Below are 70,605 nucleotides of genomic sequence, written 5' to 3'. Positions count from 1 at the left end.
CTGGTTATTGAAATTTTCATCAATTTTTTTACCTGCATTTTGAACGAAATTGGCGAAAAATTGCACGAAAAATACGTCAGTAAACTTGCTGGCGCATAGGTGGAAGAGTTTTTCCACGCGGTCGTGTAGTCCTCTCGGACAAGAATTTTTCTCAATTTCTCGTTTTCTCACTTTTTCCAACAAATTTTCGTAATTTTCCATTTTTTTAGCGAATTTAATCGAAAAAACACAAAAATTTGTTGAAAAAGTGAAGATACGTGAAATTGAGCAAAACGTCTTACCCGAGAGGACTACACGGCCGAGCGGAAAAACTCTTCCACTAAAATAGTATGACTTCAGTCCTATTCCACAGATGAGATTTTATTGAAAACATCATCGAAAATATACATTTTGAGAATCATCGATTCTTGGACCTACTTTCTTACTGTGCCACGTTTTTTGGCGCGCGATTTTCTAGGACCATTTGAGTATCCCGATGCGCAGTAAATATTCTTATTTTCTCTTTCTCTCCCCTTCCCAATCTTACTGTATTATCATTTTTCCAGAATGCCTCCATCATCATCCGCCGCCGCCCTCACCCCCACATTCTACAACAACCAAGACACCACAATGATCGAGACTCATGTACTTCTGACGATCGCCTGTGTCAAGTACAAGGACGCGTTGACTGACAAGAAAAAAGAGCCGAGATTATGGTACACGACAATGCAGAAGGCGATGATCGACATGCTTTGTGTGGAAGTTCGAAAGGAGATTCAGGAGGAGGAGCGTCTGAAGAACGATTAGTGGGCGGAGCGATGCGTTTTTTTTCTTTTTGCATATTTTTCTGTTTTCATTATTTTCAAATCATTTTCAATAAAATTTTGTGTCTGACATGCTTTGTCTTATTCTACTCCTTGGAATCGGAAGTCTAGTGAAGCGCATCAATAGACTGAAACTTTAGCTTTTCACTTTGACAACCTGTAACTTGTGAAATAGTGTCCGTACTAAAAATGGTCAACTACAAAAATGATGTGCTCTTTTTGCTCTCTCCAATCCACACAAAATCAAATTTGTCTGACAATCTGGTGGCAATGAAATACACTGTTAAAGTTGGTCATTTTCACCTGAAAACAGCCAGAGTTATTACCTTTTGAGCTGTACTGTAGGTTTTTTCGATAAAAAATTGCATCCCCCCTTTAAGCCATTTAACCTAGATTTTCTTATTCATGTCACTTCTGATCTGGTCGATTCTGATTTGGGGCATCATCTTGCATCTGTTTGTCCATATGTCCATTTCCCTTCTCTTTCTCTTCCCCTCTTTTTCTTGACCCACTCCCCTCCTTTCCCCGCATCAAAGTCCACCGACCACACAAACACAAATACACAAAGTTGTGCAATAGTCCACAATTCCGTCTCCTTCTTCTCTTATAAAATCGTACATCATGAAAACGAGAAGAAACTTGATAAAGACAGAGTGGTCTTCACTCTCCTATCAACTGATAACAACTACATTATTATGTCTGTCCTTTTCCGATTTCTCTGCGTCTCTCTTTTTCTCTCAACTGTTTTATCTCTAAATATCCTGGTTCACTCGCCCGCTTATGCAGCAAGTCACACCAATTTTATGGCGAGATTGGCGGATACGCTTAGTGATGCCGGACATGATGTGGTAAGTGGGAACTTTAGAGAAATACTGTAAATTGGTGAAATTTTGATAAAAAGGCTCCAAAAATTCAAAAATAGTTTCAAAAAATGAGAAAAAGTAACCAACTTTGACCGTCTGTAATTTTGCAATTTTTTGACCAATTTTCAGAAATTAACATTCTCCTTGTAGATCAAAAATAGGGCTAAATTTTTGTAGTTGACAATTTTTTGATAGCTCCGTCCACTTTTGAGATTTGCGCCTTTAAAGATGGCAACCTGGAGACGGCGAGAACGAGAGGAGGGGAGAGACGCCCTCCTCTTTTCGCGCGTTCTCTCGCTTCAAAATCTCTGAAGGTGTATATCTCAAAAGTGGGCTTAGCTATCAAAATGTGGTTAACTACAAAAATGTAGCCCTGATTTTGATCTACCAGAAAAGTGTAAATTAGAAAAAATTAAGCCAAAACTGAGAGAGATATACAAAGTGGGAGACACAGGTGTTTGAAGTTTTCAACTTGTTATAACTCCGCCAACACAACAGCTAGAGACGAAAAACAAAAATTATAGTAAATTTCCAGACATTCCTTGTGCCGATCGCCATAGAAGAGCGAAGAAACAAATTGGGTGTGAAAACGACGAAAGATGTGATAATAGTGGAACAAGATGAGGAGATGAAGAGGAAACTAAAGCCAAGTAATGGGAGTATCGAGTTTCTATGGATTATTGAGATGGACTCATCGAGTATTGACACAGTAAGTGAATTGATTTCACGAACCTCCGTAAATCGACATTTAACGCTGTAAATCGACCCCTAACTCCGTAAATAAATCTCCAACTCCGTAAATTGATCCTCAACTCCGTATATCGACATTTCAATTCCGTAAATTGGTCATTAACTCTGTAAATCCACATTTAACACCGTAAATCGACACCTAGATGCGTAAATCAACATATCAGTCCCGTAAAGAGACCCCTACCTCCGTAAATCGACCCTTAACTCCGTAAATAGATATTTGAGCCCTCCAAATGTACATTTAACACCGTAAATCGACCCGTAACTTGTTAAATCCACCGCCCGTAAACCAACACACCACCCATAATTAATTTTACAGATGCTCTCCTGGTACAACGAGATAATGATCCACACTTGTGACAATTTCATGAGAAACGAAAAAGTGCTTTCCGACCTGAAAACCCGTCATTTCGACGTGGCAATCGCCGAACCATTCACTATTTGTGGCCTCGGGTTATTCGAGGAGCTGGGAATCAAGAAGACGATTCTCGTGTCTTCGTGCGCTCATTATGATTTTATGCTGTCACATATTGGAGAGCCGGAAGACTTCAGTTCAGTGCCGAGTGAGTTGTTGGGGAGGGTACACAAGTTGTAAAATTGTCATTTTTCAGCTCTCTCCAGTAAAGTCGGTGAAGAAATGACAATGACAGAGAAGTGGGAGAACTATCGGCTTGTGGCGGTGAGTGTGAGTTCAATCCTTTCAAATTTATATTTGTTCTGTAGATGAAAAACAGAGCTATATTTTTGTAGTTGATAACTTTTTGATAGCTCCGCCCACTTTTGAGATACGCGCCTTTGAAGATGGTAGATTGAATGCAGCAAGTGAGGGTAGTGGGGGAGAGACGCAAAGAAGCGAGACACACTCCTTTTTTTGCACGCTCTCTTGCCCTCTCCCGTCGCCGCCTGGGTGCCTAACTTTGACCACGTGTATCTCAAAAGTGGGCGGAGTTAGCAAAAAGTTGTCAACTACAAAAATGTAGATCTTGGTTTGATCTTCCAGAAAAATGTAAATTTGTAAAATTTAGTCAAAAATTGAGAGAGTTATAAAAACCACAACTTGTGAATAGAAAAACACAACTTGTGTATCAAAAAACACACGCTGTTGATCTCCAACAACTTGTTCAACAAGTTGTGGACCGAAAAACACACCCTCAATATTCCAGGAAACCAAAGCAAGTCTCGCCAAACTATTCGACGAAGAAACCCGAATTTACCGTGAAAATTTCGGAAAACAAATCCCAGATTGGCGGGAATTGTTCGCGTCGGCGTCTCTCTACTTCACGAATTCAAATCCATTCATCGATTATCCACGTGCGTCGATTCAGAAGACAGTACCAGTTGGTGGGATTACTGTAGATTTGGAGAAGATCAAATCGGAAAAGTTGTCGGAAGAATGGGAAGAAGTGTTGAATAGGCGAGAGAAGACTATGTTGATTTCATTCGGGTCAAATGTTCCGTCCGCGAAGATGCCCGCTGCTTGGAAGTGAGTTTTGTAGAGTATGACTAGAAAGTTCAGGTTGTGAGAATTCTGAAACTGTTTTCAGATTTATCATAGCTCAAAAGTGGGCGGAGTTAAGACAGTTTTTGTGCAGAAAAACAAAAAAATTGGAAAAAAAATCTGATAATTTTTGCTAAATCTCCATTTTCTGAAATGTTTAGTATTTATCTTTATGATTTTACAGTTTTTGCATCAAAAATCTGTTCAAAAATATTAAATTTCTCGGTTTTTGTTATGAAAATTAGTGAACTTTAACCTTTTATAACTCCCTCAATTTTTGTTTGAATTTTTCGAGTTTACATTTCTCTGGTAGATTAAAAACATAGTTACATTTTTGCAGTTGACAACTTTTTGATAGCTCCGCCCACTTTTGAGATATGCGCCTTTAAAGATAGGTACCACAGCAAGGGGCGAGAGAGCGTGCGAAACGAGGAGGGTGTCTCGTTTCTCTGCGTCTCTCCCCTCCTCTCCTTCTCGTCGTCTCCAGATTCCCATGTTTAAAGGCGCGTATCTCAAAAGTGGGCGAAACTATCAAAAAATTGTCAACTACAAAAATGTAGCCCTGTTTTTGATCTACACAAATAATATAAGTTTGTAAAAATTGAGCTAAAAATGACAAAGTTACAGATGGTCAAAGTTGGTAAACTTTTAGAATGTTTTTTTTTAATTTTTGAATTTTCAGAGCCGGAATCTTCAACACAATAAAATCCATGCCAAATGTCACTTTCATCTGGAAATATGAATCAGAAGACGTCTCGTTTGCCAGTGAAGTCAACAACATTCACTTCTCCCAATGGGTTCCCCAGACCGCCCTTCTCGCAGATTCCCGACTATCCGGATTCTTGACTCATGGAGGTCTCGGGAGCACCAATGAGTTGGCTCACCTCGGAAAACCAGCAGTGATGGTTCCAATCTACGGAGATCAAACTAGAAACGCGAATATGTTGGCAAGACACGGAAGTGTCATTGTACTTCATAAGAAGGAGTTAGCTGATAAGGAGAAAGTGAAAAATGCAGTGAATTCGATATTAAATGACGAAAAATACATGGAAAACGCGAGAAGAATCGCAGAAATGTTGGCGAATCAGCCAACATCTCCAAAGGATACGGTGGTGAAGTACACTGAGTTTGTAGCGAAGTAAGTCGGATTTTTAACAGAGATGGAATGAAGCTGTTAACTAGAAAAATTTGTAGAATTTTGTGTAGATCATTTTCGTTATTAGATTTTTGAGATATCCGGCTTTAAAACTTAACAAATTCAAATAAAAATGAGAAAAATGAGAAAAATTGGCCAACTTTGACTGTCTGTAACTTTGTAATTTTCGGATTAATCTTTACAAAATTATATTCATTGTGTAGATCAAAAATAGGGCTTCATTTTATAGTTGACAACTTTTTGATAGCTCCGCCCACTTTTGAGATACGCGGTGTCAAATTTGGATACCTAGAAACGAGAGAGATAAGAGAGGGAGAGACGCAGAGAAGCGAGACACCCTCCGAGGTACCTATCTTTGAGCGCGTCTATCTCAAAAGTGGGCGGAGCTATCAAAAAGTTGTCAACTACAAAAATGTAGTCCTATTTTTGATCTACATAATTAATATAATTTAGAAAAAACTGGATTAAAAATGACAAAGTTGCAGTGCGTCAAAGTTGATCAATTTTTCTCATTTTTTAATACTATTTTTCCCGTTGTCCTTCCCAAATTACAAATTCCAATTTCCAGATACGGTCCATTCCCCCAAATGGACCCGCATGCCCGTAAACTCAACTATTTCCAAAAGACATTCCTCGACATCTACATCTCAATCTTCCTCGGATCCGTCGTCTCACTCACTACTGTTTTCCTAGTACTCCATTATATTTTGAACTGTAAAAAGGTGAAAAATGATTGATCACTTTTCTAGTTTTTTGTTATGACCACGGGTCTTATATAAATCTGAAAATGAATGATATCAACTGATTTTTTTCAAAAATCGAAACGACCATCCATCATCCAATTCGACAGATATAAGGAACAGGGTTAACTGTGGACAACCAGTCAGTCAGTCATCTAACCATTTAAAAATGATATTATTTTTCCTATTTTCTATAGTTTTTAATTATTCAAATGCTATTAATGTTCTGGTATATTCCCCCGCATTTGCTGCCAGTCACACTAATTTTATGGCAAGATTGGCGGATACACTCACGGAAGCTGGACATAATGTGGTGAGTCTCCCTCAATTTTTGCCTAAATTTTCCAATTTTAGATTTTTCTGGTAGATCAAAACCAGGGCTATATTTTTGTAGTTGACAACTTTTTAGTAACTCCACCCACTTTTGAGATATACGCTTTTAAAGACCGGAAGGCAAGAGACACACTTTCTCGCCTGCTTCTAGGTACCTATCTTTAAAACCGCACATCTCAAAAGTGGGCGGAGCTATTAAAAAGTTGTCAACTGCAAAAATGTAGCCCTATTTTTGATCTACAAGAAAAATAAAACATTTTTTAAAATAGGACACTGTAAAATACAGCTACAGGCTCTCAAAACTTCCTTCATCCTGAAATGTTCAGAGATATTGTAGTGACGTCCTTATTTTGTTATTTTAGAACAATGTGATTTAATTTAAAAAGGCAGGTTAAAAAATAAAATGACTCATAAGACAATTTGTTATTAATGTTGTTATGGCGATGATAGGGTGTAATTGGTCATTGAGAAGAGAACGCCGATCTCATTTCTAGACGAAAAAACTCAAAAACTGGTTTTTAGTCAAACCGGTAGGTGTTTAATTTGGGAAACAACAACAAGAAAAAACCTAAAGTTCTCTGCCCTAAATTGTGATTTTCACGGGATCTGAAAATTCAAAAAAAGTCTACTTTGACCGTCTGCAACTTGTAATTTTTAGTCCAATCCTTACAAAACTATATTAATTGTGTAGATCAAAGCCAGGGCTACATTTTTGTTATTGCCAACTTTTTGATAACTCTGCCCACGTTTGAACTACGCGGTGTCAAAGTTAGTGACACCGAGAAACAGCTCTTGCACTTTTCTAACTTCTAATCTTTGAATCCGTTAAGTCTGTCTACTTCAAAATACAGTAGCTTAGTTCTTTTTAGAGTAAACGTCACGTTAAATATATCAAAAAATATATAATTTTATGATTATTAATTTGAACATTAGCAAAGTGTTGTGATGTTCTAATATTAGGGTCAAATATACGTTTGAAGAGCCAACGCCTGATTTTCAGACATTCCTGGTGCCGATTGTCGATGTGGCGAGGAGGAATCAGTTGGGAGTGAAAATTACTACGGATGTCGTTGTTGTGGAGGTAAACTCTTTTTTTATATTCAAAAATTTTAATTTTCTTAAATTCCGATTCCAGCACGACGAGTTAGCTAGCCAGGAAAGTGTTCCATTCGATGACAGCATGGAAGTCTACTGGACAGAGAAGACGGATTCGAGTAATGTTGAAGAGGTTAGGCTATGTTTTTATATTTGTAACTGTAGATCAAAAATAGAGCTTCAATTTTGTAGTTTATAGTGAAAATCGATGAATTTTTGTGAAAAATGTCAGTATTTTTGTTGAGAAAAGGTTATTCTCAATTTGAAAAAACCCGTGAAATGCATAAATCTTGTTGAAAAAACAAATACTTTTATTCAAAATTGAAGGTTCTCCGTAAAAATTGAAAAACTTTGACAACTCGTCACGAGGTTCCCAATGATTGAAATTCATTCATTTTTTTATTTTTCTGGTAGATCAAATCTAGATCTACATTTTTGTAGTTGACAACTTTTTGATAGCTCCGCCCACTTTTGAGATATGCGGTGTCAAATTTGGTAAAACTTGAAGCGCGAGATAGAGGAAAGGGTGAGAGACGCAGAGAAGCTAGACACCTTCCTCTTTTCGCACGCTCTCTCACTTTGAAATTTTCAAAGGCGCATATCTCAAAATTGGGCGGAGCTATCAAAAAGTTGTCAGCTAGAAAAATATAGCTCTATTTTTGATCTACAAAATTAATATAATTTTGTAAGAATTGGACGGAAAATTACAAAGTTACAAACGGTCAAGTTGGTCAATTTTTCTAATTTTTTGAAACTGTTTTCGAACTTGCAGTCGTTCAAATGGTTTTTCGACGGAATGGAAGTCGGATGCGAGAACCTTCTCCGTCAAAAACACATTTTCGACCTGATGAAATCCCGTCACTTCGACGTGGCAATTCTGGAGCCACTCGCTGTTTGCGGACTCGGATTCTTCAAAAAATTGGGCATCGAGAAGACGATTCTGGCCTCTTCTTGTGCCTACTATGACTTTTTGTTCCGTCATTTGGGGGAACCGAATGAATACAGTTATCTGCCTGCGTTGATGAGTACGAAGGGAGAGAAAATGAGTTTGATGGAGAGACTCGAGAATTATAAAGTGTCAGAGGTCAGTTTTTTTATGCCATCGAAAATAAACCGTACAGTTGCCTTCCGCTCGTTGCGCGCATTCAGAAAAGTATAATCATGACTATATTCTGAGCGAATCGGGTCCCGCCACGATACTACGGTATGCGCCTTTAAACGGGGGTACTGTAGTTTTCGTGGTGGGACCCAATCTGCTCAGAATATATGCATGATTATACTTTTATGAAAGTTCTTGTCTAACTGAATTCGAATATTACATCAGTTTTTGGGAAAACGTTGTCCTTCTCAAAAAATTTCAATTGTAAGTTAAAAATTGGAAATTTCTTGATCCTACCTGATGTTCTTTTCTTTTCTTATCCATATTCGAATTCAGGTTGCCAAGAGCTTTCAGAAAAGTATAATCATGCCCACATTTTCTTCCAGTTGGGTCCCGCCGCGAAAACTACAGTACCCCTCCCCCCGTTTAAAGGCGCATACCGTAGTATCGTGGCGGGACCCAATTCGCTTAGAATATAGGCATGATTATATTTTTTTGAGAGCTCTTAACGAGCCGAACACGAATATGGTAACGGATTTTAATGAAATTCGCAAGTTTACAAATAAAAAGTCAAAAGAGTTTTCCAGGGAATGAGTCGCGGTATGTTCAAAATGTTCGACAAGGAGCAACACTTCTACCGTCAATATTTGGGGAAGGAGATCCCAGATTGGCGGGAGTTGATACCGGCGGCTTCTTTGTACTTCACAAATTCGAATCCATATCTCGATTTCCCTCGGCCAGTGATTCAGAAGACCATCCCAATTGGTGGGGTAACAGTGGACATGGAGAAGATAAAATCAACAAAGTTGGAGGGGGATTGGGACACTATTTTGAGCAAGAGGCGGCTGAGTTTATTGATTTCTTTCGGTTCAATGATTCATTCATCTCATATGCTAACTGCAGCAAGGGATAATATTCTAAGAGTGATAGCTTCCGAGCCAAATGTCACTTTTATCTGGAAATACGAAACGAATGACACCTCTTTTTCTGGAAATCTGGAAAACGTTGTGTTCTCCCAATGGGTCCCTCAGACCGCCCTTCTCGCAGACACCCGACTATCTGGATTCTTGACTCATGGAGGTCTCGGGAGCACCAATGAGTTGGCTCATCTTGGAAAACCTGCTATCGTTGTGCCAATATTCGGGGACCAATACCGTAACGCCCATATGTTGAAACGACATGGATGTGCAGTTATTGTGGAGAAAACTGAGCTGGATAACTGGAAGATTTTGAAAAATGCAGTGAAATCTATATTGTATGATGGGAAATTCAAGAAGAACGCGATGCATTTGGCGGAGTTGTTGAGGAATCAACCATTGAAACCGAAGGAATTGGTGGTGAAGTATGTGGAGTTTGTGGCTAGGTGAGTACAATATTTCTAGGTAGTTGAAGAGTTGAGCTACATTTTTGTAGTTTACCACTTTCTGATAGCTCCACCCACTTTTGAGATATGCGCCTCGAAGTTGGAAATGACCTTAATTAGTCATTTTTAACGCCAAAACATGTTTTTTACATCAAAATACCTGGAAAATTTCATTTTTGACGTTAAAAACAATCCACAACCTAATTTTCCAAATTGGAAAACACATTTTTAGCAATAATTTGGTCAAGAAAGTCTTGGTCAAGGTGCACCGCTATGAAAATGGGCACCAGGGTTCCCTCTCGCTTGCGGTCAAATTCTCTGAATTTTTGATTTTTCCAATATTCGATTGATTTGGTCTTGTAGATCAAACTCAGAACTACATTTTTGTAGTTGATAACTTTTTGGTAGCTCCGCCCACTTTTGAGATATGCGCCTTTAAAGGTGGCGGATAGGAAGAAAGCAAAAGTGAGAGACGCAGAGAAGTCTTAGAAACCAGAAAAAGTAATTTGTTTCTAATATTTTGTAATTTCAACCTCCTGGAGACAAATAACACAAAAATCCAAAAAAAAACGATTTACCACCATGCGGACTCGAACCCCGGTACTCTTCCGGGGGACATGATCGGTGAGAAATCCCACTCGGCCAACCGGACGCTTTTTTAGAAAATTGGTGGAAAATGAGGTTTTTATGGTTACTTATGGTTTGTTACGGTATTTTTAGAGTTTCTCGCCTTAAAAACATACATTTTGGGCATTAGGTGCTAATATGCACCATATGGTGCATGCATCGGGAACTATTTTTTCTGTAGCTCCCATCTTTAATGGCGCATATCTCAAAAGTAGGCGGAGCTATCAAGAAGTTGTCAACTACAAAAATGTAGTCCTGGTTTTGCCCTACCAGAAAAATATAAAATTGGTATATTTTCAGATACGGTCCGTTCCCAGAAATGGATCCATACATTCGAAAACTGAACTTCATTCAACGAAACCTTCTAGATGTCTACTTTATCGAAATAATTGGTCATATTCTCTTCTTTTCTGTTTTACTTTTTACGGTGCCTTTAGTATTGAGAAGGTTCATTGTGAAAAAGAACAACTAATCTGACCGGTAACTATCATAGTTTTAGAACAATTAAGATACATGATGGCACAGTATGGCTCAATCTATCTACAGTAATCATACAACACAATAATCAAAAATACATTCAGAAAAAATAAACAAAAATTGAAAAAAACCGGTTAGAATTCCAGATGCCGAAAACTTCAGTTGCTCCGTTATTCCGTCTTCTTCGTTGATTTCCACGATAAATATTTTCTAACTTTTGAATAAATTTTCCTTAGAATTATCACTGAAGCCACTGCTACAGTAATATAAAATAATGCAAAAGTTGCATAAATATCCAAAAAAGTCTTCTGGAAATAGTTGAGACGACGTCCGTAGGGATTCGTATCAGGGAAGGGGCCGTGTCTGGAAATAGTAAGTTTAATTTATTAAGGTGAATAAAAAATTCTGACATTAAAATAAAACGTTAGGAAAAAACTTCAAACTTTTAATTTTTCTTGCAAAAATTGACCAAATTTAAGAGGTCGCGTTGTCAAAATTTTTCCAATTCACATTTTTCTGCTAGACCAAAAATGGAGCTACATTTTTGTAGTTGACAATTTCTTGATAGCTCCGCCCACTTTTGAGATATGCGAATTGAAAGATTTCGAGGCGAGAGAGCGTGCGAAAAGAGGAGTGTGCCTCGTTTCTCTGCGCCTCTCCCTCTCCTATCCCTCTCGCGCTTCTAGTTCACCAACTTTGACACCGCGTAGCTCAAAAGTGGGCGGAGCTATCCAAAAAATGTCAACTACAAGAATGTAGCCCTGGTTTTGATTCACATAATGAATACAAATTTGAAATAGTTATGCACTGTAGGAAGCTGTACCAAGCTTTCAAAGTTGGTTGATTCCGTTTCTCGGAAAAGTAACTTTTCAATTAAAAAGTTCACAAAATTGTTCACTTACTCGCCGACAAACTCGGTATACTTGATCACATTCTCCTTCGGACTATACGGTTGATTCGTCAAAATATCCGCTAGCTTCAACGCATTCTTCTTATAATTCTCATTATACAAAATATCCTCTAACGCCTTTTTCATCCTCTCCGCATCCTCCATATTATCCCAATCTGAGAGACTGACAGTCCTGGCCTAGGATACGACAACTCCGCGACCGCGATATTTCGCCACGAAAATGGACACAGTCGGTCGGCGAGTGCAACCGTAATCTTGCGCGGCAAAAAATTATTTATTTATTTTTACCTAATTTTAAAGCTATTTTGTATCGATTTTCAACGATTTTGAACGATTTTCTTCGTTTTTTCTCGTTTTTTGAGAATATTCATGCTTCGCTGTCATATTTTATTATTTTTATAGCTTTTTCATCGATTTTTTTGTTTTCAGGGTGCTGAAATCTTCATCGTCGTCGCCATCGTCAGGTTTCTCGCATTTCTACCACTTCTCCTTTTGTTTTGCGGTTAGTTTCATTTCGGAGCAGATATTTTCTTCTCCGCCAAATGTTTTCGTTACAGATTTCGTCACTTCAACATCGCGGAGACGCATCATTTCAGCGGATATGGCTTTCGAGAAGGGGCGTGAGGCAGCGCAGTTTAATGAAAACTTCAACGATGAAATCAGGAGCGGTTAGTCACACTTATGTTCAGAAAATTCTTCTCCGCCTGTCTTTTTACAGATTACTTCGTGGTGCCAACAACAGATTCAACAACACGGCTTTATTCACAACAAAAACGAGAGGGAAAAGAAAATTCATCCGAAGCATCGTCGTCCCATCGCCAGTTTTTGTCATCTTCTTCAATCAGACGTTCGGTTTTTTTGCGGTTAGTTTCTTCTCAGAACGGGTGTATTCTTCTCCGCCAAAAGTTATCTTTACAGCCTTCGTCACTGATTGCGAGCCAACGTCGGGAAGTTTGGCCATTCGAGCACTCTACACAGTTTCAATTCTTCGATAATTCCTGTTCAATAATTCCTTTTTAAACCTTTCTCTGTTTTTGAATGATTATTAATAAAATTTATGTTTTCCATTGCATGCTTTGCTTGTTCCGAAAGTAGTAAGCGATTCGGCAAGTTCGAACGTGTTGTTTCGGGGGAAATCTTGCCATAATTTTTTAATTAAATTCAAAATTTTCTACCAAAATAGTTTTTCACGACTTTGGTCAAGAGGAAGACTGATTAGAGTGACATTAGAGAACATACTTGCGAACTGAAAACTTATGTGTACCTCTGCGTGCGTAAAATTACTATTTCTAGACAAATCAGTTTGGAAAAATATTTTCCATCCTCAATCGGCAAGAATAGTCTCCTCAATTATTCGAATTTGCTCTAATTATTTTCTTTCGGCAAGATTTCCCCCGAAACAACACGTTCGAACTTGCCGAATCGCTTACTACTTTCGGAACAAGCAAAGCATGCAATGGAAAACATAAATTTTATTAATAATCATTCAAAAACAGAGAAAGGTTTAAAAAGGAATTATTTAACAGGAATTATCGAAGAATTGAAACTGTGTAGAGTGCTCGAATGGCCAAACTTCCCGACGTTGGCTCGCAATCAGTGACGAAGGCTGTAAAGATAACTTTTGGCGGAGAAGAATACACCCGTTCTGAGAAGAAACTAACCGCAAAAAAACCGAACGTCTGATTGAAGAAGATGACAAAAACTGGCGATGGGACGACGATGCTTCGGATGAATTTTCTTTTCCCTCTCGTTTTTGTTGTGAATAAAGCCGTGTTGTTGAATCTGTTGTTGGCACCACGAAGTAATCTGTAAAAAGACAGGCGGAGAAGAATTTTCTGAACATAAGTGTGACTAACCGCTCCTGATTTCATCGTTGAAGTTTTCATTAAACTGCGCTGCCTCACGCCCCTTCTCGAAAGCCATATCCGCTGAAATGATGCGTCTCCGCGATGTTGAAGTGACGAAATCTGTAACGAAAACATTTGGCGGAGAAGAAAATATCTGCTCCGAAATGAAACTAACCGCAAAACAAAAGGAGAAGTGGTAGAAATGCGAGAAACCTGACGATGGCGACGACGATGAAGATTTCAGCACCCTGAAAACAAAAAAATCGATGAAAAAGCTATAAAAATAATAAAATATGACAGCGAAGCATGAATATTCTCAAAAAACGAGAAAAAACGAAGAAAATCGTTCAAAATCGTTGAAAATCGATACAAAATAGCTTTAAAATTAGGTAAAAATAAATAAATAATTTTTTGCCGCGCAAGATTACGGTTGCACTCGCCGACCGACTGTGTCCATTTTCGTGGCGAAATATCGCGGTCGCGGAGTTGTCGTATCCTAGGCCAGGACTGTCAGTCTCTCAGATTGGGATAATAGAGCTCTTATGCATATAAATAATTCCTCCATGTCTTTCCAACATTCTGGCATTTCTAGTTTGATCTCCGAACACTGGAATCATGACAGCCGGTTTTCCACTGTACGCCAATTCCATCGTACTTCCGAGACCTCCGTGAGAGAGGAACGCGTCTAGACGGGCGTCATTCAGAAGGGCCGTTTGGGGAACCCATTTTGAGAAATGAAGGTTTTGAAGGTGACTGGCAAACGATGTGTCGTCGGATTCGTATTTCCAGATGAAAGTTACATTGGGCATTGACTGGATTGCTTCGAGTAGACCGTTTCTGGAAGTTGAACAAGCTTTGAGGGCGTCAGAAATAATTCAACTGACTTAAATTTTATATTGAATTGTAGATCAAAATAAGGGCTTCATTTTTGTAGTTGACAGTTTTTTGATAGCTCCACCCACTTTTGAGGAATGCGGTGTCAAAGTGGGTGACGCAGAGAAGCGAGAGCGGCCGATATCTCTAAAGGCGCATATCTCAACAGGGGGCGGAGTTATCAAAAAATTGTCAACTACAAAAATGATGTAGCCCTATATTGGATTTACAAGAAAACTTAAATTTAAAACTTTAGTGACAAAAGGGGATACTGTGACGGTCTCTCAAACTTTGATAATTTTTAAAGAAGTCAGTTTTTTACGTGCTTTAAATGCTTCCGTATCTCTGACAGTTTTGTGTTTTGAGCTATGAAAATTTTATTTTTGAAATTAGCGCGTTAAAGCGGTTTAAATCATTATAAACAAGACGTGAGAAGGCTAGAGGGAGACGCAGAGAAACGAGAGTGTCTAACATCTTGGCGTCTCCCTCTCCCTCTCTCTCATCACCATCTTCAAATGCGCATATCTCAAAAGTGGGCGGAGCTATCAAGAAGTTGTCAACTACAAAAATAGAGCCCTGATTTTGATCTCCACAAAGAATCACAAAAACTTTTTTAATCCAACCATTTTTCAGCCCGTAAGATGTTTTCAAAACTCACCTCCATATCTTTGGCATTTGAATCGACTTGACAATACTTCCGAAAGAAATCAATACATTTTTCTCTCGTTTCTCTAGAATCTCCACCCAATCACTTGACAATTTCTGCTCTCTAATCCAATCAAAATTCACCGAAATGCCACCGATCGGTACTGTTTTCTGAATGACTTGTCGAGGGAAGTCGAGGAATGGATTTGAATTCACAAAGAATATGGAGGCAGTTGAAAGTAGATCACGCCAATCGGGAACGTCTTCTCCCAGAAATTCACGATAACACTCCATTTCCCCGTCGTAAAATTCTTCGAAGGCTAAGTTGGCTTCCTGAAGAAAAAACATCTGTTCCAAAAGTTTTTGCACAGTTTTTGAACCGTCAAAATTCAGAAAATCATCGCGGCCAAAGTTTTTTCTTCGGCCATTTCACTGACAAAACTTTCCGGCGCTCACTTTCAGCGGGTTGTGGACCGAATTAAAAAATTCTTGAAGTATGAAAATGAACTCGCATACATTATGATATGAACATATAATAACTGACCACAATACGCCATTAATTAGTTTAGCGATATTATTTTTCACCAAGATTAACTTTTTAAAGGAGGACTGAAGTCATATTTTTTTTATTTCAGATTCTGATACTTCATAAAATTCTGAACAACTTTCATCATTGGAGCATATGCTAAAAATCGCTCTAAATGCCCTAAATTCACGTTTTCCCGGCTCAAAAGCAGCCTAGATGGAAGAGTTTTCCCATGCGAATTTTTGCCCCCGTGTAGTCCTCTCGGACAAAATTATTTCTTTTTATTTCTCGATTTCTCGTTTTCTTGCTTTTTTCAACAAAATTTTGTGTTTTTTTCAAATTATATCGTTAAAAAATAAGAAAAAACACGAAAATTTGTTTAAAAAAGCCAGAAAATGAGAAATCGAGCGATAAAAAGATATCATTTTGTCCGAGAGGACTACACGAGGGCAAAAATTCGCGTGGGAAAACTCTTCCACCTAGGCTCCTTTTGAGCTGGGAAAACGTGAATTTAGGGTGTTTAGAGCGATTTTTAGCATATGCTCCAATGATGAAAGTTGTTCAGAATTTTTTGAAGTATCAGAATCTGAAATAAAAAAATATGACTTCAGTCCTCCTTTAACAGTTAATTAAATTTCAAAACTCTAAACGTCTAAACCAACAAATTTTACCGGGATACCTGAAAAACACGTCTAGGATTGCGGATCAGTACATGAAAAATGAATAACTAGACTGTATCGAACAGAAAACTGTCATAAACACTGTTTCCACTTACTGTTTTTGATTCACTGGTCATTCAAAAGAAAATTTGCCATTTTTCACATTTTCGCAATTTTCAAAACCCACATTTTTTGTAGATTTTATCAAATCTCTACAATAAATGTTTTCCCAAAGTTTCAGTTCAATCGAAACTATTTGAAAGAAGTTATGATCAAAAAACGAAACTTAAATCTACTTTTGATTAGTGGATGGTTCTAATTCGTACCGAGCAACCTGGATTCAAGTCTATTTCAGTGTTCCTCTTACCTTAGTAACCATCCAATTCTCATATCTCTCCGCCATACTCATCACCTCCCCAGTCACACTGTATAACGACGGAACATAACTGAAATCCAATGGCTCTCCGATATAATTCAACACTGAATCGAAAAATGTGCACGAAGATGCCAATATGATCTTCTCAATCCCCAAAGCCTTTGCAAATCCTAATCCACTAACAAACATTGGTTCGAGAATTGCCACGTCGAAGTTTCGAGATTTCATTTCATGGAAAATGTCTCGACGCGATAGGAAATTCTTACAGGCCATCTTCACGTCGGAACTGAACGGTTTGAACCTCTGAAAACTCCCCTCCATTAGTACGGCATGAACCCTAAAAAGATCTTACATTCCTAATATTAGAAGAATCCATATCAGATTTCCAGAGAGCCTCCATCATTTCATCACTGTTGGACTTCTTTCGGTCAAGCATTTCTTCGCCGGCCTAAAATGTTGGGTTTCAATTTTCTACAGAAATAATTACGGTATTCGAATTCAGCGTGATACGACCTTTCAGAAAAGTATAATCATGACTATATTTGGTGCAAGTTGGGTCTCACCGCGAGATTACGGTATGCACCTTTAAAACGGGGTACTGTAGCTTTCGTGGTGAGACCCAATGGACACCGAATGTGGTCATGATTGTATTTTTCTGAAGGCTCTCAATGAGCTTAACACGAATATAATAACAACTTTTAGGTAAGACTCGTCATGTTCGAAAAATTTCAAGTTTTAATTAAAGTACTAAATTTTTCGATCGTTCCTATTTTCTTTCACTTTTCTTGTTTATATTCGTACTAAACTCTTCAAGAGCTTTCAGAAAAGTATAACCATGCCTATATTTGCTTCAAGTCGGGTCCCACCACGAAAACTACAGTACCCCGCTTAAAGACGCAGCGTGGCGGGACCCGACTTGAAGCGAATATGGTCATGATTATACTTTTCGGAGAGCTCTCGATGAGCTGAAGATGAAAAAATGCAAAATTCGAAAAATTACAAAAATCAAAAATATTGTTCCGATATTTTTCAATTTCAGTCAGTTTTCCAGTCATATTCAGCTCATCAAGACCTTTCAGAAAAGTATAGTCATGACTATATTCTGTACATGTTGGGTCTCACCACGAGATTACGGTATGCGCCTTTAAACGGGGATACTGTAGTTTTCGTGGTGGGTCCCAATTAGAACGGAATATGGCCATGATTACGCTTTTCTGAAAGCTCTCGATAAGTTGAATTTGACTATTATATTAATTTTTGGGTAAGACTTGTCCTTCTAGGAAATGTGGGCATGATTATACTTTTTTGAAAGCTCATGACAAGCTGAATTCAAATTTTTGCAAAAAAAAAACAAGAAAAAAACTTACCTCCACAATAACCAAATCCTTCGTGAGCTTCACTCCAATGCATTCATCTCGTTTCCCAATTTCAAGCACTGGCATTAGGTACGTCTAAGCAACTTATTGATTTTTTTCAACAAATAATGTTTGACCTACCACATTATGCCCTCTTTCCGTCAAAGTATCCGCCAATTTCCCCAAAAAATTACTGTGACTCGCTGCGAATGCGGGCGAGTAGACAAGAATATTCAGACAGTTAATTGGAGTAATTATTGTGAAAAAAAAAAAAAATAAGGATAGCATTTTCTATACCGAAAAAAATTAGAAAGACCAATAAAACAGTCATTTTTATTCTCTCTTATATATTAATTCGCATTGCGCAATCTTATCGCATGCAGACAACAACCATCGTTTTCGTGACCACCGACTACAATACACGGATGGACACAAAACACATTTTTTATAGTTTTGGAATGTTTTGATCAGTGTGAGGCACCTGGAGTGATTTCGGGAAATTTCTGGTTTCTGGTTCTCTTGTTTGGGGTCAACGACGCTATAAACCTACTCAACAGTTCCCAATTCTTATCGATCCGTTCCTTTTCCTGTTGAAACTCTTTTCCATACAGTATTTTCTTGTCAAAGCATGCACCCAAATGTGTCAGATATCGTCGATTCAACATTGTATTTATTCGGGTTAAAAAAATATCTACAGTAGCGGTCATAGGTGAGTATACCTCCACTCTTTCGTGTGTATCTCAGCTGAATCGTGTCCGTTTTGCATAAACTTTTTTTTAAAAGATAGCTGAAACATTCAGCAATAAGAAAATAAGTTTTTTGAAAAAGTTATCCACTTTAATTTTATCGATAATCAATTTTTCCTGACCGTGATTTGAAAATTCGAAAAAAAAACTTTTTATTTTTCTCTTGAAGTTATTGAGTTTTTGATGTCAAAATGATGGAATTAACAAATTTTTCCTATATTTTCGATATTTTCTGGCTATAGAACGAACAAAAAACTCAAAAATGTATTTCATTATGCTTGATAAAGCACTTCACATGCACATTTTAAAAGGTATGCCCGTTTTATAGCCAGAAAACATCAAAAATCTAGGAAAAATTGGAATTAAAAATTTTTTGAATGAAAAAAAATTGAAAAATTAATTTTTTTAAAATGTTGATTTTTTTATGTTGGTTTGTAGAAGAACTCAAAACACGTCTTTTGGTACATTATTTGGCTAATTTGGATAATTTCTTGATAAATTATGAAGGTTTTTCGGTACTTTATGGTTTAACGGGTGTTTATTTAATTAACGGGTGTTTATATAATAGACGGGTGTTTTGAGAATTAACGGGTGCAATACCAAAGTCTAAAAATAAACGGGTGTTTACAAATCATTTTTTCAGTAGTTTTCATTTTTTCTGTTCATTCACTGTTTCACCATTTTTTGCTATTTTCTATCGTTTTACAAACATACTTTTAATTATTTGGTGCCCAATCACTGATAAGTGTCTTCTAGCATCGCACGCGTAAAACTGATGAAGGGTTGTTACTCGATACGCTGTACTGTACTACGCTGTATTATTGTAAGGTATCGACTGGATTCAACGGACTGATAATTCTCACTTTCAATGTCTGCGTCTCCACGCGCACCTTTATCTCTCACCCTTTGTTATTGTCACACCATTTGACCTCTCCCGTTTGCCCTACGCCCGCGGGCGCCAATGTCTCCCGCCCCCGCACCAGTATATAAGGCCGGGCGAAAGCTCATTCTAGGCCGATCTTCTTGATCCCACCTTGTTTCCTTTTCCTTTCCCTTTACTTACTCTTGTATCCTTTACCCCGCGCCCTCTTTACCTGTAATCTTGGTTAATAGACTAATAAACATTTTAGTAAAGCGCATAACTGTTTACTTTAGTTGCATAAACGCATAATCCTTACTTTATCACGGCATGCTTCTTCCAACCGCGCTCAACCGAAACCAAAGAACATTGTGCGCAAAATTGAGAGATGTAGAGAAAAAGAGACAATTTTCAAGGGCATTTTGGTGAAGCGCAGTTGTAAGAACTGTGCGGAGCTAATAAGTGTGGAAACATTTCTAACACATCATTTTTCGATTTGAGCAGGATATCCGCAATTTTTGAGGTGATAGACCAGTTCCAGAACATTGTTGATGCGAGTCTCTGAGCTGGAGCATAGTGCTGGATACTTGCAAAGCAATATACATTCCGTTCAACCTTGGAAAATGGGATATTTGCAGGTAAGAGTAGGTTGATAACAACACCTAAACATGGTTTTGCCAGTGGAATACTTTAACCAATTGTGAACTACAGCCAATTTGCAGCAGGCTTAGATAAGTTTTTCCCAACTTAACCGGTCATATCTATCAGGATACCTTAGGAAAGCTTTGTAAGTCATAGACCATATTAGCCAGGCATTTTTGTCTATCTGAGACATTTTCTGCTAACTTCCGGGAAGTGTCAATAAGACATGACTTACACATTCTCAGCCAATCCTAATCAAGTTTAGTCTGTCTTAACCGATCTCAACCGATCTGAACTGATCATAGCCTAGCTTAGTGGATCTCAGACTATCTCAGCCAATCTTTGGCGATCTAAACCATTCTAAACTAATATAGTCCCACTTAACTATCACTACCCCATCCCAAACACTCTTACCTTCTAGCGACAAGGTGACCACCACCTACCAAAAGCAATACACCGACATCCATTCATCAAGAAGATCGTCAGGAACCACGTACGTGTGCTCGTCTACTACGGTGACACCGACATGGCATGCAACTTCATAATGGGACAACAGTTCGTCGATCAGTTGGGACTCCGTAGAACATTGAAGAAGACTCCATGGAAGTTCGACAGACAAATCGCTGGATTCAAGACACTCTTCGATGGGCTCAGCTTCATTACTATCCGCGGAGCCGGACATATGGCGCCACAATGGAGAGCACCACAGATGTAATACGCTGTTCAACAATTCTTGCTCAATCATCCACTTTAAGTTAATCTATGATAAAGGCGGCGTTATTTATTTTTTGATGATTAACACTCTTTGGTTATCTATTAAAGAATATGCTCGAATAAAAGGTGGCTAAACTCAGAGCTTAAAGGGGGCACCGGCATTCCAAAAATTGAGATTTTAATAGGGCTCCACTCTGAATTTTCGGCAAAAGAAAAATGTCTTTCGGAGCCAGGTTCGAAAAATTAGCCTATAACGAGTTATGACGCTTCAAACCCCTTCAAACTAATTTCTACACTGGGAGATTTCAAATTGGCGCTTGCATCAGCCCGGATCATCATAGCCAGCATATCTTCAGTCTCAAATCGAAAAATGATGTGTTAGAAATGTTTCCACACTTATTAGCTTCGCACAGTTCTTACAACTGCGCTCCACCAAAATGCCCTTGAAAATTGTTTCTTTTTCTCTGCATCTCTCAATTTTGCACACAATGTTCTTTGGTTTCGGTAGAGCGCGGTTGGAAGAAGCATGCCGTGATAATACAGTACAGCGTATCGGGTAACAACCCTTCATCAGTTTTACGCGTGCGATGCTAGAAGACACTTATCAGTGATTGGGCACCAAATAATTAAAAGTATGTTTGTAAAACGATAGAAAATAGCAAAAAATGGTAAAACAGTGAATGAACAGAAAAAATGAAAACTACTGAAAAAATGATTTGTAAACACCCGTTTATTCTTAGACTTTGGTATTGCACCCGTTAATTCTCAAAACACCCGTCTATTATATAAACACCCGTTAATTAAATAAACACCCGTTAAACCATAAAGTACCGGTTTTTCCGAGGACGCCACTTTTCAATGAGTGGGTTCAAAGTGAAAAATGCAGGGCAACAAATAAATAGAATGACCGGTAATGGGGGGAACATCACAGTAACATAGGTATACCAATTTTCATACTTGCAAACGAATTTTTTTGAAATTTAACATTAAAAATATCAATTTTTGATGCATAACTAGATTTTGATTGAATTCTGAAGTATAGTAAAAAGTGCGACATTTTTGGGAAAAAATTCGAAAAAATTCAAGTTTTCGTTCAAAATTTCAGTTCAAATTTTTTCAGCCGGGCCGTGGAAATTCTCGTCACGGCCCGGCCCTTTGCAAGTATGCCAATTTTAAAGACATGTTGAATAAAGAAAAGAAAAGAAAGTAGTACGGTGAAGGGTTTTTTGCGAATAAAGGGTAAGCTCTAATGGCGGTGTATACACTGACGGAAGCTGGACATAATGTGGTTAGTCACCTTTCAAGACTTGTAATATTGCCAGCTTTGATCCATTTTTTTCAAATTTAAATGTGTTGTGTAGATCAAAAATATGGCTACATTTTTGTAGTTGACAACTTTTTCATAGCCCCGCCCACTGAGATATTCTCCCTTTAAATGTGAGCACGTGACGCGCTTGCAATTCTTGTCTTTAAAATATCTCAAGAACGGGTAATGATATCAGAAAGTTATCAACTTTAAAATGATCTAAGAAGTTTCTCACATTTCACTAGTTAACTCCTTTTTTGCACGCTCTCTCGTCTTCCCAGTCTCCTTGTCACGCTGCCATCTTCAAAGACGCGTATCTCAAAAGTGGGCGGAGTTATCAAAAAGTTGTCAACTACAAAAATGATAAACATAAAGTTTCGCACATTTCATTAGTTGAAAACTTTTTGATAACTCCGCCCACTTTTGAGATATGCGCCTTCGAAGATGGTCGCTGAGAGAGAGAGAGGGAGACGCAGAGAACCCTGTATTTGAGCGCGCGTTGACAACTACAAAAATGTAACTTCTGTTTTGATCTACACAGCCATTATAAATTTGATATTCTTCACTTTTTTGTTAAAGAGATATACAAGGTCAACTTTGCGTATATTTTTGTAGGTACGGCCCATTACCAGAAATGGATCCATACATTCGAAAACTAAACTTCATTCAACGAAACCTTCTGGATGTCTACCTTATCGAAATAATTGGTCATATTCTGTTCAGAGTTAAGCGGAATGCGGAAGGCGGAATTCCGCTCAACCCTGATTCCGTTCTTCTCTTTTATGATTTGCACGGTGGCTTTAATATTGAAAAGGTTCATTGTGAAAAGGAAATAAGTCAACATTTTTCTCAACGATATGACGTTTAATCACTCTTTTTTTACCAATTTGTTAGAAGATCTGCCTGATACAAACCGGCAAACACAGAAAATGAATAAAAATCCCATTAAATAAGGAATGCCCATCACAAAATATATATCCACCAAGTTTCTTTCGACGAATGAAAGTTTCCTTCCGTGAGAATCCATTTGAGGGAATGGACCGAATCTGGCGACAAATTCAGTATACTTGACGACTTGTTCCTTCGGTTTCATCGGTTGATTAATCAATAAATGTGCGAGTCTCTCGGCCTTCTCCTTATACTGTCTGTCATGTAATATCGATTGAATTGCCGATCGGATTTTGTGTTTATCAGCCAACTCGTACTTCTCAATCACCTTCACTCCTCCATGCCTTTCCAACATTCGAGCATTTCTATTCTGATCTGCAAATACTGGAATCATGAGAGCCACCTTTCCGAGATGAGCCAATTCATTCGTTGATCCAAGACCTCCGTGTGTCATGAACGCATTAAGACGGTCGTCATTCAGAAGGGCCGTCTGGGGAACCCATCGAGAGAAATGGATATTCGAGACTCCTTGTGCCCATTCCAATTCATCTGCCTCGTATTTCCAAATGAATGTCACGTTCGGCTCTGATTTTATCGCTTCCAGAAGGCCGTTTCTGCAAAAAATTATGGATTATTTGAGTCGGGGAGTGAGAGGGCGTGGTCAATGACGTCGGAGACGCAGAGATATCAGACACTCTAGCTTCTCTGCACTCTCCCATCCTCCCCCTACCTATACACTCTGGTCTGTTCGTTACCATCTTTAAAGGCGCTTAGCTCAAAAGTGGGCGGAGCTATCCAAAAGTTGTCAACTGCAAAAATATTGAGCTACTTTTAAACTATTAGAAAATGTTTAATTTAATAAAAAAAATAATGGAACCTTGCCGAATTACGTACTTTCAAAGTTTGGACAATGTTTTTCTGCAGTTGCTCAGTTCAAAAGCACGTATCTCAAAAATGGGCGGGTCTATTGAAAAGTAGTAATCGAAAAAAATGTTGCCATACCGTTTTTCTACGCAGATTTCAAAAAAGTGACTTTCATTGCTGGAAAATCAAAGCTAACAAAGATGCGGAGGCATTTGTAAAAAATTTATCTGAAATTCCAGAAAACGTAGTATATCTCACTAATTATTTACTTTTAAAACTTCTAACTTGTATTTTTGAAATCAGCGTTTTAAGACGCTTTGAATGATTATAAACATGATCAATTTTGAAATAGGGAGACGCAGAGAAGTTAGAGTGTCTGCTTCTCTGCGTCGCCCCATCCTCACTCTCTCTCTCTCTCGCCGTATAACGCTCATCTTTAAAGACGCATATCTCAAAAGTGGGCGGAGTTATCAAAACGTTGTCAATTACAAAAATGTAGCCCTTATTTTGATGTATACAAATAATCAACAAAAACAAGTAAAATCGAACAATTTTTCACTCCATAACATGCTTTCAAAACTCACCTCCACTCAATGGGCATATCCATGGACCTGACCATCGAACCGAAAGAAATCAACATATTGTATGGTCTCTCATCCAATACAGTACTCCATTCAATCGATAGTTTGTGCTCTCGAATCGCCGCCATATCCACTGAAATTCCACCGATTGGCACTGTCTTCTGGGTTACTGTACGCGGAAAATCCACGTATGGAATGGAATTTGTGAAGAACACAGAGGAAGTAGGCATCAGATCCCGCCAGTCGGGAACGTCGCTGCCTAGGTGAGTACGGTAGAGCGCGGTTTCCTGATCCCAGATTCCGTGTTGCATTTTTTCAATCGATCTTGCCATTTTATAGTTTTCAAGTCTCTCGGTGAGACTCATTTGATCTCCAGATTTACTCATCATCCCAGGCACATAACTGAAATCCAATGGCTCCCCGATTGCAGCAGAGGCAACTTCATGTAGAGCACACGAGGATGCCATAATCACTTTATCTATCCCCAGAGCATTCATAAATCCGAGGCCACACACAGAGACTGGTTCGAAGATTCCCACGTCGAAGTTACGGGATTTCATCTGGTCGAATACTTCTCGATTGCGAAGGAAATTCTCGCAAGCTTGAGTTTTGACATGAGTGAAGGCATTGAGGACCTGAGAATTTTATATGAAATTGTAGATCAAAAATAGGGCTATGTTTTTGTAATTGAAAACTTTTTGATAGCTCTGCAGGCTAGAGAGTTATGAGGGTTTGAAGTTTCGACGATTCAAAAATAGTTTCAAAAATGAGAAAACTTGGTCAACTTTGACCGTCTTTCACTTTTTAATTTTCAGTCCAATCTTCACAAAACTATATGATTTGAGTAGATCAACAATAGGACTACATTTTTGTAGTTGAATATTTTTTGATAGCTCCGCCCACTTTTGAGATATGCGCCTTTAAAGATGGTAGCTATATGCTCGTCGCGGCGTGACGAGATGCAGACAACGAGACACTCTATCTTCTCTGCGCGCTCTCTTAGAAAAAAATGTCTTACTGTATCCGAATTCGACGAATCAATATCAGCCTTCCAATACTGTCCCAACACCCCATCAATCGGTTTCACTTGACTCTTCATGTGCTCGTCTTGCTGGAAATCTCAAGATTTTCAGATTTTCTTAATTAGTATCTAATTATAGATAATTACCTCTACCACAACATAATCTTTGGTCATTGTCACACTTAATTGTCCTTTTCTTGAAGCATCCACAACTGGCGCCAGAAATGTCTGAAAATCTATTTTTAGTCGAAAAATTAGTCAACTTCGATTGTCTGTAACTTATTAAAATTTAGTCCAATTTCTACAAAATGATATTAGTTGTGTAGATCACAAATACGACTACATTTTTGTAGTTGGCAACTTTTTGATAGATTCACCCACTTTTGAGATATAAGGGTCCAAAGATAGGTTCCTAAGAGGACGAGAGAGCGTGCGAAAACAGGAGGGCGTCTCGCTTCTCTGCGTCTCGCCTCTCCTCTCTCGCCTTGCCGCAGTTGTCTCACTTTAAAGGCATATATCTCAGAAGCCTGCACAGCTATCAAAAAACTGTCAACAAAAAAAATGTAGCCTTGTTTTTGATCTATTATCAAAACAATTTTTCTTGACATTCTTCTGAGCCCGCGAAAGTTGCCGCCTTTGAATTTAATAACGCCCCCTTTTTGCAGTCTCCGGCAGGGTTTTTCGCAATCCGCCGCGCACTTATTTCGCGATTTATTTTCAGCGTATTTTGATGCTTTTTTTTCGTTGTTTTTGGCTTGAATACATTTTTTAATTGTTTAAAAAATTGTTTATATTTGTTAGAAATCATCAATCTTTGTTTGTTTCAGACGGAATGAGGTTGAAAGCAACAAACGGAGGACCAACAGCTTCAATAAAATAGAAAAATAGACAAATAAAAATTTTACTTCCAAAAATTAATTTTTGCAGATAAATAAGTATAATTATCAATCAAGAAAAGAAGAAACACGGAGTGACTACTGATTCCGGTCTTATTCGATCTTGCTCAGAGTTTTGCGTGGTTTTTACTGGAATCCTCATTCTCCGTTAATGAATTAATTTCCTTTCAGCGTTAAAATTTAATTAGATATGTTTAAAAACGTTTCTCAGCGTTATTCACTGCTTGATTCTTAATAAATACGTTATTTTTCATATTTTCTTTGTTCTCTCTCTTGTCTTGCTACTGTTTTCTCTTTCCGAGTCATCGTTCGACAGATTTTTTCGAATTTCCGATGCTTTTCGCGTTTTTTTCAAACGAAACTTACGAAATTAACATGTCTTGTTCCGTTGTTTTATTTTTTACCACTACATATGGAGAACACGTGCAACAAAAACAGTTTTACAGCTTACAAATTCTTCAATAATCGAAGCTGAAAATAAATCGCGAAATAAGTGCGCGGCGGATTGCGAAAAACCCTGCCCGAGACTGCAAAAAGGGGGCGTTATTAAATTCAAAGGCGGCAACTTTCGCGGGGTCAGAAAAATGTCAAGAAAAATTGTTTTGATAATACACAGCGAATCTAAATTTGAAAAAAATGGATCAAAGCTGAGAATGTTACAAGCCTTGAAAGGTGACATACCACATTATGCCCAGCTTCCGTCAGTGTATCCGCCAATCTGGCCATAAAATTGGTATGACTTCCACCAAAAGATGGTGCGTAGACAAGAATGTTGAATGCATTGATTGGAAGGATGAAAATCGAGAAGAAAAAGAGAAAAGAGAGGTATCGGTGGGAGAGGAGAACCATGTCTGCAATATATAAGGAGTAGATTAAAATTGAAAAATTGATAAGAATTGATATTGATTGTTTAGTGATAGACAATACTTTAGTTTATTTTCATTGATAACGTACATATTTTGTAAATGTTAAAGTTTTCAAAAAGGGAAAAAATTGCCCAACTTTGAGCTCTTTTTAGTGAATTTTATGCTGACAATTCTCAAATAAATTTATATTAATTGTGTAGATCAAGTTCAGGGCTTCATTTTTGAAATTGACAACGTTTTGATAGCTCCTCTCATTTTTGAGATATGCGCCTTTAAAGATAGTAGCTATTCGACGCGAGAGAGCGATGAGGAGAAGAGACGCAGAGAAGCGAGACACCCTCCTCTTTCCACACGCTCTCTCGTCTCCTTGTCGCGCGGCCATCTTCAAACGCTTATATCTCAAAAGTGGGCGGAGCTATCGAAAAGTGGCCAACTACAAAAATGTAGCCCTATTCTTGATCTACGAGAAAAATGTAAATTTGAAAAATTTAGGCAAAAATTGAGGGAGTTATGAAAACCTAAAATTCACTAATTTTTAAAGCAAAAAATGAGAAGTTTTAATGTTTATCGAAATAAATTATGTTTTAGATACAAATTTTTTTGATTTTTTCCAAATTTGAGAATGTCTGTGACTTGATAACAACCACTGACAGTCATTTTTCCCATTTAAAAAAAAACTGAAAAATGGATGGAAAACACAACTAAAAAAAGAGACGATTCTTAATTGGATGAGAAATTAAAAATCACGTTTCTCTCTTCTTCTAATCTTTGTACCAATTCTTTGTTTCTCTATCTTCTTTTCATTTGCGTCTGGCGCGCCTACAGCGCATTTTTTGTTTAGGTGACTACATTGGAGAGATGTTGCAAGTTTTTTGTGTTATGACGTTTCGAAACCAAACATTTCGAAATTATCGCTGTTAAATCTGAAGAAATATACTGAGCAATGCCTATTCGGTTGACAAATCTCTAGTTTTAAAACGTCACGAAAACAATGTACATTAAAGATTACCGACTTTTAAAATAAAATTGAAAATTTTTCTGACTTGCATCAAAATCTGGGTAAAGACTGAGAGACACAGAATGCTAAGGGAAAAGAGAAGTGTTTGAGAAAATCAGAGAAAATGAAAAAAAAATGAGAGAGTGAGAGATTTAGAGAGAAACGAGTTCCGAGCAAGTTTTGGAGCCTAGTTTTAACGGTTTTAGGCCTTTAGAAGTGCTTAAACCCAGAAATTGACCTCCTCACAAAAAACAAAAATATATAAGACTAGGTGGGAATCGAACCCTGGATGCATTTTTACTGGTCAGACTCCATACCGGGTGCATCACAAGAGACGCGCGGCAAACACCACCTTGATCAATACCCTCTGTTGCGCGCGGCCAGCTTGTCTCTGGTGGTGTACCCGGTAAGGAGTCTGACCAGTAATCTGGCATCGGCGGTTCGATTCCCGACTTCTCCTATCATTTTTCGCATTTTGTAAGGAGTATAACGGTGAGTCAAAAATGCCTTCGAAAGCGATTTTCGCTGTTTTTACAAGGAAAATTGCAGAAAATCGTAACTTTTTCTGAAACCACAGAAAATAAATACGAAAAGAACACAGGATGACGATTGAGCAAAACAAAAAAAAGAAAGAAAGTGAGAGAAAACAGTAGAAAAAAGATCACATCTTGTGTACACTTTTCTCTTTTACAAGCTCATATTTCGCCTTTTTCTTCTTCTCTTTTTTTTTGAGATAACTTCCCAAACGTCCCTCATCATAGTTACAGTTACTACAGTAACCATCCAATACAATAGACAGACAATTTATTTATTTTTTAAATCAAAACCCGTCAGAATTCGAAAAATCCTAATTAATCGGTTTTCTTCGTTGATTTTGATTTCAATGAGAAATATTTTCTAATTGTAAGTTTTGAATAAATTTTTCTCAAAATCACAATTGAAACTATTGCTACAGTAACATAAAATAATGCAAAAACTGCATAAATATCCAAAAAAGTCTTCTGAAAATAGTTGAGATGACGTCCGTATGGATCCGTATCGGGGAAGGGGCCGTGTCTGGAAATAGTAAGTTTAATTTATTAATTTTGGGTGACTTTTTTTTGAAAAATCGTTATGCTTTACAAAAATTTAAGCCAAATTTAAGTTCTCGTCGTGGTTCAATTCATTGTCAAATCATCTCAAATTTACATTTGTTGTGTAGATCAAAAAAAATTCTAAAAAATTTCAAAAAATGACCACCTTTGACCATCTGTAACTTTGTGATTTCTAGTCCAATCTTTACCAAATAACATTTTGCTTGTAGATCGAAAATAGGGCTACATTTTTGTAATTGACAACTTTTCGATAGCTCCGCCCAATTTTGAGATATGCGCTCTCAAAGTTGGTGACCTAGAAGCGCGAGAGGGAGAGACGCAGAGAAGCGAGACGGCCTCCTCTTCTCGCACGCTCTCTCACCATCTCCCCGCGCGGCCTGGGTCCCTAAATTTGAGAACGTGTATCTTAAAAGTGGGCGGAGTTATTAAATAGTTATCAACTACAAAAATGTAGAGCGAGATTTGATCTACATAATCAATATAATTTTGTGAAAATTGGACTGAAAATTACAAAGTTGCAGACGATTAAAGTTGGCCAATTTTTTTCATTTTTTGAAACTAATATTGAATTTTCAAAACCGAAATTTTTGATGTGAAACCACTAAAAGCTGCAACTTACTCCCCGACAAACTCCGTATACTTGATCACATTCTCCTTTGGACTATACGGTTGATTCGTCAAAATATCCGCCAGCTTCAACGCGTTCTTCTTATAATTCTCATTGTACAAAATATCCTCAAATGCCTTTTTCATCCTGTCCGCATCCTCCATAGAGTTCTTATGCATATAAATAATTCCTCCATGTCTTTCCAACATTCTGGCATTTCTAGTTTGATCTGCGAACACTGGAATCATGACAGCCGGTTTTCCACTGTACGCCAATTCCATCGTACTTCCGAGACCTCCGTGAGAGAGGAACGCGTTTAGACGAACGTCATTCAGAAGGGCCGTTTGGGGAACCCATTTCGAAAAATGGAGGTTTTGAAGATGACTGGCGAAAGAGGTGTCGTCGGATTCGTATTTCCAGATGAAAGTTACATTGGGCATTGACTGGATTGCTTCGAGGAGACCGTTTCTGGAAGTTGAACAAACTTAGATGGCGTCAGAAATAATTCAACTAATTCGATTTTTATATCAATTTGTAGATCAAATCTAGATCTACATTTTTGTAGTTGACAACTTTTTGATAGCTCCGCCCACTTTTGAGATATGCGCCTTTAAAGATGGCCGACTAGAAGGAGGGAGACGCAGAGAAGCAGACACTCTAACTTCTCTGCGTCTCCCTCCCTATCTTTCAAAATTGGTCATGTTTATAGTCATTCGAACCGTCTTTCCACGCTGATTTCAAAAATGTAACTAGAATTGCTGAAAAATCTAAACCAACAAAGATGCGGAGGCCTTTTGTAAACTTTTTTATCAAAATTAAAATTCCAGAAAACTTAGTATATCTTACTATTTATTCAATGTTTGAACTTGAAACTTACATTTTTGAAATCAGACGCTTCGAATGACTACAACCATGACCAATTTTAATAGAGCGAGGGAGAGACGCAGAGAAGTTAGAGTGTCTGCTTCTCAGCGTCTCTCCCCCTCCTCTCCCTCCCAGCTACCAACTTTAAAGGCGCATATCTCAAAAGTGGGCGGAGCTATCAAGAAGTTGTCAACTGCAAAAATGTAGCCCTGGACATGATCTACACAAAGAATCAAAACAATTTAGAAATCCAATCATTTTTCAGCCCGTAACACGCTTTCAAAACTGACCTCCATATCTTGGGCATATGAGTCGACTTGACCATACTGCCAAATGAAATCAATACATTTTTCTCTCGTTTCTCTAAAATCTCCACCCAATCACTTGACAATTTCTGCTCTCTAATCCAATCAATATTCACCGAAATGCCACCGATCGGTACTGTTTTCTGAATGACTTGTCGAGGGAAGTCGAGGAATGGATTTGAATTCACAAAGAATATGGAGGCAGTTGAAAGTAGATCACGCCAATCGGGAACGTCTTCTCCCAGAAATTCATGGTAAGACTTCATCTCATCATCGTACATGTCTTCGATAGCTATGTTGATTTCCTTCAAAAAATTTTTTTTTCATAGTAAAAACATCGAAAACCGCTTTCTAATGCATTTTTGACTCACCATTAAACTCCTTAGAAAATGCAAAAAACAATAGGAGACGCTAGGAATCGAACCCCCGATGCCAGATTACTGGCCAAAATCCTTACCAGGTACACCACCAGAGCAGAAGCGGCTGCGTGGAACAGAGGATAGTGATAAAGGTGATGCGCCGCCCCTTCTGCTTGCTGTCGTCACTACCGCAGCTCTGGTGTGCCTGGTAAGAAGTCTGCCCAGTGAAAATGCATCCAGGGTTCGATTCCCACCTAGTCTTTTTCTTTTTAGTTTTTTGTAAGGAGTAAGGTGACATGTCGATTTCTGGTTTTAAGCACTCCTAAGTGGTATCAATCAATCAAATTTTAAATTTTCAGCGGTTTTTATTAATTTAAAGAAATTTCTATTCATTTTTTGTTGATCTCTTACCTTAGTGACCATCCAATTCTCATATCTCTCCGCCATACTCATCACCTCTCCAGTCACACTGTATAACGATGGAACATAACTGAAATCCAATGGCTCCCCGATATAATTCAACACTGAATCGAAAAATGTGCACGAGGACGCTAATATGATCTTCTCAATTCCCAATGCCTTCACAAATCCTAATCCACAAACAGATATCGGTTCGAGAATTGCCACGTCAAAGTTTCGAGATTTCATTTGATCAAAAATATCCCGTCGAGAATGGAAATTCCTGCAGCCCATCTTCATGTCCGAACTGAACCATTTGAACATCTGAAAATTCCCCTCTATTAGTACGGCATGTCCCCTGAGAGACATTCTTACATCTCTAGAATTAGTCGAATCCATTTCAGATTTCCAGAAAACTTCCATGACTTCATCACTCGAGGTGCCTGACGTCTTTTGGGCAAGCATTTCTTCACCGGCCTAAAAAGTGTTGCAATTGAAGTTTTCAACAAAAATAGTTATTATCTTCGGATTCAGCGTGACGAGACCATTCAGAAAAGTATAATCATGACGCTGTTTGGAGCAAGTTGGGTCCCACCACGAAATTACGGTATGCGCCTTTAAACGGGGGTGCTGTAGTTTTCGTGGCGGGACCCAACTGAAACGGAATGTGGGCATGATTATACTTTTCTGAAAGCTTTCGAAGATCTGAATTTGAATATTAGCAAGAAAAATCTCAAAAATAAAAAACGTGAATAAAAAACCCGAATTTCAAAATTTTCGAAATGTTTTTTCTTCAAATTTCAATGTAAAATTCAAATTCAGCTCATTGAGACCATTCAAAGAAGTACAATCATGCCCACATTTGCTTCTAGTTGGGTCTCACCACGAAAACTACAGTACCCTCGTTTAAAGGCGCATCGTGGCGATGATACCTAATTCGCTCAGAATATAGGCATGATTATACTTTTTTGAAAGCTCGCGATAAGCTGAATTGGAATATCTGTTTTCAAAAAGAATAAAACTGTTTTCAAAAAGTGTTCACCTCCACAATAACCAAATCCTTCGTGAGCTTCACTCCAATGCATTCATCTCGTTTTCCAATCTCCATCACTGGCATCAGGTATGTCTAAACCAAAAATAAAATGTATTGATTTTTTTCTCAAAAATTTGACCTACCACATTATGCCCTCTTTCCGTCAAAGTATCCGCCAATTTCCCCAAAAAATTACTGTGACTCGCTGCGAATGCGGGCGAGTAGACAAGAATATTCAGAGAGTTAATTGGGGTAATTAGGAAGGAAAATAAGAAAAATAAGGATAGCATTTTCTCAAAAAAAGAATGAAAATGTTCTTTTTTCGTTTCTCTTTCATACTAATTCTCTTTCTTGTGATTGCGCAATCTTATCTCATTGGGAGAGAACCGCCCATTTGTGATCACAGACCACAAAAAATCGGGAGGTCACAAAACACATTTTGTGGAAAAAAAACAATTTTTAGACCCAATTTTTCGACTTTTTTTAGTGTGATGGAGGAGTTTCGTGTATCATTTTCATTTTTGACAGTCTCTTCAGTTGTGAAATTTTTTACCACGAAACTTGCAACGGGCCGGGCCAATTTGAGATTTTTCAGGCCTGCCCGGGTCTCAGTACAAACATTTTTAAATTTAATTTTTTTTGTTGATTTTTTTGCAAAAATTCGAATTTTCGGCAATGTTTTTGAATATCGATAAAACTCAAGCATACAGTACCAAACAAAAAGGTATCAACTTTGGCGTTTTCAGTGGAAAATTACCAAATTTGAGAGTGTGCCATAGCAATTCTGAATGTCACACTATGAAAATTTTTAATGAATCATATAGATTGAACGTAGAGCTGAAATTTCGTAGTTGACAACTTTTTGTACGGACACTTCCTAGAGAGTTATGGTCACTCTAGAAGACATGTGGTGGTTGAGCGTTGAGGCCTAATCAGTGTTAATAGTTGGCTTCTTTGATCCATCATTAGTTTTGATAACCACACCACTGTCGTAGATGCCTTTGGGAAAAATGACGGATTGATCGACCCTGGTACCACCGTTGCGCACACATTCGATCAGCTATTTTCCTATAGATCTATTGAGAATGAGAAGAAATGAGTAATGAGATGAGACTGAGGAAGTGTGTAAATAGAATGTGGGATTGGAGGAGAGCCTGCGTTTCGTGGCGAGACCAAACCATCTGTCGTTCTGATGGTCTATGGTAAGAATGACGGATCGATAGACCCCAGTACTACCATTGCGCACACAGTGACTCCGTTATTTTCCCACAAGACCTTGTTGTGGTCTCGCCACGAAACGCAGGCATTCCTCCTCTCACAGATTCTATTTACACCGTTCTACTCCTCAGTCTATTCTCATTACTCCCTTTCTACTCATACTCATTTCATCGTCTTCTCTATCTGTGCCTCAATGTCTTCTCCATTTAGTTCTCCTTCTATTCCTTCTCCACCTTCTATTCCTTCTCTCACTGCTATGTCACCATTTCCCCTACTTCGTCTTCCTAGAGTGGTTCTGTTTGATGTATTCAAATCATTGAATATAAGAGAGACGTGAGTTAACCTTACTGATCTAACCTGACTAATTCCTACCATTTTTCCAGAATCAACCTCTCCCTCTGCTCCGAGAAAATATCCATTCAAATCAATAATGCTCGTTTGTACTCTCAAAAAGTTGTAGTCGATATGTATATGTTACACCAGAAAATCAGAGTTTACTCTGAAAATAACAACGAGCGATTTGAAATCTCCATTCGTCAAGATCCCAGGAAAACTTTCAATTCAAAAACTCAACAATTTTCTATGGCATGTTGTACCACAGAAGTCAAAACATTCTGGACAAATCATCAAGAAGGATTTCTATTTGTCATTCAGCATCTATTGAAGATTTTTCAATGCAAGATTTCAACTAATTATAATTGTCATCGCAGTTATTTATTTCAACCAATAATTTCAAAGTTGTTTGATCTACAAGTGGAATTCAAGACGCTCACTATAGAACTTGATGGATCAAAAGTTCATAACTTGTTGTGGAACCAGATATCCAGTAAATTTAATTTGGTCGAGGATCTTACAATATCATCTATTAATGGACCTCTATTATGGTACCCTATGTTTGAACCAATTTTCACTTCATGGCCGCGAGAAATTAGAATTTTGGATTCTGATTGGTTTACTCTGGAAACTCTTTTGTCGTGTACTTGCAGTAAAATTACACTGGAATGGTCTAATTTGGGAAACAAGGATTTGGATGAGGTACTCAAGAATTGGAAGGCTGGAGGATTTCCTAATCTAAAAGAGCTGAAGATCGATAGTGAAATTTTGGAAATGTATTTGAGGGATTTAGACGGAAAGGTAATCCAAACTGATGATGGATTGAAGAAAGCAACTATTAGGAATAATTTCGGTATTACTGAAATGTCTGTAACTTCATTTTAATAACCTTTACATATTGGAGTGATAATTCTATAATAAAGATTCTTATTCAATCTTGTTAGTTTTTTTTTTGAAAATCAGTAGCAAACACTGTAAGGTATCTATTTTCGTATTCATTCATTGACAAGAAGAAAAACACCTATGAATACACATCATACAATATAAAGTCGCTCACAAATGTCACAAAGGATAGAAATAGAAGGTCATAATATATCAATGCTTAAAAAGCTTACCGAGAAATACAGCTACTTTTCCGACTTTGTTGTCAGTTTGACGCTTCTGGCATACAACCTGCCAACTTTGCGGCCCTATAATTCCGGGTCGCACCGATTTTCCCCACAAAATCCCCCGAAATTATAGTTCCAACTATTCTTGTCATTTATCTCTCTTCGTCTACTTCATTCTCCCTTTTGTTCTACTCAAAACGGTCAATTCTACCGAATTCTATTAATTCATTCCCGTGCCTCATTATTTAAACGGCGCGCGTAGTTTCCTTTTTTTGGGAACAAATCGTGTTCTTCACTAAAAGTCCTGCTCCGGAGTCAAAACATAAAAATCTGAATACTCCCGTAACCAAATTTGATACGGATACTGTAACAAGAAAAAAGCTGAAAACTCGTATAAATGGGTTAAAACTGAATAAATTAAAAAATTTGAATAAGTGATTTTCAAAGAGAAAATAACATACAAAATTGGCCAATACTTGGTGACTCTATATCATTGGCTCTGATCACGCAAAGTTGGGCCAAAACTTGGCGACATTTGTCGAGTGGAAGTTGTTGTGTTGATGTCGAGTGGAAGAAGAACATCAAACTTGAGAACAATTAGACCTTTTATTAAATAAAGATAACAATAGAAGTAACAAAATGTGTGAAAAATCATAAGGCTATTAGAAATGGGAAACAGATGATAAGGCGTTCCGTCCTCTTTTTTTGGCTCCGGGACATTTCGCCACCAGACATTTTGCCACCGGGCGTTTCGCCACCAAATTTCGGAAAATTTTCAAAACCTCATGGGGTAAAAAACATATCAACTTAATTAGCATAATCAACGCGTGCTAATGATATGTTTTTTACCCCATAAAGCTTTTGAAATTTTCCGAAAATTGGTGGCGAAACGTCCGGTGGCGAAATGTCCCGGAGCCCTTTTTTCAATGAAAGGGGGCGGAGCAGGAATGTGAAAAGCCAGGAGGATCAGACGTAATGAACATATAATATAGATTTGATTAAATTCTTTTGATATGGATTATTGTTTGAAAAGGGGAGAAAGTACATTACGTTTTGTTTATTTCAATGGAGTAACAGACATTTCAATACTTTTGCTTGTAATTCTGAGAGTTGCCTTCTTCGATAGGGCAAAAACTGAAATTTTTGAATTTTTGGCAGAAAAGTTCAATTTTTTTTTCAAATTTCGATTAAAAATCAAATTTACATACGATTACTGACTATTTTGGATGAAAATTTCAAATAGTGGCAAAAAATTTTGTGAAAAAATTATGCACTTTTTTTATATGTACAGGCTGACCGAGATTTTTCAAGTCTGAAGAATATATCATACTTGTCAACGGGCCGAAACGGGCCGACACGGGCCGGCTCGTAACTCGCGTCAAAATGAATATTATGAGCTGAAAAATATACGAAAGTGTAGATCTCGGCGAGTTCTATGTCCGTGGCCGACTACGGGCCGGATGGCTATTCGTTAATGTGCCGCGGGACGGGAAAAAGTGCCAAAAACGCGAAAATGGCCAAAAAAGCCATTCTAGCCCGGCCCGCGGCACATTAACGAATAGCCATCCGGCCCGTAGTCGGCCACGGACATAGAACTCGTCGAGATCTACACTTTCGTATATTTTTCAGCTCATAATGTTGATTTTGACGCGAGTTACGGGACGGCCCGTGTCGGCCCGTTTCGGCCCGTTGACAAGTATGGAATATATGAATTTTTGTCAGTGTAGTTTAGCGGATCCTAGGCCATGAAGACTAATTTTCAGTTTTTCCCCCTGAAAAAGACCAAAAAGTTAGTCACCCCAGTTTCTCAAAACTTGATTCTTGTGTAATGCCTCTCAAATTTTAATTATCTAACCTAATTAGCCGCCAATTATGAGAGAAATCATAAAAACAGGAATTCCCATTCCGACTGTTCCTCTTCTTGTTATAAAAACTACAAAGTACCCCCCCGTTCTCTATATTAGTATCATTTTCTATCTTATCATCTCTTCAAATACGCAAACTACGGATTCACAATGTGTCGAAATACGGGCAGATGGGCGGTCCCCCTAAAAAACTTATATAAAAGGAATAAAAAGAGAAAGTTCATCATCTTTCCCTCATCATGATTATCCAATTCCACGTCTTCTTATCTTTTCGCTCTATTACCAATGCATACAACGTCCTTGTCTATTCCCCATCTTTCGGTGGGAGTCACACGAATTTTATGGCCAGATTGGCGGATACACTGACGGAAGCTGGGCATAATGTGGTATGTCACTTTTGACAGTTTGTAGCATTCTCAGCTTTGGTCCGTTTTATCAAATTTACGGTCATTGTGTAGATCAAAAACAGGGCTGCATTTTTGTAGTTGACAAATTTTAGATAGCTTTGCAGGATTTTGAGATATGTACGTTTGAAAAATACAACACTTTGAGTATTCCAAAAAAAATACCAACTTTGAGTTTTTGTATCTTGTTTAGTTTTGTTCCAAAATTATTATTTTTATGTTTATCTTATAGTTCAAAAATAGAACTATAATTTTATTGTTGAAACTTTTTTGATAGCTCTCAACCCCTTTGAGATATGCGCCTTTAAAGATGGTAGCGAGAGTGAGAGGAGAGACGCAGAGAAGCGAGACGCCCTCCTCGTTTCGCACGCTCTCTCGTCTTTCCTGTCTCCTTGTCGCGCTTTGAAGCCTTATATCTCAAAAGTGGGCGGAGCTATCAAAAAGTGGTCAACTACAAAAATGTAGCCCTATTCATGATCTACACATTCATATAAAAAGTTTTGCATAGAGATTTTTCTGGAATCCACTATCTCCAAGTTTACTAAAAAAAAATTTTATAGAAAAATTGATTTTTTATTAAATTTGCTTCTACATCACTAAAATCTGCTAATTTCCAGACATTTCTGATCCCTGTCGCTGATGAAACAAGAAAAGGACAATTGGGAGTGAAGTTAACGAAGGATGTGGTAATGGTGGAGGTAGGCTGATTTCGAATGTTTTTCCGGAAATCGTACTTTTCACAATTTTTCTGAATTTATATTTTTCTTGTAGATCAAAACCAGGGCTTACATTTTTGTGGTTGACAACTTTTTCATAGCCCCGCCTATTTTTGAGATATGCGCGCTGAAAGACCTCCCACTCTCTTGTCGACCATCTTTAAAGGTGCAAATCTCAAAAGTGGGCGGAGCTATCAAAAAGTTGTTGACTACAAAAATGTAGCCCATAAATTAATCTGTCCAGTGAACATAAATTCAAAACAAAAAAACCGTGTCAAACCTAAACAATAGCTCACATTCCAAATTTCCAGCAAGACGCCGAAATGCGTCGTCACGTGAAACCAATCGACGATGATATGGTACAGTTTTGGACAACAGATATGGACTCATCGAATACTGATACAGTGAGTTTTGATTAGAAGCTCCTTGAGTGTGCGCGGTGGAGCGCTGTTGTTGAAGGAGAAAGTTATGAACAAAGTCATTATTAAAAACGTGAATAACTTTTTCTCACAGACTCCCGTTACAAAAAACAGATAACAAATTCGAAATCAGCGTAAAACGGTTTTTATAAAGCCAAGCCCTATTTAGACCATTCTAGGCTCGGCCCCCCCCCCTTGCAGAGCTTTTGATTAAAATTTTCAATAAATTGGTTTCTAGGTACATTAGGTCATACTGATCTCGAAAATTACATCAGTTTTAAATACACAGTTCAATACCTCTCATTAAAAACACGTCTCAAATTTTTCCGCTTGCAGTTTAAGCTCCGCCCCCAATCCCCCTGCTGGACTTGCGTTACTTGAATTACTGACTAAAACATCCCTCAATCTCTTATTCCAGATCTTCAACATGTTCACCGAGTCGATGACACTCTCCTGTGAGAACTTTATGCGCAATCGAGAAGTATTCGACCAGATGAAATCCCGTAACTTCGACGTGGGAATCTTCGAACCAGTCTCTGTGTGTGGACTCGGATTTATGCATGCTCTGGGGATAGATAAAGTGATAATGGCATCATCGTGTACCCACTATGACGGAACAGTTGCCGCTATCGGGGAGCCATTGGATTTCAGTTATGTACCTGGGATGATGAGTAAATCTGGAGAGAAAATGAGTATTTTCGAGAGACTTGAAAACTATAAAATGTCGATGGCATCCTATAGATGGCAGTACGGAATGTGGGATAAGTAAATCTTGATTGTCCAAAAAGCATACGGCGCATCGATCCCCGACTGGCGGGATCTGATGCCTACTTCCTCCGTGTTCTTCACAAATTCCATTCCATACGTGGATTTCCCGCGTACAGTAACCCAGAAGACAGTGCCAATCGGTGGAATTTCAGTGGATATGGCGGCGATTCGAAAGCACAAATTATCGATTGAATGGAGTACTGTATTGGATGAGAGACCATACAATATGTTGATTTCTTTCGGTTCGATGGTCAGGTCAATGGATATGCCCATTGAGTGGAGGTAAGCCTTTGGATCATGGTTTTTACATCAAAATGACCGGTAAAAAGCAATTTTGACATTAAAGATCCCTCAAAACTATATTTGCCATGTCAGAATACTGATTTTTAGCGAAATCTAAGATTGGACGAGTAGTTGTTGGTTAAGGTGAGAACTATGAGAATAGGCACCAAGGTTCGACTCCATCTTGGGGTCAATTTTTCGAATTTTTTATTTTTTCTGTTTTTGTTTTATTTTATCTTATAGATAAAGACTATGGCTACAATTCATTATTTTTAAATTTGTTATGTCCTTGGTGTCCGGCATACTGTAGCCGGGTGTGGTCCAAGGAACAGTGGAGAGAATAGAGATAGAGTTTATTTAGGGGGATAAACTATTACAGAATAGTAGTCACTAATAGAGTGGGGGATCAGAAAGAACGAGAATGAGGGATGTCAGTTCCTTTATAGGGAAGTCTGACCAAACTACATAGATCAAACCTAAATACTTATTATGAATGCGAGCCTAGAATGTAACACCTCCCCTTTTAAGAGACAATGTCAATAATTCTCAAACTGCCCATGGAACACATCGGCCAAACGCGATTAGCCCATTTGGTTTTTTGATATTATGGGTCCATATGATGATGTTATAAAAAAACCGTACAGCTTTTTAGGCTCCGCCCCCTTTGACATATAGAAAAAAATCGGGGGAGTGAAAAAATAAATTTTTTCCCTTCAACTGATTTTTTGACAAAAAAGTTCAGAAATGAGTTTTAGGCATGTTTTTGAACATTTTATGTGTTGCCAACTTTTGAAAAATCTTTTGGCATCAATCGAAAAAAATTGATTTTTGGAAAAAATGAACAGTTTTTTCCATACCCTCAACAATTTTATCATTAGGTTAAAAAAGTATTTTATTGCAGTGTGATTGTCTTTAGACCGTCCAACTTTGAGCCAATTTTTATTTCAAAATTCCGCGACCTTTTTTTTCTATAAGCAAAAATGTGTGTTTTTTCACGAAATTTTCACGTACCCCCCCTCCATGGTGAAAAAAGTGAAAGTTTCAAAAATGTAAGAAACTTCGTATATGAGTTTATCTAACTGTAAATGTAAAGTTCACAAAGTATGCAAACCTATAATTTATTTCTCCTGAAGTTATGAGACCTCAAAAACTCCATATCACCATTTTCAGATGCTCTCCTTGAAAATCAGATTTTTCTCAAATTTTCATCGATTTTTTATACGCAATATTATTTGATTCTTTATTTTTTATAAATCTCAATTAATTTTCTGACATGGGAATGACCCAGGGTGTAACGCTGGGATTTCTTAGATATTTTGGGAAATGATAGCTCTTACCCCAACTAGAACAAAACAAAAATATTACGTGCCCCTTTTAAGTTTCCAAAGAATGGCAGACACAATTCCATTTTTTCAACTTTTTTGAGTTGAACCATTTCGAGACATCGTAACTCGGTCAATTCAAGAGCAATCTTCTCAAACTAAAGTGTAATCGCAAGATATAGACCAAGGCTTCATAAAAGGTAACTGACTCATATTTCCAGCTGTGACTCCCGAATTACTAAAAATGAAAATGTGAAAATTTGCACTTCTCATGAAATCAGAGAGTGGCCATTTTCGAAAAAAGGTATTTGGGAGACTATGTCTATCCGATTGCCAGTGACAAATAAGGTATATATACGTATTAAAATATACGGCTCACCTTTCATTCCAGATACTTATTTTCATTTTTTTCAGTTTTTCAGATCAACTTCATGTATAGGGGTACGTCAATTCGTTAAAAATAACTTCCGCGTTTTTCAGTGAATTCTCCCTTTTTTTAGTTAGACGGCAATCACAATGTTTTAAAAACTATATTACGCTTAAATGAAGTTGAACTGAAAAACTGAAAAAATGAAAATAAGTCTCTGGAATGAAAGGTGAGCCATATATTTGAATACGTATATATACCTTATTTGTCACTGGCAATCGGATAGACATAGTCTCCCAAATACGTTTTTTCGAAAATGGCCACTTTCTGATTTCATGAGAAGTGCAAATTTTCACATTTTCATTTTTAGTAATTCGGGAGTCACAGCTGGAAATATGAGTCAGTTACCTTTTATGAAGCCTTGGTCTATATCTTGCGATTACACTTTAGTTTGAGAAGATTGCTCTTGAATTGACCGAGTTACGATGTCTCGAAATGGTTCAACTCAAAAAAGTTGAAAAAATGGAATTGTGTCTGCCATTCTTTGGAAACTTAAAAGGGGCACGTAATATTTTTGTTTTGTTCTAGTTGGGGTAAGAGCTATCATTTCCCAAAATATCTAAGAAATCCCAGCGTTACACCCTGGGTCATTCCCATGTGAGAAAGAAAGTTATTAGTCGCGTTTTTCTCTGTTTGGTGATTCAAGCCTATCAATGCGAAGATACAACTAGCTTGTTGCGGAGTTGCCTGGAGAGTCAATGTCTATTTACAGTTTCAGCAAGACTCAAAACTAAAAATGCTAGTCACAAAAATGCTAGTAAAGTCTAAATAAAAGCAGAAAACAACGTTACAAAAGAAGGAAACATGATGGCGTTGCATCGTTTTCTAACAGTAATCACCGTCAGGAAACAGATGAATCGTTTGCCTATATTATTGCTACGTATTTTCCACTAGTAATACTATTTTTAAGTGATGTAAAATCTTAAGTTTGAACCATTTCACTGCCGAGAAAAAAGTTTCGTAGATAGGATACTGAAATATCAAAATGCTCAAGAATCACCAAACAGAGAAAAACGCGACTAATAACTTTCTTTCTCAGAAAATTAATTGAGATTTATAAAAAATAAAGAATCAAATAATATTGCGTATAAAAAATCGATGAAAATTTGAGAAAAATCTGATTTTCAAGGAGAGCATCTGAAAATGGTGATATGGAGTTTTTGAGGTCTCATAACTTCAGGAGAAATAAATTATAGGTTTGCATACTTTGTGAACTTTACATTTACAGTTAGATAAACTCATATACGAAGTTTCTTACATTTTTGAAACTTTCACTTTTTTCACCATGGAGGGGGGTACGTGAAAATTTCGTGAAAAAACACACATTTTTGCTTATAGAAAAAAAAGGTCGCGGAATTTTGAAATAAAAATTGGCTCAAAGTTGGACGGTCTAAAGACAATCACACTGCAATAAAATACTTTTTTAATCTAATGATAAAATTGTTGAGGGTATGGAAAAAACTGTTCATTTTTTCCAAAAATCATTTTTTTCGATTGATGCCAAAAGATTTTTCAAAAGTTGGCAACACATAAAATGTTCAAAAACATGCCTAAAACTCATTTCTGAACTTTTTGTCCAAAAATCAGTTGAAGGGAAAAAATTTATTTTTTCACTCCCCCGATTTTTTTCTATATGTCAAAGGGGGCGGAGCCTAAAAAGCTGTACGGTTTTTTTTATAACATCATCATATGGACCCATAATATCAAAAAACCAAATGGGCTAATCGCGTTTGGCCGATGTGTTCCATGGGCAGTTGGCTTTAGGTCGATCACTAGAGAAAATGTCTCTTAAGATGAATACAATATAAAACAAAAACGGGGGAACCTAGAAAAAGCTTAACTACTGGGAAAGAGGGAACTTAACTAACGGTAAGATTTCAAAAATGGTTTGACAATAAATTTTGATGGGGATTTTACATTTCGAGTCGATTTACGAAGTGGTTGCGGCGATGGCGTCCAATTTTTTGCAGAAACGGACTTCTGGAAGCGATAAAATCGGAGCCAAACGTGACATTCATCTGGAAATACGAGAATGATGAATTGGAATGGGCACAAGGAGTGAAGAATATCCATTTCTCTCGATGGGTTCCCCAGACGGCCCTTCTGAATGACGACCGTCTTAGTGCGTTCATGACACACGGAGGTCTTGGATCAACGAATGAATTGGCTCATCTCGGAAAGGCGGCTCTCATGATTCCAGTATTTGCAGATCAGAATAGAAATGCTCGAATGTTGGAAAGGCATGGAGGAGTGAAGGTGATTGAGAAGTACGAGTTGGCTGATAAACACAAGATCCGATCGGCAATTCAATCGATATTACATGACAGACAGTATAAGGAGAAGGCCGAGAGACTCGCGCATTTATTGATTAATCAACCGATGAAACCGAAGGAACAAGTCGTCAAGTATACTGAATTTGTCGCTAGATTCGGTCCATTCCCTCGAATGGATTCTCACGGGAGGAAACTTTCCTTTGTCGAGAGGCACTTGCTGGATGTTTATTCTGTTATTGGATTGTCTTATTTAATTGCATCTTCTTTTGTCTTTTATGTTGCTAAGTTTGTATTTAATAGGATTCCTGTGAAATTTGTCAAAAAGGACTAGTTTTTTGAAGATTTGGTATAATTTTAACGGGTAAAATGTGAAATAAACTTCTTTTAGATTAAAAAAAACTGATTTACGGAGTCCAGAACACAGTGGGAAAAACAAAACAAGATTTAACAGGAACTTTATTGAACGACATAGCATAGAATACAAATAAGTTATCAATTATTTTTTGAGCGTCTCTGCTCCGACATTTTCAGACTTCTTTTGTACAGATTAATTTTATCCTTCTCTATCATACTTTTATGGTTCCACAAAGGTGGCACCAGTGGATTTCTCTTTTTTGTAGTTTTTTTTTTTTGAAATTCACTTCCGACTTCCGGATAAGAAATTTTCACTTCCATGCAACATTCTGTACAAAAATTTGAAAATTTGAATTTTTTTGAAAAAATAGTGAATTTCCGATTTTTCCTGAAATTGTTTCTAATTTTGTACTCAAAAACATGTTTCCGGAGTCTTTTCTTAAAATATAATACTTCGACACCGTCTCTTCTCTCGACTGCTCTTTTGGCTCCACCCATCTCCTTCTGATCTCGACTCTTTTATCTCAATGAATATGTTTTACTCGAACTATCGCATTATGTTTATTTGCAGTTTTTAAGAAATTTGAAAAACGTTTAGGAAGTGATTAGAGAATTTGAAATAAAAACAAAAAAAGGTTAAAAAACAACAGATAATTAGAAAATGAGGAAGTGAACGAGAAGGAACTCCGTACAACGCAAGAAGGGCATTTCTTGAATGTTTCGAGTCTGTCGATGTAGCGAGCCACAACTGGATCAAAGTCTTGTTGTCTGAAAAGAATATTAGTCTGCCAAAAACATTTTTTTATGAATTTTCTAAAGGCACACGAACATTTTCAAGAAGAAACCTCTATGGCTTACAAGTTACCGAAGGAAAACGTACCATTTCAAATTGATGCGGACTTGGTCATGCCGAAAACTTAGAGATCTTGAGCATTGGAGAAATCAAATGAGCTGTTTGAAGAAGATGTCAATGTCTTCTGAAATGTACAAGTAAGAGTTGAACATTGAAAACTAAAAATATAATTAATATAGTAGAACTACTCATCTCCCTCTATTTCGAGAAGGAAAGGGATTCAGGGTTCCGCCTTTTTTCCTTCCTTTCTCGAGAATTAGAACAATAATACAAGAAGAATATGATTGGGTTAGATAATTTATTCAGTGAAAGCAGAAAGATATATATATACGTTCTTTAACCAAAACATAATACGTTGATTCATCCCAATATTCTTATTCCTTCTTTCCGATTCTTTCCAATACATATGTGACGTTTCTTCCCAAAACATATATGACGTCAGATTCTAAATTTCCGGCGATAATATCGTCGATACTCTATCAATTCGGTGTCCGTTCTTCCAATTGTTGCATATCCGACCGCCGTCTTCAATAGATTTAATCCAGACTGAAGTTCAACCAGTTCAACCATTGCCAGATTCTCTTCAAGAAATCTGTTCCCAGGATCATATTCGGTTTAACTTTTGTTCCAAGTGAGTCTTCTTTTAGTCTCAGCCCATTCCTCATAATGAATGTGTTGTCTTCGTCTGAGAGCGGTGCCTTTTGCATTGACCCCGCCAAAGTTTTCGATGCAATTGCTTTGACCTCGATGATTTCTGATGGAAGCTTGATCTTGATCTGAGTTTTCGAATAAGTCTTCTCCTCTGGCTCTTCGTCTCCAAAGGTTTGTAGTATGAATTCTTGGACGATTGCATGATTCATTCAATCACGTTGACAAGCTATAGACATCTTTTGTTTTGTTCGTTGATCTTCGACTACGTCCAGCCTCTTCGCATTCTTCGATACTTGTGATCCATTTGGACTATTTGAATCATCAGTTGACCTGGAAACCATTAATTCATGTTAGGTTAAAGGCTGCAGTTTCTTTTCAACTAACCGCTTTCTCGTGGAGGAATTCCAAATCCACTGGAATACAGAATTTGACGAGGTGGTCTCTATTTTTCAGAAAAAAACTATTTTTCAGATTTCATAGGAAGTGGTTTTTATCATACTTGTCAACCGTGCCAAGCCGATCCGACGGGTTTTCTTGAATAACTTTTTTCAAAAAAAATCGTACGAGGTTGAATGATAGCTCAAAAGATAGATATTTTGAATTTTCATCAAATGAGTATAAAACCAATTTCCCAAAAAAATCACACGAGCCAATACAGCCTTCGGCCCGTCCGTGCCGGGCCTGGCCGAGAGCGATTGTAGCTGGGGAGATTTTTTGGGTAATCGATTGTTAATTGTTAATTGTTTATATTTAATGAATGACAATTCAAAATGCCTATCTTTTGGGCTATCATCCAACCTTGTACCATTTTTTGGAAAAAAGTTATTCAAGAAAAACCGTAGGCCCGGCTCGGCCTGGTTGACTAGTATGGATTTTATAGTTGCTAATGGTCGAATTTCAATCCACTTTTTAGAATTTCATTGAAAAATCAATATTTTTGATGCTAAATTTTTAAAGTTCGTATGTTTTCCAATTTCTCTAAACTCACCTTTTAGAATTTAATAAAAATCAAATAATAGTTTTTCGGCATTTATTCAGTAAAACGCCTAGAAGTCGATAGTTTTCAAAAGGAAAACTTTAAAAAAATAGGGGGTAGAACAGTAATCGGCCGGTCAAAGGGGGGGGGGAATGTTCTGACTTATAGGGCGCGGACCCCAAGTCAGATGACTTTGGCGAGAACAGGAAAGAGAGAGAGAGAGAGAAATTATGAACAACTTTATTACACTTTACCAACCGAAGGGGGCTTTCATTTTATCCTTCAACGACTCCTTATTCTTGTCCAAAGACGACATCGACGGGGAGGACATCTCAGACGGCGGGTTGGCAGGGAAGTGGTGACGGCTTCTTGAAGCAAGAGTGAAGTTTACCGTTGATTCCATTTCCTTATATGCCGAAAGATGTGGGGCAGATGGTTATCGAAAGGTCAGATCGTCGCAGGCCAAGGTCACGTTCATTCGGTAGACTGATTGTAGTTGAAGTTGGACGAAGGAGAGGTTGGAAGGTTACGTAGAATTGGTTAATGAATTGTTTGTGTAAAGTTGTAGTCTAGTGGAGACAATCGTTATTTGTAAGAGCCCGTGTGGCTTTGGTTATTTAGCTAGGTCGTGAATTAAGACCTATTAATTCCGCGACACTGGGGGGCGGCAAGAGGTGCTCTGAGCACTAGTGGGTGAGTCCAAAGCCACATGTGGTGTCTCTGGATTGGTGTCGGTGTTTGCAGCCGATGATAGATTGATTGTGATTGCGGCGATTCTAGTTTGTGAATCATGACGTACGGGATTGTGTGCCGTTTCTGGTGTTCAAGTGGTATGAGCTGGTTTACTGTGCTCGGTTTTTCTTCCTTTGTTCGGCGTCTTCGACTGCCTTATTTTCAGAGATAAGTGTCTGGACGATGGTGGCCGCCTCCAAAAAGGTTGGTGTTGAATGGCGGGTATGTTTGATGAAGGATCGCAAGATCATTGTTGGTAACTTGTCGGCGAATGTATCGATCAAGAACGGGTCGTTTACTGCGACTTGGCATTTCTGGAGTGAGTTTGTCAGACATATGTGCTTGAACACGTCCTTCTCCATCTGCTCGTGGTTTGTCTGATGGAATGGCAAGTTACGGTAATTTTCCATAAGCTGTTTACGCCGATCTGTTCGTTTATTGTAAACTTGCTCCAGATTTGACCTGAGGTCCTCATATGCTTCTTCTGATAACTCGTCTGAAGTTATTAGATCTTTTGAGTCTCCTTCAAGGAGACTGATCAGAATGTTCTGCTTCATAATGGTATCGATGGCTGGATTGGAGTGAACTAACGAATTGAACCGTGTAATAAATAGAGAGTATTTGTCAGTGTCTCCTGAGAATGGTTTCAGTGTGTTAAAGATCGTATTGATATCTGTAGGATAGTTACCCATAGTGATCGTTGGTGAGCCCCGGAGAGGGCTTGGACTTTGAATCACCGGACTCGGAGTTTTTGGTGACTTGATAGTTGGCGATCCTTTGGAGATCTCGTTGCGAATTCTGTTGCTACTTGAGCCACAAATACCAAGTTGCTTGGGATTATGTGGTGGAGGAGTATTCATACTCTGTAGTGAAGGTTCGTAACGTGAGTGCTGTTGCTGCTGCTCCAGTTGATCTTGGACAATCTCCAGATTCGTTTTCATAGCTTGGATGGTTTGGTGGACTAGACCTTGTGCGTCGACGGTTTCGTTTACTCTCATGTTAATCTGGTGTACTGCTTTGTTTACGGAAGACATGATTTCGTGTTTTATGTTTTCATGGAAACGTTGGAACATCGCTTCCATTGCGCTGGGTGTCAATATCAACTGTGCAGCGTTATTATCCGCCGGTTTGGGTCCTGCGGTGTTGAAGACCCCGTGTTCTGTTGCAGGGGCATGTTGTTGACGTGGCTGAGTGCCAGTCAGGATTGGACCGTCTGGTTCGGCCGAAGAAGGGAATTTGTTGTGGCCCTTTTTGGAAGATGAATATTTCTCATCTTTTATAGGAGTCAACTGACTTTTGTCGGTTTCGTGACTCTGACTGCTGTCAGAATTGGAGGCAGAAGAGTGCTCCTGCTCGGATTGGATCGACGGATTATTCTCGTTATTGAGATCGTGAATAGCCGAGGACTTGCTGGTGGAAGGGAGAGCTTGGAGAGCCTCTCGAACTTCTGGTTTGACAATCACTTCGCTGGTTGAAGATCGTTTTGTTGCTAACGGTTGAGTGTCGACTAGTTGTTTGAGCATGACTTCGATGTGTAGAAGTATTGCTTTGCACTTTTCGATCAGAGCCGGATATTCTCGATCCTTGAGGTGATCACAAAGTTCGAGGACGTTGTTGATACGGGTCTCCGAGTTGGAGCAAAGTGCTGGGTGTTTCAAGACTAGCGCCAATGCCTCGCTGTCCGACTTGTCGAGCTTGTTGAGTTGCTCGGACAGCTTACTGTAGCTAGCTTGTAGGATTGAAACCATTTCTGGTTGTTGCGGTTCAGAGAGAATTAGTTGTATTCCCTCAATCATTAGAACCGTTTTCTTGGCTCGTTTGGAGAAAATGGTTTTGGCGTGTCCAAGATGGGTCCATGCTTTTTCGGACTTGTTGGACAATGAGGTGGAGGACCTCTTGTGGGTGGATTTCTTCTTGTTTTTCCCGGGGTTGGTCTTCGAAGTTTTGCCAGTACGAGAAGGCTTGCCACGACGGGTCCCACGAGAAGAATCCTTTGATTGGCCTGAAATGTCAGACAGTTAAAGATGCGCTAATGGTGATAATTATGTAGTAATTTTCAACGGAGTATGGGGTCGTACGAGTACCCAATAGTTTGCGAATTGTTGATTCGAGCCCATGAATGTTTATTAACGTCTCTAAGAGGTTACTCTCTATGAATGGGTCGGAGACGTGTCGGAATCTTCACGGAATATAGTTGGCTTCCGTAGTACAAGAAGACCGATATTTTTGATAAGCGTTCCGGACGGCTTATTGACAAGACCTAGTTTTTGTTTTGCGCATTAGTTTGTTTTGAGCATTAGTTAAATGCTAGGTAGTTATGATATCTTGGAACGTTGATATGAGGTATGGTATGAGGTACTTGTCATGGGTAAAAAAATATCGAATTACTAGACGCCATTGTATACTCATCAGGCTGACTTTTGGGCCCTAGACAGAGTGATGAAGACACAATAACTCTATGTAACTTCCAACAAACGATAATGGACGGTTCGCGTCAGAATGGTATCCCCATGTTCCTGAGGGGGACACTTGTTATAACTTGGTTATATATTAGCTGTATATCCGTATGATATGATTTAGTATGTGCTGTTGGGGTTCAGTGGTAGTATTTGATGTGGATGTTAGAATCGTGATACTTGTTATTGCTCAGTGCCACGTCTTCTACTTGAAAAGACCAGAGCGATAGTATCTTTTTTGTGTGGATTGTGTACGATTCCATTCTGTGTTCCCAGTGATGGAGAATGTGATAGCTTGCGGTGACTCTTGCTTAATCGGATGTTCCGATTGCTGTGAATGATGCCGTATGTTCGCATGGTGGGACTCAGACTCTTAACTCTGTTTTCGCCACCGCTGGGTTGTGTACCACGGTTCGATGCACCATGTTCTGACTTATAGGGCGCGGACCCCAAGTCAGATGACTTTGGCGAGAACAGGAAAGAGAGAGAGAGAGAGAAATTATGAACAACTTTATTACACTTTACCAACCGAAGGGGGCTTTCATTTTATCCTTCAACGACTCCTTATTCTTGTCCAAAGACGACATCGACGGGGAGGACATCTCAGACGGCGGGTTGGCAGGGAAGTGGTGACGGCTTCTTGAAGCAAGAGTGAAGTTTACCGTTGATTCCATTTCCTTATATGCCGAAAGATGTGGGGCAGATGGTTATCGAAAGGTCAGATCGTCGCAGGCCAAGGTCACGTTCATTCGGTAGACTGATTGTAGTTGAAGTTGGACGAAGGAGAGGTTGGAAGGTTACGTAGAATTGGTTAATGAATTGTTTGTGTAAAGTTGTAGTCTAGTGGAGACAATCGTTATTTGTAAGAGCCCGTGTGGCTTTGGTTATTTAGCTAGGTCGTGAATTAAGACCTATTAATTCCGCGACAGGGAATACATGATGAAATAGTAATGGAATGAGGGGGCAGTCGTCCTCTTCATTGGAATATTCTCAATGGAGCGCCCTTGCTGAGTAAACAAAGGAGAAGGGAACGACTAGCAGCGGCGCCTGTGTTCAGATCAATCGAAATCTATGTACCTTAATTTCTCATTTTCCAAAATTGGGTTAGTTTTCTTTCTTATACACATTTACTGACAAGAATCGTGGTTTTGTATGCTCACAAGGGAAGTATATGACGGACAGAGTTGAACTTTTTCTATAAATTTGACCGTAGGTAATTTGGACCTTGATGATTCGAAAACTGCAATAAAAATCTTATAAATGCTAACGTAAACCGAGTTATAACCCGTCAAACTTTTCTCTTTTTTATATGGTTAAGCTTTTCACGTGAATTTTCAATTCACCGAATAGTCTAACAAAACGTTTGACGGGTTATAACCAGACTTGTCACGGGCTGGGCCGGGCCAAAATCAGGAAAAATCTCGGCCCGGGCCGGCCCGGCCCGCTCGGCCCGTTTTGAAACATTATTTCAAAAATATTGTGTTTTTGAACTTTTTTTGGAAATTTTTGGAAATTTTTTGAAATTTTTTGAAATAAGTATAGTTTTCGAATAAACATTTAAAATTGAACTAGTCAGTAGTCAGTCCGTACTTCCCTAGTCAGATTATCGAGAGAAAAAACCAGAAATTCAGAGTTTACGATGAAAAAAGAACAATCATTCACGTGAAATGGTTCCAATTAAAGAGAGAAAACAACGACTGCCCCATATATTTTCTCAGAAACTTTATTTCCATATTGAAAACTTATCGAAGTTCTCAAGAAATATTTAAAAACCCCATTTGCACACTTTATGGAAAAGTGATAAAAACTCTTGAACGATGTCGAATAATGGTTGAAAAACAGGAAGACGATTCTAAAAGTAAAGACAATGCAGACAAATGTGAGTTGTATGGAGCAGTGGGGAGGGAGGAAGTGCGCTCTATGGATAACATTCATGAGTAGTTATTTTCAGCCAGCCGCTACCACCAGAAGACGTCACCTATCTGCCGCCTCCTGATCTCACTCACTTTCCCGACTGCTCTTCTGGCTCCGCCCACATTCTTCTCCGCCATGATCTCGACTCTTTTGTCTCAATAAATCTTGAACTATCGTCTTACGCCTATTCAATAGAAAAGTAACACTGTACCTTATAAGATCCCCTCAAAACTGAGGACGCCCGCATCTGACCGCATTTGATCCTCAGCGTTTTCCATAAATATTTTTAAATTTGCTATCGTCTTGTAGATCAAGCCAAGCTCTTCATTTTTGTAGTTGACAACTTTTTGATAGCTCCGCCCACTTTTGAGATATGCGTCGTCAAAGACAGGCTATGGAGATACGTCACATAAGATCGTAATTAGGGGAATGGGGAGTTTTTCTAAAGACCAAAAAAATCTTACGAAATAACACATTTCTCAAATTGAAATCTAACCTAACTTGTTATGTAGATCAAATCTGGTTCTAAATTACTTATATTAATCAGCTCCTCTGCGTCTCTCCCCCCACTCTCTCTCTTTCTATATTTAGAGACGCATATCTCAAAAGTGGGCGGAGCTATCAAAAAGTTATCAACTACAAAAATATAGCCCTGATTTTGATCTACACGACAGTGTACAATCCAAACCGATCGGATCGTTTGTGGAAGCGCTACACACTTTCAAAGTTGACCAAATCTTCTTCCTGCACCCTTTCATGTGAATCACCTTATCAATTTGAACCTTTCTCTTCTTCTTCTTCAAACACAGACACATACTTTGTAGGTTTAGAACAATCTGTCACTTTAGATCAAAATCATGTTCTGTGATTTGATATTGTGTGGTATTACACAACTTTAGGTTTTTTTGATCAGGGGAAAATGATGAATTTCATTCAAAAGGAATGCTAAAATTACTAAACATTTTCATATGATTATGTAGATCAAAAATAGAGTTTTAAAAATTCGTCATCTTCGAAGTGCGATCCCAAGATGGCCGAGTTGATGGATTCTAGGCCACGACTATCTTTTTATATACCGAGTTAATAAGAGTATAGGAGTTTTGGTCAGTGTAAGATGGTCAGTGTAGTTTGTCACTGTAATCGGTTGGTCAGCGACATGGCCGAGTTGACGGATCCTAGGCCACGACTTCTTTTGAGGGTCATGTGAAGACTAATTTTCAGTTGTTCCCCTGAAAAAGATCAAAAAGTTAGTAACCCCTTTCTCAAAACTTGATTACCTCTGAAAATGAATCTTTTTCACTTCTAATTACCTAACCTAATTAGCCGTTAAGACATAAGAACAGGAATGTCCATTAACATTATGACATGCCATTCCAACTGTTCCTCTTCTCGTTCTTTCTCATAAAAACTACAAAGTACCCCCCTCCCCCTTCTCTATATCAGTATCATTCCATATCTTATCACTTTTTCAAATACGTAAACTACGAAAGCCACAGAGTGTCGAAATACGGGCAGATGGGCGGTTCCTCTAAAAAACTTATATAAAAGGGATAAAGAGAAAGTCCATCATCTTTATTTTCTTATCATCATGATTATCCAATCCCCGTTCCCCTTTTTCTTATCTTTTCTATCTCTCATCACTATTACCAATGCATACAACATCCTTGTCTATTCCCCATCTTTTGGTGGAAGTCATACTAATTTTATGGCCAGATTGGCGGATACACTGACGGAAGCTGGACATAATGTGGTATGCCAACTTTGACAGCTTGTAGCATTGTTAACTTTGAATCGTTTTACTCAAATTTAACATCACTGTGTAGATCAAGAATAGGGCTACATTTTTGTAGTTGATAACTTTTTGATAGCTTTTCACCCATTTGAGATATGCGCCTTTAAAGATGGTAGCTATCAGCTCGCGCGCGGCAAGAGAGAGGAGAGACGAAGAGAAGCGAGACGCCCTCCTTTTTTTGCACGCTCTCTCGCCCCCTGCTGTGGTGCCTATCTTTAAAGGTGCATATCTCAAAAATGGGCGGAGCTATCAAAAAGTGGTCAACTGCAAAAATATAGCCCTATTCTTGATCTACACAGTCATATAAAAATTTTGCATTGAGATTTTTCTGGAAGCCTAAGACACTATCTCAAAGTTTACTTTGTTAGAAAATTGGGATTTAAAAAAATTATTTTTTTGCTTATTCACAACAAAATTTTTTTTCAGACATTTCTGATTCCTGTCGCTGATGAAGCAAGAAAAAGACAATTGGGAGTGAAGTTAACGAAGGATGTGGTGTTGGTCGAGGTAGGCTAACTTTGAACGTTTTTCCTGAGACTACGCTTTTTACAAATTTTTAAAATGTATGTTTTCTGGTAGATCAAACCTTAATCTACATTTTTGTAGTTGACAACTTTTTGATAGCTCCGCCCACTTTTGAGATATGAGCGCTCAAAGTCAGGGTGTGAGAGCTCACCCTCTCTAGTCGACCATTTTTAAAGACGTATATCTCGAAAGTGGGCGGAGCTATCAAAAAGTTGTCAACTACAATAATGTAGTCCATAAGTTGATCTGATTAGTAAACAGAAATTCAAAACGAGAAAATACCAAGAAGATTTCCAGCAAGACGCCGAAATGCGTCGTCACGTGAAACCAATCGACGATGATATGGAACAGTTTTGGACAACAGATATGGACTCATCGAATGCTGATACAGTGAGTTTTGATTAAAAACTCCGCCCAGTTGAGTGTGTCGGTAGAGCGCTTTTGCTGATGGGGACGATTTCCGACATTTTTAGCGTCATTTTTAGAAGACGATTTTGACCTAAAATGGTTAAATTCGTGTTTTTTTGTTAAGAAAAATGATAGTTTTTCTGCAAAAAAAGCTCAAAAATATCAGTAAAATCGAGTGGGCGAACAATTTTTTCAAGCGGATATCTTCTAGGCGGAAGGCTGAAAAAGTCTTAAAATGGGGAAAGGCGGAAGGCGGAATTCCGCTCAACCCTGTATAAAAAGAATCCGTCAACTCGGCCATCCCACTGACCAACCGATTACATTGACCATCCTACACTGACACCAAATTACTACGGGAAGAAGCCGGAATTCCGCTCAACCCTGTTTTCAACGTAAACTATCCCAATCTAAACATTTCAGATCTTCAACATGTTCACCGAGTCGATGACACTCTCCTGCGAGAACTTTATGCGTAACCGAGAAGTATTCGACCAGATGAAATCCCGTAACTTCGACGTGGGAATCTTCGAACCACTCTCTGTGTGTGGCCTCGGATTTATGCATGCTCTGGGAATCGATAAAATGATTATGGCATCCTCGTGTGCCCTATACGACGGAACAGTTGCCGCTATCGGGGAGCCATTGGATTTCAGTTATGTACCTGGGATGATGAGCAAATCTGGAGAGAAAATGAGTCTTTTCGAGAGACTTGAAAACTATAAAATGTCGATGGCCTCCTATAGAATGCAGTATAATATGTGGGATAAGGAAATCTCGATTGTCCAAAAAGCATACGGCGCCTCGATCCCCGACTGGCGGGATCTGATGCCGGCTTCCTCTGTGTTCTTCACAAATTCCATTCCATACGTGGATTTCCCGCGTACAGTAACCCAGAAGACAGTGCCAATCGGTGGAATTTCAGTGGATATGGCGGCGATTCGAGACCACAAATTATCGATTGAATGGAGTACTGTATTGGATGAGAGACCCTATAATATGTTGATTTCTTTCGGTTCGATGGTCAGGTCCATGGATATGCCCATTGAGTGGAGGTGAGCTTTTGGATCATGATTTTTACATCAAAATGACCATGAAAATACAATTTTTGACATTAAAATTCCCTCAAAACTGTATTTTCCATGCCAGAATACTGATTTTTGGCAAAATCTGAGATTGGACGAGTAGTTGTTGGTTAAGATGAGAACTATGAGAATAGGTACCAGGGTTCGACTCCACCAAGGGTCAATTTCTATGAATTTTTGTTTTTTTCTGATTTTAATTGATTTTATCTTGTAGATTAAAACATGGGCTACATTTTTGTAGTTGACAACTTTTTTCTAGCTCCGCCCACTTTTGAGATACGTGTTTTTAAACTAGACAAGTGATTAGCAAAAAAAAAGTTCATAACTTTGAAAGTTTGTAATTCAGTTAGATTTCATTATTTTTAAATTAAATTAAAAATTTTCTAGTAGTTTAAAACTAGCTCAATATTTTTGCAGTTGAGAACTTTTTGATAGCTCCGCCCACTTTTGAGATACGTGTTTTTAAACTAGACAAGTGATTAGCAAAAAAAAAGTTCATAACTTTGAAAGTTTGTAATTCAGTTAGATTTCATTATTTTTAAATTAAATTAAAAATTTTCTAGTAGTTTAAAACTAGCTCAATATTTTTGCAGTTGAGAACTTTTTGATAGCTCCGCCCACTTTTGAGATATGCGCCTTTAAAGATAGTAACGAACAGACTAAAAGGGGCTAGGGATGTGGGAAGGATGAGAGAGTGCAGAGAAGCTAGAGTGTCTGACTTCTCTGCGTCTCTAGGTGTTCAATTGAAAAAGTATCAAAATGACAGAACCCAAAATGTCTTTTCAAATTGTGATTTTCACGAAATCTGAAAATTCAAAAAAAAGTTTCAAAAAATGTGAAAAATTGGTTATTTTTGACCGTCTTTAACTTTGTGCTTTTCAGCCAAATCTTTACAAAATTAATATAATTGTGTAGATCTAAAATAGGACTACATTTTTGCAGTTGACAACTTTTTGATAGCTCCGCCCACTTTTGAGATACGCGGTGTCAACGTTGGTGGCGCAGAGAAGCGCGAGAGAGAGAGAGGAGAGGAGAGAGCGCAGAGAAGCTAGAGTGTCTGAATTCTCTGCGTCTCTTAGTATTCTGCTAGGGGGTGATTCCCACAATCAGTAAGGTCGAAAGGGGCGGAGCCTATTTTTGACTTTTTGAAAGTAAAAGTAGTGAGAATCGGGAAAAAAATTCCTCCATCGGATTCGAACCCGGACTCTCTGCGCGTCGGCTAAAAGTGTTACCGCCTGGGCCACTTTACCGTTCAACGTATTGACCACGCCCTCACTCCCCGACTGAAATAATCTCCAATTTATTGCAGAAACGGACTACTGGAAGCGATAAAATCGGAGCCGAACGTGACATTCATCTGGAAATACGAGAATGATGAATTGGAATGGGCACAAGGAGTCTCGAATATCCATTTCTCTCGATGGGTTCCCCAAACGGCCCTTCTGAATGACGACCGTCTTAGTGCGTTCATGACACACGGAGGTCTTGGATCAACGAATGAATTGGCTCATCTCGGAAAGGCGGCTCTCATGATTCCAGTATTTGCAGATCAGAATAGAAATGCTCGAATGTTGGAAAGGCATGGAGGAGTGAAGGTGATTGAGAAGTATGAGTTGGCTGATAAACACAAGATCCGATCGGCAATTCAATCGATATTACATGACAAACAGTATAAGGAGAAGGCCGAGAGACTCGCGCATTTATTGATTAATCAACCGATGAAACCGAAGGAACAAGTCGTCAAGTATACTGAATTTGTCGCCAGATTCGGTCCATTCCCTCAAATGGATTCTCACGGAAGGAAACTTTCATTCATCCAGAGAAACTTGGTGGATGTTTATTCTATTATTGGATTTTCTTATTTAATTGCATTTTCTTTTGTCTTTTATGTTTCTAAGTTTGTATTTGATAGGATTCCTGTGAAATTTGTCAAAAAGGACTAATTTTTTGAAGATTTGGTATAATTCGAACGGGTAAAATGTGAAATAAACTTATTTTAGATCAAAAAACTCATTTACGGAGTCCAGAACACCGTGGGAAAAACAAAACAAGATTTGACAGGAACTTTATTGAACGAGATAGAATACAAATGAGATAGAATACAAATGAGATAGAATACAAATGAGATATCAATAATTGTTTGAGCGTCTCTCCTCCGACATCTTCACGCTTGTTTCGTACAAATCGAAACGATCCTCCTCTGTCATATGTTTATGCTCCATGCAATGGCGTTTGAGGCTATCCTTGCTGAACAGTGTATTACCACAACGGTGGCACCAATGGATCTTTCTTCTTTTTTTTGAATTCGGATCGTTTCTAGAGGAATGAGCAACAGTTGGAGCCGTATGTCCTCCAGTTGGGTAGTTGTTGGACGGAGCAACAGTTGGAGCCGTATGTCCTCCAGTTGGGTAGTTGTTGGACGGAGCAACAGTTGGAGCCGTATGTCCTCCAGTTGGGTAGTTGTTGGACAGAGCAACAGTTGGAGCCGTATGTCCTCCAGTTGGGTAGTTGTTGGACGGAGCAACAGTTGGAGCCGTATGTCCTCCAGTTGGGTAGTTGTTGGACGGAGCAACAGTTGGAGCCGTATGTCCTCCAGTTGGGTAGTTGTTGGACGGAGCAACAGTTGGAGCCGTATGTCCTCCAGTTGGGTAGTTGTTGGACAGAGCAACAGTTGGAGCCGTATGTCCTCCAGTTGGGTAGTTGTTGGACAGAGCAACAGTTGGAGCCGTATGTCCTCCAGTTGGGTAGTTGTCGGTCATTCTGAAAATTTAATTTTTGTTAGTTTTTTCGGGTTGCTTTTCGGATTGGTGAAAGATTTTTGTTATTATTGGACAAAATCAGACATTGAGGGGAATTAAAATGGAAGGATCTGTGTTTCTGGTGCTATGTACAAACCTATAAACAAATTTATATTTTAATTGACTTTGAATGGCGAAAGATTCAAAATAGTACAGCTTCTGCTCAGAAATGGCAATCAAAAAATATCTGATATTTTTGACAATAAAAAACGTGGACTACATTGAAAAACACAGAGAGAATTGAATGCAATTTACCTATGATTAGCCAGTACCATTGCTTAACGATGTAAAAAGAGCTTCCTAGTGCCTAAGATATAATTTGGCGACAAAAAAGAGCAAAATAAAGGAAACAAAACAAAAAATGAGTAAAATGTGTAGCGTTCATCATATTTCCTCAAACGCGCGCCTCCTACCATCATTTCCCAAATTTTCGTGGTGTAGATCAAAACTTCTTTTTTTGCAAAAATACCTTTGGCGGGTCTAATTTTTTCAAATTCCTCATTTTGTATAGCAAATCCACAGTAGCATTAGGTTCGCTCTTGGATTTCTTCGTACAGTGATGTTTTTTTCTTTTCAACCCAAACTTCTGTATTTCTAACTATTGTAAGGAATATGTGTATTCCTTATGTGGCGGTTCCCGCACGTTGACCTGCTGACGCTATCCACATTCCACTGGTTCTCCCAAAGCTCCCATGTCACCGACGGGCTCCTAAGGAAACTGCCTTTTTCTGATGGCAACATAGTTCTCTGATGTATTCTCCCATACGAGCACTATGTCCCAACTTTCGTATCCTACAGTCCATCTCATCCAATCCCATGCCTTCCAATCCATTGAGCACTGTCTCATGGATCTTTTGCCGTTTGGTCGATTTCCACACACCGCCTCCAGGAGCCATCACGTCATGCTATATCTTCCGGACACGATCTCTATCTTCCCGGATCGACTGTAGTACAGCTCCGCCAACATTCTTCAATTTTGACTCGGTTTTCAAACGTCAGGTTTGGAAAGGTCTTTATTTTGCTGGAGAATTTATAATAGTCTTATTTCTGTAGAGTACACGGCACCGTCTAATTATCACCCTCCCTTATTTTCCCCCTTACCTTCTCATAATCAATCGATAGCATACACTCTCCCATCATGTACTCGACCTCACACTTCCCATTGTTGATCCTCTCCGAGTTAAAGACTCTCCAACAATCAATACACGCCAGGTGACAGCAAGCCAGGCCAGTAAGCTCCCCTGGTCATTCAAATATTGCAGTCCGTGGGAACCCGCAGCTCCGGGAATTTGTCGGATTCCTGAGGGATTGCATTAGCAGCTTTCACGAATTCACTGGTATCGTGGTGCTCGTAGAATTACCCTTCTCCTCCGTTTCAGTTTCAGAATAAGAATCGTTCATCTGAATTTCGTCGTCAGAATCGATGATTAACAATGGGATGAAGAGAGAAAAAGGTGGATTTTTAGGGTAAAGATAGTAAGATCGATGTGTCACGTTCACTGAGAGATGACATCGACCCCTCTCATCGGAAGGCCGAAGAAGCTCTGGGAAAACCGATTAACGCCTACAAAGACTTACGTAGAGGGAAAGTAGGGAATCTCATCCCCATCTCACGATCTCTCATCATTCACCGAAATTCCTCTTCTAAACTGGTGACTCCAGTGGCTGCAATGTGTGACGCCACCTGAATCCCCTGTTTGAAGAGGAATTGCATTGGATGATTGTGAGATGGGATGAAATAAGATTCCCATAGCTACTTTCCCTCTACGTAAGTCCTTGTAGGCGTTAATCGGTTTCCCAGAGCATATTTGGCCTTCAGATGAGAGTGTATCCTTACTCTAAAAACGTGAGAAAACATCTATACAAATATTGGAACATATGCGGGACGCTTGTACAAACAAAGATTAGATGTACAACTTCACCCCTCTCCTTTACTGGTAACCTCTTTAGTCATCTCGAGTCATACACGATGTCATCCGCCTTCCCTATTTTCTCTCTTCCTTATATTCCACTCAAACAAGTTTTAGACAATTTTGGACCGCATGCAATGTGAGTTTTTCTAACAATTATGTATAGTTAATATCTCATCTTTCTGTTTTCAGCATAAACATCTCTCTGTGCTCTCTGCGATCAAAAGCAGTAGCAATTTCATACAGAGGTTCATCCAAAGATGTTCAACTGGAACTCGGAAACTATTGCTTGCAACGTTATGAAAAGATGACCTTCTGTTGGCTTCTGAATGCAGAAGAAACGTCGAAAATGCGAAAAGACCGGATATTGGATACAGTAAGAATTGGAAGTTTTAGAAATGTTCCAGTTGAAATGGAAATGGGAGGAAAGGTTTTGACGACGTACTGGGACGATAGAATGGTCGGGCTGCTTGAGATAGGGAGTTACGCTCGGGAAATATTCAATCAGGACATCCATGAAATAAATCTTGGTGAAGAACAAGACCTCGGACAAGCGGTCGACTGGATTACAAATGTGCAAGGATCGATTAAAAGCTTGCATTGTGAATTTGAACCCACAAATGATAGTGTGCTCGATTATGTGTTGACCAATTGCAAGTACACTGAAAGTCTCTCCCTTCACGTCAAACCATCGGATGGTTATTGCCCTGCCGAAATGCCTAATTTTGATATAGATTATTTATATATTTTACCAAGTTTTTGGATCAAACAAAATCATTTATTGACGATGAATTGTAAGTATATCGTGCTTCAAGATTCCAAATTGGGCAACAGGGATATTAATATTTTGGTGCAACATTGGATGAATGGAGGATGCGTTAAATTGAAAGAATTGTTGATCACTGTTGAAGTATTGATCGATTATGAAGAGATATTGGAAGCAGTGGAACATACAGTTAGAACTGAAGACACCTTGAGAGATTATGTAAAGTGAGTGAGAAAGGTTATCAGCATTGGGAACCTGAATTTGGATCCTGGGGATTACTGTAGGCTCAGATCCTGAAAGATTGGATCCTGGGGATTACTGTAGATTGAAATCCTGAAAAGTTGGATCCTGTAGGTTTCTGTAGGTTACTGTAGGTAAGATAACCAAACCTTGGATTTCACTCGTAGCTACAGTATTCTTTAGGGTAGTCCTGACTACAGTAAGCATAACCAATATGAATACTTTCTGGGTACTGTAGCTGAATCCTAACTACAGTAACCCTTAGGATCCAGGATCCGGCATTTGTATCTACAGTAACCCTTAGGATCCAGTGGAAAATTCCCAACTTTGACAGTGTATTTCGGTGTCACCTGATTGTTACGATAAACTCAATTTTTGTATGGGTTAAACAGAACAAAAATAGCACATCATTTTTGTAGTTGACCATTTTTTTGTACGGACACTACCATGGAAGTTACAGGTCATCAAAGAAATGTATCCTTGAAATCGATTAATTTCAGTTTCGGAGCTTTTCACTTTAACAGCCTGTAACTTTGCTGCTTTTGTCCCTACAAAAAAATGGTCAACTACAAAAATGATGTGCTATTTTTGTTCTGTTTAACCCATACAAAATTGAGTTTATCGGACAATCAGGAGACACCGAAACACGCTGTCAAAGTTGGTCATTTTCCACTGAAAACAGCCAAAGTTGATAGTATATTGAGAATATATTAGGTTGTGTGGTAGTGGTATTCCAATAAACGTTCATCATTTTTCAGTCATGAAAACGTTCTCCTCTCTATCGGAAGCAGTTTTGATATCAAGCGATCGACTGATGGAACCACGGCGACTATTGAAGACGACGGTGTAGACTCGAAATGGTTTTACATGGCTGTTTGGCCAGACTTCGTTGGTAATTCATGCCATTAGCTCGTCACACTTCTTACAACTGCGCTCCACTGAAATGCCCTTGAAAAATGTCTCTTTTTCTCTGCGTCTCTCAATTTTGCACACAATTTTCTTTGGTTTCGGTAGAGCGCGGTTGTAAGACGTGTGTCGTGATAATAACAATCTCGATATCAATCTCTAGGGGTGAGTACTGAAAGTAAACGCGCTCCACTAGATTTGGAGGGAAATTCAAAATTTAATTTTTTCACTTCGCTGTTTAGTTATGGTATTTTGATACTTTTTTTTGCTTTTTTGTACTTTTATTTTGTTCAATTGTTCATCTTGTTTTTGTTAAAATGAATATGTTTTTATTGCTTTTTGTTCGAAAAAACGACGAAAAATTCATAAAAATTCAAGATTTTTTACTTTTTCAAATATTCAATTTCCGAGAAAAAACCTCATTTTTGAAGTGCCGAATAATTTTTGATAAAGAAAAATGCAAGCAAAAAACAAACAAAAACAATTTAGCCTCTCAAGGAATCGAACCCCTGACCCTCCGCTCCTCGGTCAGACTCCTTATCCACTACACCACCGAGAAAGAGGCATGGCGGAAACTCAAGCTTGTGATAAAAGTGGCGTCTCCCCCTCTTTCCGCTTGATCGTTCTTTCTCAAATAGCTATTTTAGATGCGTTTCAGTTGGCAAAAAAACTTAAATTTGAGATATATTTTATTTGCTACAATATATCAAACCATACATAGAGGTATTTAGAGACAAGAAAAGTGCATTACAAATTGAACAAAAAAAACAAATCCTCCGCTCGCCAGACGGAGAGAAATATGAGACAAGAAATCAAAAAATTTCAGAAAAAAGGTACAAAAGAACTGTCGGGAATGAAATGAGGATAAAACAATTGAGTTCGAATTATCGATTGATTTCTACGGAGACGGTCCATTCATACACATTGCTGTCAGTGGTTTCACGTGTCCATCCCATTGAGCCACTTTCTTACTGTTTATTACATCCCAAATCTTCACTTGATTATCGTTGCCGCCAGTGAATATGTATCTGCAAAACTTGAGAGTGGAGATGGCCTAACTTTTGCGAAAATTCAGCCATCAAAAGACAAAAAACCATTTTTTTTTCAAATTTTTTGACAAAAACCGGTCGAAATCACTCATTTTTAGTTTGGTCAGGCAAATGCAGGGTTACGGTAGTACGGTATCAACCGCGCTCCAATAGACTTTAAACTAATTTCAATATTTTCGTTTCGCTGCGTCATTGTGGCAATGTGATACACAGCTTAGAGCTAGAAATGTTGAAAATTGGAAGAATCCACGTTTTCTGAGTGGCCGAGTTGTCGGATCCTAGGCCAGCACCACTTCTTTTTCCCCGATTTCTCACCTTCCTTCGGACGAGAAGATTGCATCCCAATTCCATCCACATCCAGTATGAAGAGTTGCCACTTGTTCCATACTCTCCGAATTGAATACGTAGACGTCTTGCTCTGATCCAGAGGCGACAATCCATTTCCCATCGGGAGAATATCGACAAGACAGTCCGTGTCCGTGTTGGATTCGATGATGTTTATCCTCATCCCGTAGACATCCATACGTTGCTGTGTCCTGTTCGATTGGAACAATCGGAGATTTGAACATATCGAATGAGTGGGATTCCACTTGACGAGTCATCAGATCCCAACACAGCAGACGGCCCTGGAAAAATATAGATTTGGGCGGTTTGGAGAAGAAAATTAGATGGAATTCGATCCGGATTTTCGAAATAAAAGGTTCGAAAATTTTTTTAGACTTATTAGCTCGACACAGTTCTTACAACGGCGCTCCACCGAAATGCCCTTGAAAAATGTCTCTTTTTCTCTGAGTCTCTCAATTTCGCACACAATTTTCTACGGTTTCGATAGAGCGCGGTTGTGAGAAGCGTGCCGTAATAATAAGTAACAAAAATAGTGATTTTTTGATTTTCCCCCAAAATTTTTTCTAATTTTGTACTAAAAACAGGTTTCTGGGCGTCTGTCTTTGAAATACTCACAGTTTTCATACAAATTCCAGATTTTTGACTCCGAAAAATTCATTTTTTGAAAAAATTCGTTTTCGATTTAGTACCGAAAACATTTTCGGTAATAAATTTTCGAAAAAAAAGTTTTTAAAAAATTTATTTGCTTTTTCTTCAAGCGTCTGATAGTGAGCAAAATTTTTGTCAAGATTGTGTAAACTGACAAAAATCGAAAAGAAATTGAAATTTCGATCAAAATCTGGACTTTAAGTGCTAATTTTGTTAATAATTGCTGATTTTTGAATTGGGGACTAGTTTTCTCTTATCTGGATCTCTAGGCAATCAACCGGACAGTTTTTAACCTGGACCTTTTGAAACCATGGCGTTTTGGAACCGGAAATGTTTCAAAAAAGGGATAAGACTGAAAAAATATAAAAAATTTGTATTTTTGACAGCCCCTCTTTTTCCTGTAATTTTTCTATATGTTGATCGAAATTTCAGTCTAAAATTGATATTTTGAGTGTTTGAGCGTTATTTTTTCCAAAGTTGGAAACAAAAAACCGAAAATTGACAAAAATCGATCAGCCAGACCGTTTTTAATAGGGTCGTTTCAAAACCACGGCATTTTCGAACCGACACGCTTTGGGACGTTCCAGAGAAGGGAAAACCCAGAAAAAATATTAAAAATTGAAGTTTTCTATGAATTTGTGACCGTTTTCCCTCTTGTTCCAGTAAAAATTTTAAATTTTTTTAAATTTTTTCAATTTTTCATCAGAAATGTGAACATTTTGATGATTTTTCAGAATTTTTAAGAATTTTTGATCGAAATTTCAGTCTAAAATTGATATTTTAGTGTCTGAGCGTTGAAACCACGGCATTTTCAAACCGATACGCTTCGGGCGGTTCCAGAGAAGGGAAAACGCTGAAAAATAGCAAATTTTTGAAATTTTATTTTAATTTTTGACAGTTGTCCCTCTTTTTCCAGTAAAAATGAGCCAATTTTTCAATTTTTTTTTAAATTTCAATTTTTCATCGAAATGTGAACATTTTGATGATTTTTCAGAATTTCTTTCAGTTCTGAATCGAAAATTTGACTTTTTTTTTTTCAAAAAATTCGAAAAAATTTGAAATTGAAAAATTTAAGTTTTCTATGAATTTTTGACCGTTTTCCCTCTTTTTTCTGTAAATTTTTACCTTATTAGTGACTCCAGTCAGCTTCTTTCCCGACGGATGTACTGCCAACCTATGCACATATTCTTGAATTTTCAGATCATCTGGCATGGGAAGTCTCATGAACATATGATTGACGACATCCCAAATCCATACGTGTCCAGACATTGTCGAGATGAAAAGATCTGTCTGATTGATATTCGGAACCATACTAGTCACTCCATTTCCAGAAAACGAGAGAAGTCGATTCGCTACGAGTTGATTACTTCGCATCTCCCAGATACGGCACACGCCGTCCTCCCCTCCTGTGTACATCCAACGACCGGCTGCCTGGAAAATTTTTTTTTAAACTATTTTTTTGAAAAAAAATTGTCAAAATTGTGAAAAAAAACAGTTTTCGAAGCTAAAATGCGTCAGCCAGCCAAATTAATCTTTTGAAGTGTAAACTTATCGATTAGATATTTAAAAGCAGATTTGTACCTAAATCTTCAACGGATGGAACCCTATAGCCGACACGGTCAAAGTCGCTGCTCCATGTCCCATCAACGTAATTCTCCATAACTGACTCCTATCCTCAAATGCTCTCTTGCCATACAGTCTCACATGATGCCCTTCCAGCTCAGAAGCCAAAGTCTCCGCCCATCGAATAATCCAGTATAAATACCGTTCCTATTATCTCTCTTGACTTCTTCTTCCCTTCTTACCCTAATAAATCTGTCTAAAACCCAAAAAAACGTCTACTCTACAATGTTCGTATTCACCGATACTTCTTTTGACTTGAAGAAACTGTTTGACTTGAATGAATTTACTCGCTTTGGTTTTTGGCTTTAACGTTAAGTGCCCGTCACGCGGTTGCCTACCAGAGATGTTGGGAAGTGAACATATTCTTATCCGGGAGTCGGAAGTCGGAATTAGATTTTTTTCGAAAATATTCCAAATTCCATGAGAAAAATCATAAAACTCGCTGAAATCATTGGAAAATTGGTTTTTTGCTGCAGAAAAGCATATTTTCTATCCTATTTGACCATGTTTTCATGCATTTGTGCGAAATGTATTATTCCTAAATTTCAGTGTTGGAATGACGGAAGTCGGAAGTAAAACTCCTTATCCGGAAGTCGGAAGTCGGAATTCCCAACAATTGTACAATTGCAACAACACTGTTGCCTACTGTTCCTCATACCCCCTCTAGATTTTTCTTGTAGATCAAATCTCGCACTCCATTTTTGTAGTTGACAACTTTTTGATAGCTCCGCCCACTTCTGAGTTATGCGCCTTTAAAGATGCACTTTTTCAGGCTCCGGCTCATTTCGCCATCAGACGTTTCCGCCCATCCTTCATTTCAAAAACCGCATTTCGCTCAATTTTGATGGGGGACTAGGTTTCTCTGGTGTTGGAATACTAGGCCACCAGCGAAGTGAGAAAACTGGCGTCTGGATTTTGACAGAATTAGGGTCTTAGACCATCGAAAAACGCTATTAAATTCGAAAATCTCGTGAAGGACTAGTTTTTCCGAAGCTTGGATTTCTAGGCCAAAAAATGGTTTTCCGTTCAAAAATTGTGATTTTTGACTCGAAAATTATGTTTTTTTTACAGAATTTTTCATTTATTTCTGCTCACCTCGAATCCGACGACCGTCACATTCTTCGGCAACTCAATCGTCGCTTTCGGATCTTTTCCAGACGAAACATCATAAATTCGGACTCTTTGCCACGCGCCGACTGCCAAATCACGTCCCGTCGATGTGAGACTCATCGCGTTCACCTGAACGAACATTTTTCACAGAAATTATAAAATTTCATCGATTTTCTTAAAAATTTTATTCGAAAAATTCGAAAATTTGGTTTTTCTAGTCGAAAAACATCGTTTTTATCGAAAAAAAAAATGCGTTTTGAACCAGTTTGAGGGGAATTCTTCAATTTTTTAATAAATAAATAAATCGATGCGACATTTCATTAAATATTCAAGAATTTATATATTTTTTGATAGAAAAATCCAATAAAAACCCGTTTACGCCTTGAATTTCGAGTTTTTCAATTTATTTTAAAACCAAAAGATGGCGCGACTCCGGCGCGTTTTCTCGCGGTTACGCCACATCAAAATTTCATTCAAAAAATGGTTTTTCTTGTTAAAATACCATTGTTCACCGTTTTTATCGAAGAAATTCACATTTTTCCGAAAGAAATATGCATTTTGAACCAGTTTGGGGAAATTTTTCGACTTTTTTTTATAAATAAATTAATTTTTGTTTAATTCTTTTATTATTTGACAGAAAAATCTGGTCTAGGATTTCGAATTTTTTGATTTTTGCAAAATTTCGTCAGTTTTCTGAAAATTTTTATTCAAAAACATTCAAAAACTTGGTTTTTCTTGTTAAAAATATTGTTCTTCACCGTTTTTATCGAAGAAATTCACATTTTTTCGACAAAGATATGGATAACCAGTTTGGGGGATTTTTTGGAATTTTTTATAAATACATAAGCTTTAAAAAAAATCCATTCAAAACCAAATTTTTGCCGTGGATTTCGAGTTTTTCTGCTCCAAATTCTCAAAAATCTTTTTTTAATGAAAAAAGTTGAAACTCAATTAATTTCTATCGTTGTTTTCAGATGTATTGGACAAAAAACATCCAAAATACTAATCTTCATCGGTTTTTTTTAATAAACACCAAAAAAATGTTTTTTTTTTCCTTGAAAACCCTTTTAAATGAGTTTTTCTGGAATTTTCAGTTTTCAGTGTGAATAAATATTCTGTTTTTTCTCTCCAACCTGTCCCTCATTATGTTGAATAGTTCCAATCGATTTTCCAGTCGATAATTGCCATAAACGAATGGTTAAATCGTAAGAAGCAGTGACCAGAAGAGCATTCGGAGTGTTGTCGAATGGTGGCGGCGTGTCCGATGAGCTCTGTTATCGATTTTTATCAATTTTTACAAAAAATGGAAAAAAAGTTTTTTCTAATTTTTCCAGGTAAAAACTCACTAATTTGTTTCTCCAGGCCATTTCCGTCCCAAAGATTGGACTTTTCTCTGAAAATATATCATTTTATTGATTTTCTAGAACTTTTGAGTATTTTTACAATTTCAGAGCGAGAAAATATGCAGAAAATCTATCAAAAACAGCTTAAACTTCTTCTCCCCCATTTTTAAGGGTTTTTCTCTTATTTTCAATGCATTTTTTGTTATTATTTATAGAAAACTAATTTTTCATTGAATTTCAACAATTTTCACTGAAAAAAGCAAAGAAAATGATGGATTTTGAGTGGGAAACGGCGAGTTTTCATGTGGTAATGCAAACGCGCTCCATTGCGAAATTGCATTATTCAGCGGAAAAATTGGAATTTTCAGCGTAAAAAGCTTCTAAAAACAATTAAAAAGCGATTTTAGCGAGATTTCACTGAAAAATTGAAAATTCTGATGAAAAAAACACCTAGAAACTGAGTTTTAGTAGAGTTTGTTGTATTTTTAAGCGAATTCTTGAGAAAAAACTGAAAAGCATCGAATTTTGGCATTATAAACTCAGAAATATCTGGATTTTTATTTGAAAAAAACGATTTGTTTGTTATTTTTATGATAACAAATTCAAAAAATCGACAAAAAATAATTTTTTGAAGTTTTTTTCCGATTTCCTTTGAAAAAAAATATGGAAAATTTTTTGCTTATTCAAAAAAAAAGAGTTGAAAAGCTTCAAAAAAGGATAAAATTCAGCAAATTCTACTGGAAAAATAGCAAATTTCGATTAAAAATGACCCAGAAACTGAATTTTCGCAGATATCTGATTTTTTTTCGAATTTTTGAGCAAAAAGCGAGAGATCCGAACATTTTAGAGTTAAAAATCTGTAATTTCTGTAATTTTTTCAGAAAAACTCGAAAAAATCAGCAATTTTCTCTTTTTTTGAAAAAACTCTCTCTGAAAATCAGTGCAAAACCATTTATCTCACTAGTTTTCAAACACCGCACAAAAAGAATTCAATTAACACATTATTACTTCGAAATGATATCTGAAAAGGGACAAAAAGAGAATACAATCTTTTTCGAATTTTCTTACGGGAAATGACTGTACAGGTAGGGGGACGGCAATGTAGCAATCGCGCTCTACCGAAAAAGCTGAAAATTGAGCTAAAAACCTGATTTTGAGCTCATTTTTCGTGGAATTTTCAATAGAACACACTTTTTAGCCATAATAAACATAAAAATGAAGGGAATCATTGCAGAGTTCGGATCCGTAAGCGTTGTGGTGGGAAGTGGGAGGGATAAGAGAAAAAACGAAAAGTGAAAACAAGAAAAAGAAGTGAAAACACGCAAAGAGATGAGTGATGATACGCAACGAATTGGTCACAAAAAATGGAGAATTTTCTCGGAAAAAATGAGAAAAATCTTCAAAAAATTAAAAAATGTTGTGGGAAAAGCAGGAATTGAGCCCTGAGAGATAGATTTCGGAGGGGAAAGAATTCGAAGAGGTGTAAGTGCGCTCTATTGAGAAAATGTGGGAATTACGGTAGTTACAGTAATCCTGGGGCGGTTTATGAGTGGTTTTGGAGCGATTTTTTGGTAAAAAAAAGTGAATTTTCGGTGAGTTTTTGGGAAAAAAAACTGAAAAAGCCAATTTTTCAGCACAAATCACTCAAAATGAGAAAAACAGATTTTTCGTGAAATTTGGCTCAAATTTCCTGGAAAAAGTCATCAACTCAGCGTTATTACAGACTTTTTGAAGTTAAAAAACTGTAAAAATCCGTAAAAATCGAAGGAAACCAGATTTTTTGCAGTTTTCACCGATTTTTCCGATTTTTTCGCGTTTTTCAAGAGAAATTCACTATATTCGCTCTTAAAACCGCTCAAAACCGATCAAAAAATCTCCCAAAACTACAGTAACCCTCAAAAATCCGCTCAAGACCCAAAATCTCTCAACGGAGCGCGTTTACACCCGCGTGA

The 70,605-nt window shown here is 38.0% G+C and overlaps 14 protein-coding genes across 14 annotated transcripts; 7 read left to right on the top strand and 7 right to left on the bottom strand.

Moving 5' to 3' along the window:
- Positions 1–546: 546 nt before the first annotated feature.
- On the top strand, positions 547–786 carry GCK72_002988 (uncharacterized protein; the record flags this gene model as incomplete). Its single annotated transcript, XM_053723735.1, has 1 exon — positions 547–786. The coding sequence occupies one exon, from the start codon at positions 547–549 to the stop codon at positions 784–786; it is 240 nt and encodes a 79-aa protein (XP_053592380.1).
- Positions 787–10,974: 10,188 nt separating this feature from the next.
- Positions 10,975–11,858, bottom strand: GCK72_002987 (uncharacterized protein; the record flags this gene model as incomplete). Its single annotated transcript, XM_053723734.1, has 2 exons — positions 10,975–11,167; positions 11,707–11,858. 2 exons carry the CDS (start codon positions 11,856–11,858, stop codon positions 10,975–10,977), a joined length of 345 nt encoding a protein of 114 aa, XP_053592379.1.
- A 1,385-nt stretch (positions 11,859–13,243) lies between these two features.
- GCK72_002986 (uncharacterized protein) lies at positions 13,244–13,600 on the bottom strand (the record flags this gene model as incomplete). The annotated part of the gene is made up of 3 exons (XM_053723733.1): positions 13,244–13,320; positions 13,376–13,520; positions 13,571–13,600. The coding sequence occupies 3 exons, from the start codon at positions 13,598–13,600 to the stop codon at positions 13,244–13,246; spliced, it is 252 nt and encodes an 83-aa protein (XP_053592378.1).
- Positions 13,601–14,079: 479 nt separating this feature from the next.
- Positions 14,080–18,082, bottom strand: GCK72_002985 (uncharacterized protein; the record flags this gene model as incomplete). The annotated part of the gene is made up of 5 exons (XM_053723732.1): positions 14,080–14,398; positions 15,093–15,412; positions 16,632–16,943; positions 16,993–17,088; positions 18,008–18,082. The coding sequence occupies 5 exons, from the start codon at positions 18,080–18,082 to the stop codon at positions 14,080–14,082; spliced, it is 1,122 nt and encodes a 373-aa protein (XP_053592377.1).
- A 2,141-nt stretch (positions 18,083–20,223) lies between these two features.
- Positions 20,224–20,957, top strand: GCK72_002984 (uncharacterized protein; the record flags this gene model as incomplete). The annotated part of the gene is made up of 2 exons (XM_053723731.1): positions 20,224–20,238; positions 20,664–20,957. 2 exons carry the CDS (start codon positions 20,224–20,226, stop codon positions 20,955–20,957), a joined length of 309 nt encoding a protein of 102 aa, XP_053592376.1.
- A 2,173-nt stretch (positions 20,958–23,130) lies between these two features.
- Positions 23,131–27,361, bottom strand: GCK72_002983 (uncharacterized protein; the record flags this gene model as incomplete). Its single annotated transcript, XM_003095563.2, has 5 exons — positions 23,131–23,764; positions 24,599–25,230; positions 25,614–25,706; positions 25,764–25,844; positions 27,194–27,361. 5 exons carry the CDS (start codon positions 27,359–27,361, stop codon positions 23,131–23,133), a joined length of 1,608 nt encoding a protein of 535 aa, XP_003095611.2.
- Positions 27,362–30,084: 2,723 nt separating this feature from the next.
- Positions 30,085–33,326, bottom strand: GCK72_002982 (uncharacterized protein; the record flags this gene model as incomplete). The annotated part of the gene is made up of 6 exons (XM_053723730.1): positions 30,085–30,544; positions 31,231–31,550; positions 32,016–32,327; positions 32,379–32,480; positions 33,046–33,129; positions 33,180–33,326. The coding sequence occupies 6 exons, from the start codon at positions 33,324–33,326 to the stop codon at positions 30,085–30,087; spliced, it is 1,425 nt and encodes a 474-aa protein (XP_053592375.1).
- Positions 33,327–34,836: 1,510 nt separating this feature from the next.
- Positions 34,837–35,472, top strand: GCK72_002981 (uncharacterized protein; the record flags this gene model as incomplete). Its single annotated transcript, XM_053723729.1, has 1 exon — positions 34,837–35,472. One exon carries the CDS (start codon positions 34,837–34,839, stop codon positions 35,470–35,472), a length of 636 nt encoding a protein of 211 aa, XP_053592374.1.
- Positions 35,473–37,902: 2,430 nt separating this feature from the next.
- On the top strand, positions 37,903–39,869 carry GCK72_002980 (uncharacterized protein; the record flags this gene model as incomplete). The annotated part of the gene is made up of 4 exons (XM_053723728.1): positions 37,903–37,947; positions 38,583–38,663; positions 38,993–39,085; positions 39,519–39,869. The coding sequence occupies 4 exons, from the start codon at positions 37,903–37,905 to the stop codon at positions 39,867–39,869; spliced, it is 570 nt and encodes a 189-aa protein (XP_053592373.1).
- Positions 39,870–39,923: 54 nt separating this feature from the next.
- GCK72_002979 (uncharacterized protein) lies at positions 39,924–44,503 on the top strand (the record flags this gene model as incomplete). Its single annotated transcript, XM_053723727.1, has 2 exons — positions 39,924–40,150; positions 43,870–44,503. 2 exons carry the CDS (start codon positions 39,924–39,926, stop codon positions 44,501–44,503), a joined length of 861 nt encoding a protein of 286 aa, XP_053592372.1.
- A 9,310-nt stretch (positions 44,504–53,813) lies between these two features.
- Positions 53,814–57,858, top strand: GCK72_002978 (uncharacterized protein; the record flags this gene model as incomplete). Its single annotated transcript, XM_003095594.2, has 5 exons — positions 53,814–53,858; positions 54,327–54,407; positions 54,723–54,815; positions 55,254–55,885; positions 57,225–57,858. The coding sequence occupies 5 exons, from the start codon at positions 53,814–53,816 to the stop codon at positions 57,856–57,858; spliced, it is 1,485 nt and encodes a 494-aa protein (XP_003095642.2).
- A 186-nt stretch (positions 57,859–58,044) lies between these two features.
- GCK72_002977 (uncharacterized protein) lies at positions 58,045–58,674 on the bottom strand (the record flags this gene model as incomplete). Its single annotated transcript, XM_003095570.2, has 1 exon — positions 58,045–58,674. One exon carries the CDS (start codon positions 58,672–58,674, stop codon positions 58,045–58,047), a length of 630 nt encoding a protein of 209 aa, XP_003095618.2.
- A 2,008-nt stretch (positions 58,675–60,682) lies between these two features.
- On the top strand, positions 60,683–62,538 carry GCK72_002976 (uncharacterized protein; the record flags this gene model as incomplete). Its single annotated transcript, XM_003095589.2, has 3 exons — positions 60,683–60,762; positions 60,816–61,613; positions 62,388–62,538. 3 exons carry the CDS (start codon positions 60,683–60,685, stop codon positions 62,536–62,538), a joined length of 1,029 nt encoding a protein of 342 aa, XP_003095637.2.
- Positions 62,539–63,433: 895 nt separating this feature from the next.
- Positions 63,434–68,677, bottom strand: GCK72_002975 (uncharacterized protein; the record flags this gene model as incomplete). Its single annotated transcript, XM_003095565.2, has 6 exons — positions 63,434–63,563; positions 63,900–64,210; positions 65,703–66,008; positions 67,296–67,439; positions 68,444–68,581; positions 68,657–68,677. 6 exons carry the CDS (start codon positions 68,675–68,677, stop codon positions 63,434–63,436), a joined length of 1,050 nt encoding a protein of 349 aa, XP_003095613.2.
- Positions 68,678–70,605: the final 1,928 nt, after the last annotated feature.

The sequence above is a fragment of the Caenorhabditis remanei genome, chromosome I (assembly GCF_010183535.1).
Source record: "Caenorhabditis remanei strain PX506 chromosome I, whole genome shotgun sequence".
Lineage (NCBI taxonomy): Eukaryota > Metazoa > Nematoda > Chromadorea > Rhabditida > Rhabditidae > Caenorhabditis > Caenorhabditis remanei.
The sequence above is the reverse complement of the archived record's forward strand: the minus strand, read 5'-3'. Positions and strand labels throughout refer to the sequence as shown.